The sequence below is a fragment of the Strongylocentrotus purpuratus genome, unplaced genomic scaffold (genome assembly GCF_000002235.5).
Source record: "Strongylocentrotus purpuratus isolate Spur 01 unplaced genomic scaffold, Spur_5.0 spur5_scaffold_21, whole genome shotgun sequence".
Taxonomy (NCBI): domain Eukaryota; kingdom Metazoa; phylum Echinodermata; class Echinoidea; order Camarodonta; family Strongylocentrotidae; genus Strongylocentrotus; species Strongylocentrotus purpuratus.
The window spans coordinates 44,742,103-44,814,191 of record NW_022145607.1 but is presented as its reverse complement, the minus strand read 5'-3'; the positions used below and the strand labels follow the sequence as shown (position 1 = coordinate 44,814,191).

Here is a 72,089-nt window from a genome sequence, read left to right as displayed (position 1 = left end):
CAATGTCCAGCACAAACCTTAACATTTGGCGCATATAACGTCTAGAGTATAGAGAAGGGGGTGGGGTTAATACATTCGTTGCTAATTCCCATTTGCTTTAAAAGTGCTGAAACTCATGTGAAATGTAGATTATTATATACCTCATCGAAAACGGGGTGCACAAATTCTAGCAGCGGACATTAAAAAGGCTTATTTGAGCGCATATCAACCAATGTCCAGCACAAACCTTAACATTTGGCGCATATAACGTCTAGAGTATATAGAAGGGGGTAGGGTTAATACATTCGTTGCTAATTCCCATTTGCTTTAAAAGTGCTGAAACTCATGTGAAATGTAGATTATTATATACCTCATCGAAAACGGGGTGCAGAAAGTCTAGCAGCCGACATTAAAAAGGTTTTATTTGAGCGCATATCAACCAAGGTCCAGAACAAATATTTTTGTTAGTAGCGATTAACGTGGAGAGTATATCGGTGAATGGGCTTTAGGGCTTTAATACATTCGCCGCTAGTTCCCACTAGCTTTAAATGTGCTTAAACTTACATGAAATGTAGATTATTATATACTTCATCGAATACGGGGTGCAAAAATTCTAGCAGCGGACATTAAAAAGGTCTTATTTGAGCGCATATCAACCAATGTCCAGCACAAACCTTAACATTTGGCGCATATAACGTCTAGAGTATATAGAAGGGGGTGGGGTTAATACATTCGTTGCTAATTCCCATTTGCTTTAAAAGTGCTGAAACTCATGTGAAATGTAGATTATTATATACCTCATCGAAAACGGGGTGCAGAAAGTCTAGCAGCCGACATTAAAAAGGTTTTATTTGAGCGCATATCAACCAAGGTCCAGAACAAATATTTTCGTTAATAGCGAATAACGTAGAGAGTATATCGGTGAACGGGGTTTTGGCCTTTAATACATTCGCCGCTAGTTCCCACTAGCTTTTAGTGTGCTTAAACTCACATGAAATGTAGATTATTATATACCTCATCGAATACGGGGTGCAAAAATTTAGCAGCCGACATTAAAAGGTCTTATTTGAGCGCATATCAACCAATGTCCAGAACAAACCTAAACGTTTGGCGCATATAACGTCTAGAGTGTATAGAAGGGGGTGGGGTTAATACATTCGTTGCTAATTCCCATTTGCTTTAAAAGTGCTGGAACTCCTATGAAATGTAGATTATTATATACCTCATCGAATACGGGGTGCAGAAAATCTAGCAGCCGACATTAAAAAGGTTTTATTTGAGCGCATATCAACCAATGTCCAGCACAAACCTTAACATTTGGCGCATATTATAACGTCTAGAGTATATAGAAGGGGGTGGGGTTAATACATTCGTTGCTAATTCCCATTTGCTTTAAAAGTGCTGAAACTCATGTGAAATGTAGATTATTATATACCTCATCGAAAACGGGGTGCAAAAAGTCTAGCAGCCGACATTAAAAAGGTTTTATTTGAGCGCATATCAACCAAGGTCCAGAACAAATATTTTTGTTAGTAGCGAATAACGTGGAGAGTATATCGGTGAATGGGCTTTAGGGCTTTAATACATTCGCCGCTAGTTCCCACTAGCTTTAAATGTGCTTAAACTTACATGAAATGTAGATTATTATATACTTCATCGAATACGGGGTGCAAAAATTCTAGCAGCGGACATTAAAAAGGTCTTATTTGAGCGCATATCAACCAATGTCCAGCACAAACCTTAACATTTGGCGCATATAACGTCTAGAGTATAGAGAAGGGGGTGGGGTTAATACATTCGTTGCTAATTCCCATTTGCTTTAAAAGTGCTGAAACTCATGTGAAATGTAGATTATTATATACCTCATCGAAAACGGGGTGCAGAAAGTCTAGCAGCCGACATTAAAAAGGTCTTATTTGAGCGCATATCAACCAATGTCCAGCACAAACCTTAACATTTGGCGCATATAACGTCTAGAGTATATAGAAGGGGGTGGGGTTAATACATTCGTTGCTAATTCCCATTTGCTTTAAAAGTGCTGAAACTCATGTGAAATGTAGATTATTATATACCTCATCGAAAACGGGGTGCAGAAAGTCTAGCAGCCGACATTAAAAAGGTTTTATTTGAGCGCATATCAACCAATGTCCAGAACAAACCTAAACGTTTGGCGCATATAACGTCTAGAGTATATAGAAGGGGGTGGGGTTAATACATTCGTTGCTAATTCCCATTTGCTTTAAAAGTGCTGAAACTCATGTGAAATGTAGATTATTATATACCTCATCGAAAACGGGGTGCAGAAAGTCTAGCAGCCGACATTAAAAAGGTTTTATTTGAGCGCATATCAACCAATGTCCAGCACAAACCTTAACATTTGGCGCATATATAACGTCTAGAGTATATAGAAGGGGGTGGGGTTAATACATTCGTTGCTAATTCCCATTTGCTTTAAAAGTGCTGAAACTCATGTGAAATGTAGATTATTATATACCTCATCGAAAACGGGGTGCAGAAAGTCTAGCAGCCGACATTAAAAAGGTTTTATTTGAGCGCATATCAACCAAGGTCCAGAACAAATATTTTTGTTAGTAGCGAATAACGTGGAGAGTATATAGGTGAATGGGCTTTAGGGTTTAATACATTCGCCGCTAATTCCCACTAGCTTTAAATGTGCTTAAACTCACATGAAATGTAGATTATTATATACTTCATCGAATACGGGGTGCAAAAATTCTAGCAGCCGACATTAAAAAGGTTTTATTTGAGCGCATATCAACCAAGGTCCAGAACAAATATTTTTGTTAGTAGCGAATAACGTGGAGAGTATATCGGTGAATGGGCTTTAGGGCTTTATACATTCGCCGCTAGTTCCCACTAGCTTTAAATGTGCTTAAACTCACATGAAATGTAGATTATTATATACCTCATCGAATACGGGGTGCAAAAAATCTAGCAGCCGACATTAAAAGGTCTTATTTGAGCGCATATCAACCAATGTCCAGAACAAACCTAAACGTTTGGCGCATATAACGTCTAGAGTATATAGAAGGGGTGGGGTTAATACATTCGTTGCTAATTCCCATTTGCTTTAAAAGTGCTGAAACTCCTATGAAATGTAGATTATTATATACCTCATCGAATACGGGGTGCAGAAAATCTAGCAGCCGACATTAAAAAGGTTTTATTTGAGCGCATATCAACCAATGTCCAGCACAAACCTTAACATTTGGCGCATATTATAACGTCTAGAGTATATAGAAGGGGGTGGGGTTAATACATTCGTTGCTAATTCCCATTTGCTTTAAAAGTGCTGAAACTCATGTGAAATGTAGATTATTATATACCTCATCGAAAACGGGGTGCAAAAAGTCTAGCAGCCGACATTAAAAAGGTTTTATTTGAGCGCATATCAACCAAGGTCCAGAACAAATATTTTTGTTAGTAGCGAATAACGTGGAGAGTATATCGGTGAATGGGCTTTAGGGCTTTAATACATTCGCCGCTAGTTCCCACTAGCTTTAAATGTGCTTAAACTTACATGAAATGTAGATTATTATATACTTCATCGAATACGGGGTGCAAAAATTCTAGCAGCGGACATTAAAAAGGTCTTATTTGAGCGCATATCAACCAATGTCCAGCACAAACCTTAACATTTGGCGCATATAACGTCTAGAGTATATAGAAGGGGGTGGGGTTAATACATTCGTTGCTAATTCCCATTTGCTTTAAAAGTGCTGAAACTCATGTGAAATGTAGATTATTATATACCTCATCGAAAACGGGGTGCAGAAAGTCTAGCAGCCGACATTAAAAAGGTTTTATTTGAGCGCATATCAACCAATGTCCAGAACAAACCTAAACGTTTGGCGCATATAACGTCTAGAGTATATAGAAGGGGGTGGGGTTAATACATTCGTTGCTAATTCCCATTTGCTTTAAAAGTGCTGAAACTCATGTGAAATGTAGATTATTATATACCTCATCGAAAACGGGGTGCAGAAAGTCTAGCAGCCGACATTAAAAAGGTTTTATTTGAGCGCATATCAACCAATGTCCAGCACAAACCTTAACATTTGGCGCATATATAACGTCTAGAGTAATAGAAGGGGGTGGGGTTAATACATTCGTTGCTAATTCCCATTTGCTTTAAAAGTGCTGAAACTCATGTGAAATGTAGATTATTATATACCTCATCGAAAACGGGGTGCAGAAAGTCTAGCAGCCGACATTAAAAAGGTTTTATTTGAGCGCATATCAACCAAGGTCCAGAACAAATATTTTTGTTAGTAGCGAATAACGTGGAGAGTATATCGGTGAATGGGCTTTAGGGCTTTAATACATTCGCCGCTAGTTCCCACTAGCTTTAAATGTGCTTAAACTTACATGAAATGTAGATTATTATATACTTCATCGAATACGGGGTGCAAAAATTCTAGCAGCGGACATTAAAAAGGTCTTATTTGAGCGCATATCAACCAATGTCCAGCACAAACCTTAACATTTGGCGCATATAACGTCTAGAGTATAGAGAAGGGGGTGGGGTTAATACATTCGTTGCTAATTCCCATTTGCTTTAAAAGTGCTGAAACTCATGTGAAATGTAGATTATTATATACCTCATCGAAAACGGGGTGCAAAATTCTAGCAGCGGACATTAAAAAGGGCTTATTTGAGCGCATATCAACCAATGTCCAGCACAAACCTTAACATTTGGCGCATATAACGTCTAGAGTATATAGAAGGGGGTAGGGTTAATACATTCGTTGCTAATTCCCATTTGCTTTAAAAGTGCTGAAACTCATGTGAAATGTAGATTATTATATACCTCATCGAAAACGGGGTGCAGAAAGTCTAGCAGCCGACATTAAAAAGGTTTTATTTGAGCGCATATCAACCAAGGTCCAGAACAAATATTTTCGTTAATAGCGAATAACGTAGAGAGTATATCGGTGAACGGGGTTTTGGCTTTAATACATTCGCCGCTAGTTCCCACTAGCTTTAAATGTGCTTAAACTCACATGAAATGTAGATTATTATATACCTCATCGAATACGGGGTGCAAAAATTCTAGCAGCCGACATTAAAAAGGTCTTATTTGAGCGCATATCAACCAATGTCCAGAACAAACCTAAACGTTTGGCGCATATAACGTCTAGAGTATATAGAAGGGGGTGGGGTTAATACATTCGTTGCTAATTCCCATTTGCTTTAAAAGTGCTGGAACTCCTATGAAATGTAGATTATTATATACCTCATCGAATACGGGGTGCAGAAAATCTAGCAGCCGACATTAAAAAGGTTTTATTTGAGCGCATATCAACCAATGTCCAGCACAAACCTTAACATTTGGCGCATATTATAACGTCTAGAGTATATAGAAGGGGGTGGGGTTAATACATTCGTTGCTAATTCCCATTTGCTTTAAAAGTGCTGAAACTCATGTGAAATGTAGATTATTATATACCTCATCGAAAACGGGGTGCAAAAAGTCTAGCAGCCGACATTAAAAAGGTTTTATTTGAGCGCATATCAACCAAGGTCCAGAACAAATATTTTTGTTAGTAGCGAATAACGTGGAGAGTATATCGGTGAATGGGCTTTAGGGCTTTAATACATTCGCCGCTAGTTCCCACTAGCTTTAAATGTGCTTAAACTTACATGAAATGTAGATTATTATATACTTCATCGAATACGGGGTGCAAAAATTCTAGCAGCGGACATTAAAAAGGTCTTATTTGAGCGCATATCAACCAATGTCCAGCACAAACCTTAACATTTGGCGCATATAACGTCTAGAGTATATAGAAGGGGGTGGGGTTAATACATTCGTTGCTAATTCCCATTTGCTTTAAAAGTGCTGAGACTCATGTGAAATGTAGATTATTATATACCTCATCGAAAACGGGGTGCACAAATTCTAGCAGTGGACATTAAAAAGGGTTATTTGAGCGCATATCAACCAATGTCCAGCACAAACCTTAACATTTGGCGCATATAACGTCTAGAGTATATAGAAGGGGGTAGGGTTAATACATTCGTTGCTAATTCCCATTTGCTTTAAAAGTGCTGAAACTCATGTGAAATGTAGATTATTATATACCTCATCGAAAACGGGGTGCAGAAAGTCTAGCAGCCGACATTAAAAAGGTTTTATTTGAGCGCATATCAACCAAGGTCCAGAACAAATATTTTTGTTAGTAGCGATTAACGTGGAGAGTATATCGGTGAATGGGCTTTAGGGCTTTAATACATTCGCCGCTAGTTCCCACTAGCTTTAAATGTGCTTAAACTTACATGAAATGTAGATTATTATATACTTCATCGAATACGGGGTGCAAAAATTCTAGCAGCGGACATTAAAAAGGTCTTATTTGAGCGCATATCAACCAATGTCCAGCACAAACCTTAACATTTGGCGCATATAACGTCTAGAGTATATAGAAGGGGGTGGGGTTAATACATTCGTTGCTAATTCCCATTTGCTTTAAAAGTGCTGAAACTCATGTGAAATGTAGATTATTATATACCTCATCGAAAACGGGGTGCAGAAAGTCTAGCAGCCGACATTAAAAAGGTTTTATTTGAGCGCATATCAACCAATGTCCAGCACAAACCTTAACATTTGGCGCATATTATAACGTCTAGAGTAAATAGAAGGGGGTGGGGTTAATACATTCGTTGCTAATTCCCATTTGCTTTAAAAGTGCTGAAACTCATGTGAAATGTAGATTATTATATACCTCATCGAAAACGGGGTGCAGAAAGTCTAGCAGCCGACATTAAAAAGGTTTTATTTGAGCGCATATCAACCAAGGTCCAGAACAAATATTTTTGTTAGTAGCGAATAACGTGGAGAGTATATCGGTGAATGGGCTTTAGGGCTTTATACATTCGCCGCTAGTTCCCACTAGCTTTAAATGTGCTTAAACTTACATGAAATGTAGATTATTATATACTTCATCGAATACGGGGTGCAAAAATTCTAGCAGTGGACATTAAAAAGGTCTTATTTGAGCGCATATCAACCAATGTCCAGCACAAACCTTAACATTTGGCGCATATAACGTCTAGAGTATAGAGAAGGGGGTGGGGTTAATACATTCGTTGCTAATTCCCATTTGCTTTAAAAGTGCTGAGACTCATGTGAAATGTAGATTATTATATACCTCATCGAAACGGGGTGCACAAATTCTAGCAGTGGACATTAAAAAGGCTTATTTGAGCGCATATCAACCAATGTCCAGCACAAACCTTAACATTTGGCGCATATAACGTCTAGAGTATATAGAAGGGGGTAGGGTTAATACATTCGTTGCTAATTCCCATTTGCTTTAAAAGTGCTGAAACTCATGTGAAATGTAGATTATTATATACCTCATCGAAAACGGGGTGCAGAAAGTCTAGCAGCCGACATTAAAAAGGTTTTATTTGAGCGCATATCAACCAAGGTCCAGAACAAATATTTTTGTTAGTAGCGATTAACGTGGAGAGTATATCGGTGAATGGGCTTTAGGGCTTTAATACATTCGCCGCTAGTTCCCACTAGCTTTAAATGTGCTTAAACTTACATGAAATGTAGATTATTATATACTTCATCGAATACGGGGTGCAAAAATTCTAGCAGCGGACATTAAAAAGGTCTTATTTGAGCGCATATCAACCAATGTCCAGCACAAACCTTAACATTTGGCGCATATAACGTCTAGAGTATATAGAAGGGGGTGGGGTTAATACATTCGTTGCTAATTCCCATTTGCTTTAAAAGTGCTGAAACTCATGTGAAATGTAGATTATTATATACCTCATCGAAAACGGGGTGCAGAAAGTCTAGCAGCCGACATTAAAAAGGTTTTATTTGAGCGCATATCAACCAAGGTCCAGAACAAATATTTTCGTTAATAGCGAATAACGTAGAGAGTATATCGGTGAACGGGGTTTTGGCCTTTAATACATTCGCCGCTAGTTCCCACTAGCTTTTAGTGTGCTTAAACTCACATGAAATGTAGATTATTATATACCTCATCGAATACGGGGTGCAAAAAATTTAGCAGCCGACATTAAAGAGGTCTTATTTGAGCGCATATCAACCAATGTCCAGAACAAACCTAAACGTTTCGCGCATATAACGTCTAGAGTGTATAGAAGGGGATGGGGTTAATACATTCGTTGCTAATTCCCATTTGCTTTAAAAGTGCTGGAACTCCTATGAAATGTAGAATATTATATACCTCATCGAATACGGGGTGCAGAAAATCTAGCAGCCGACATTAAAAAGGTTTTATTTGAGCAGATATCAACCAATGTCCAGCACAAACCTTAACATTTGGCGCATATTATAACGTCTAGAGTATATAGAAGGGGGTGGGGTTAATACATTCGTTGCTAATTCCCATTTGCTTTAAAAGTGCTGAAACTCATGTGAAATGTAGATTATTATATACCTCATCGAAAACGGGGTGCAAAAAGTCTAGCAGCCGACATTAAAAAGGTTTTATTTGAGCGCATATCAACCAAGGTCCAGAACAAATATTTTTGTTAGTAGCGAATAACGTGGAGAGTATATCGGTGAATGGGCTTTAGGGCTTTAATACATTCGCCGCTAGTTCCCACTAGCTTTAAATGTGCTTAAACTTACATGAAATGTAGATTATTATATACTTCATCGAATACGGGGTGCAAAAATTCTAGCAGCGGACATTTTAAAGGTCTTATTTGAGCGCATATCAACCAATGTCCAGCACAAACCTTAACATTTGGCGCATATAACGTCTAGAGTATAGAGAAGGGGGTGGGGTTAATACATTCGTTGCTAATTCCCATTTGCTTTAAAAGTGCTGAAACTCATGTGAAATGTAGATTATTATATACCTCATCGAAAACGGGGTGCAGAAAGTCTAGCAGCCGACATTAAAAAGGTCTTATTTGAGCGCATATCAACCAATGTCCAGCACAAACCTTAACATTTGGCGCATATAACGTCTAGAGTATAGAGAAGGGGGTGGGGTTAATACATTCGTTGCTAATTCCCATTTGCTTTAAAAGTGCTGAAACTCATGTGAAATGTAGATTATTATATACCTCATCGAAAACGGGGTGCAGAAAGTCTAGCAGCCGACATTAAAAAGGTTTTATTTGAGCGCATATCAACCAATGTCCAGAACAAACCTAAACGTTTGGCGCATATAACGTCTAGAGTATATAGAAGGGGTGGGGTTAATACATTCGTTGCTAATTCCCATTTGCTTTAAAAGTGCTGAAACTCATGTGAAATGTAGATTATTATATACCTCATCGAAAACGGGGTGCAGAAAGTCTAGCAGCCGACAGTAAAAAGGTTTTATTTGAGCGCATATCAACCAATGTCCAGCACAAACCTTAACATTTGGCGCATATTATAACGTCTAGAGTAAATAGAAAGGGGTGGGGTTAATACATTCGTTGCTAATTCCCATTTGCTTTAAAAGTGCTGAAACTCATGTGAAATGTAGATTATTATATACCTCATCGAAAACGGGATGCAGAAAGTCTAGCAGCCGACATTAAAAAGGTTTTATTTGAGCGCATATCAACCAAGGTCCAGAACAAATATTTTTGTTAGTAGCGAATAACGTGGAGAATATATAGGTGAATGGGCTTTAGGGCTTTAGTACATTCGCCGCTAGCTCCCACTAGCTTTAAATGTGCTTAAACTTACATGAAATGTAGATTATTACATACTTCATCGAATACGGGGTGCAAAAATTCTAGCAGTGGACATTAAAAAGGTTTTATTTGAGCGCATATCAACCAAGGTCCAGAACAAATATTTTTGTTAGTAGCGAATAACGTGGAGAGTATATCGGTGAATGGGCTTTAGGGCTTTAGTACATTCGCCGCTAGTTCCCACTAGCTTTAAATGTGCTTAAACTCACATGAAATGTAGATTATTATATACCTCATCGAATACAGGGTGCAAAAAATCTAGCAGCCGACATTAAAGAGGTCTTATTTGAGCGCATATCAACCAATGTCCAGAACAAACCTAAACGTTTCGCGCATATAACGTCTAGAGTGTATAGAAGGGGATGGGGTTAATACATTCGTTGCTAATTCCCATTTGCTTTAAAAGTGCTGGAACTCCTATGAAATGTAGAATATTATATACCTCATCGAATCCGGGTTGCAGAAAATCTAGCAGCCGACATTAAAAAGGTTTTATTTGAGCACATATCAACCAATGTCCAGCACAAACCTTAACATTTGGCGCATATTATAACGTCTAGAGTATATAGAAGGGGGTGGGGTTAATACATTCGTTGCTAATTCCCATTTGCTTTAAAAGTGCTGAAACTCATGTGAAATGTAGATTATTATATACCTCATCGAAAACTGGGTGCAAAAAGTCTAGCAGCCGACATTAAAAAGGTTTTATTTGAGCGCATATCAACCAAGGTCCAGAACAAATATTTTTGTTAGTAGCGAATAACGTGGAGAGTATATCGGTGAATGGGCTTTAGGGCTTTAATACATTCGCCGCTAGTTCCCACTAGCTTTAAATGTGCTTAAACTTACATGAAATTTAGATTATTATATACTTCATCGAATACGGGGTGCAAAAATTCTAGCAGCGGACATTTAAAAGGTCTTATTTGAGCGCATATCAACCAATGTCCAGCACAAACCTTAACATTTGGCGCATATAACGTCTAGAGTATAGAGAAGGGGGTGGGGTTAATACATTCGTTGCTAATTCCCATTTGCTTTAAAAGTGCTGAAACTCATGTGAAATGTAGATTATTATATACCTCATCGAAAACGGGGTGCAGAAAGTCTAGCAGCCGACATTAAAAAGGTTTTATTTGAGCGCATATCAACCAATGTCCAGAACAAACCTAAACGTTTGGCGCATATAACGTCTAGAGTATATAGAAGGGGGTGGGGTTAATACATTCGTTGCTAATTCCCATTTGCTTTAAAAGTGCTGAAACTCATGTGAAATGTAGATTATTATATACCTCATCAAAAACGGGGTGCAGAAAGTCTAGCAGCCGACATTAAAAAGGTTTTATTTGAGCGCATATCAACCAATGTCCAGCACAAACCTTAACATTTGGCGCATATTATAACATCTAGAGTAAATAGAAGGGGGTGGGGTTAATACATTCGTTGCTAATTCCCATTTGCTTTAAAAGTGCTGAAACTCATGTGAAATGTAGATTATTATATACCTCATCGAAAACGGGGTGCAGAAAGTCTAGCAGCCGACATTAAAAAGGTTTTATTTGAGCGCATATCAACCAAGGTCCAGAACAAATATTTTTGTTAGTAGCGAATAACGTGGAGAGTATATCGGTGAATGGGCTTTAGGGCTTTAGTACATTCGCCGCTAGTTCCCACTAGCTTTAAATGTGCTTAAACTTACATGAAATGTAGATTATTATATACTTCATCGAATACGGGGTGCAAAAATTCTAGCAGTGGACATTAAAAAGGTCTTATTTGAGCGCATATCAACCAATGTCCAGCACAAACCTTAACATTTGGCGCATATAACGTCTATAGTATAGAGAAGGGGGTGGGGTTAATACATTCGTTGCTAATTCCCATTTGCTTTAAAAGTGCTGAGACTCATGTGAAATGTAGATTATTACATGCCTCATCGAAAACGGGGTGCACAAATTCTAGCAGTGGACATTAAAAAGGGCTTATTTGAGCGCATATCAACCAATGTCCAGCACAATCCTTAACATTTGGCGCATATAACGTCTAGAGTATATAGAAGGGGGTAGGGTTAATCCATTCGTGGCTAATTCCCATTTGCTTTAAAAGTGCTGAAACTCATGTGAAATGTAGATTATTATATACCTCATCGAAAACGGGGTGCAGAAAGTCTAGCAGCCGACATTAAAAAGGTTTTATTTGAGCGCATATCAACCAAGGTCCAGAACAAATATTTTTGTTAGTAGCGAATAACGTGGAGAGTATATCGGTGAATGGGCTTTAGGGCTTTAATACATTCGCCGCTAGTTCCCACTAGCTTTAAATGTGCTTAAACTTACATGAAATGTAGATTATTATATACTTCATCGAATACGGGGTGCAAAAATTCTAGCAGCGGACATTAAAAAGGTCTTATTTGAGCGCATATCAACCAATGTCCAGCACAAACCTTAACATTTGGCGCATATAACGTCTAGAGTATATAGAAGGGGGTGGGGTTAATACATTCGTTGCTAATTCCCATTTGCTTTAAAAGTGCTGAAACTCATGTGAAATGTAGATTATTATATACCTCATCGAAAACGGGGTGCAGAAAGTCTAGCAGCCGACATTAAAAAGGTTTTATTTGAGCGCATATCAACCAATGTCCAGCACAAACCTTAACATTTGGCGCATATTATAACGTCTAGAGTAAATAGAAGGGGGTGGGGTTAATACATTCGTTGCTAATTCCCATTTGCTTTAAAAGTGCTGAAACTCATGTGAAATGTAGATTATTATATACCTCATCGAAAACGGGGTGCAGAAAGTCTAGCAGCCGACATTAAAAAGGTTTTATTTGAGCGCATATCAACCAAGGTCCAGAACAAATATTTTTGTTAGTAGCGAATAACGTGGAGAGTATATCGGTGAATGGGCTTTAGGGCTTTAGTACATTCGCCGCTAGTTCCCACTAGCTTTAAATGTGCTTAAACTTACATGAAATGTAGATTATTATATACTTCATCGAATACGGGGTGCAAAAATTCTAGCAGTGGACATTAAAAAGGTCTTATTTGAGCGCATATCAACCAATGTCCAGCACAAACCTTAACATTTGGCGCATATAACGTCTATAGTATAGAGAAGGGGGTGGGGTTAATACATTCGTTGCTAATTCCCATTTGCTTTAAAAGTGCTGAGACTCATGTGAAATGTAGATTATTACATGCCTCATCGAAAACGGGGTGCACAAATTCTAGCAGTGGACATTAAAAAGGGCTTATTTGAGCGCATATCAACCAATGTCCAGCACAATCCTTAACATTTGGCGCATATAACGTCTAGAGTATATAGAAGGGGGTAGGGTTAATCCATTCGTGGCTAATTCCCATTTGCTTTAAAAGTGCTGAAACTCATGTGAAATGTAGATTATTATATACCTCATCGAAAACGGGGTGCAGAAAGTCTAGCAGCCGACATTAAAAAGGTTTTATTTGAGCGCATATCAACCAAGGTCCAGAACAAATATTTTTGTTAGTAGCGAATAACGTGGAGAGTATATCGGTGAATGGGCTTTAGGGCTTTAATACATTCGCCGCTAGTTCCCACTAGCTTTAAATGTGCTTAAACTTACATGAAATGTAGATTATTATATACTTCATCGAATACGGGGTGCAAAAATTCTAGCAGCGGACATTAAAAAGGTCTTATTTGAGCGCATATCAACCAATGTCCAGCACAAACCTTAACATTTGGCGCATATAACGTCTAGAGTATATAGAAGGGGGTGGGGTTAATACATTCGTTGCTAATTCCCATTTGCTTTAAAAGTGCTGAAACTCATGTGAAATGTAGATTATTATATACCTCATCGAAAACGGGGTGCAGAAAGTCTAGCAGCCGACATTAAAAAGGTTTTATTTGAGCGCATATCAACCAATGTCCAGCACAAACCTTAACATTTGGCGCATATTATAACGTCTAGAGTAAATAGAAGGGGGTGGGGTTAATACATTCGTTGCTAATTCCCATTTGCTTTAAAAGTGCTGAAACTCATGTGAAATGTAGATTATTATATACCTCATCGAAAACGGGGTGCAGAAAGTCTAGCAGCCGACATTAAAAAGGTTTTATTTGAGCGCATATCAACCAAGGTCCAGAACAAATATTTTTGTTAGTAGCGAATAACGTGGAGAGTATATCGGTGAATGGGCTTTAGGGCTTTAGTACATTCGCCGCTAGTTCCCACTAGCTTTAAATGTGCTTAAACTTACATGAAATGTAGATTATTATATACTTCATCGAATACGGGGTGCAAAAATTCTAGCAGTGGACATTAAAAAGGTCTTATTTGAGCGCATATCAACCAATGTCCAGCACAAACCTTAACATTTGGCGCATATAACGTCTATAGTATAGAGAAGGGGGTGGGGTTAATACATTCGTTGCTAATTCCCATTTGCTTTAAAAGTGCTGAGACTCATGTGAAATGTAGATTATTACATGCCTCATCGAAAACGGGGTGCACAAATTCTAGCAGTGGACATTAAAAAGGGCTGATTTGAGCGCATATCAACCAATGTCCAGCACAATCCTTAACATTTGGCGCATATAACGTCTAGAGTATATAGAAGGGGGTAGGGTTAATCCATTCGTGGCTAATTCCCATTTGCTTTAAAAGTGCTGAAACTCATGTGAAATGTAGATTATTATATACCTCATCGAAAACGGGGTGCAGAAAGTCTAGCAGCCGACATTAAAAAGGTTTTATTTGAGCGCATATCAACCAAGGTCCAGAACAAATATTTTTGTTAGTAGCGATTAACGTGGAGAGTATATCGGTGAATGGGCTTTAGGGCTTTAATACATTCGCCGCTAGTTCCCACTAGCTTTAAATGTGCTTAAACTTACATGAAATGTAGATTATTATATACTTCATCGAATACGGGGTGCAAAAATTCTAGCAGCGGACATTAAAAAGGTCTTATTTGAGCGCATATCAACCAATGTCCAGCACAAACCTTAACATTTGGCGCATATAACGTCTAGAGTATATAGAAGGGGGTGGGGTTAATACATTCGTTGCTAATTCCCATTTGCTTTAAAAGTGCTGAAACTCATGTGAAATGTAGATTATTATATACCTCATCGAAAACGGGGTGCAGAAAGTCTAGCAGCCGACATTAAAAAGGTTTTATTTGAGCGCATATCAATCAAGGTCCAGAACAAATATTTTCGTTAATAGCGAATAACGTAGAGAGTATATCGGTGAACGGGGTTTGGCCTTTAATACATTCGCCGCTAGTTCCCACTAGCTTTTAGTGTGCTTAAACTCACATGAAATGTAGATTATTATATACCTCATCGAATACAGGGTGCAAAAAATTTAGCAGCCGACATTAAAGAGGTCTTATTTGAGCGCATATCAACCAATGTCCAGAACAAACCTAAACGTTTCGCGCATATAACGTCTAGAGTGTATAGAAGGGGATGGGGTTAATACATTCGTTGCTAATTCCCATTTGCTTTAAAAGTGCTGGAACTCCTATGAAATGTAGAATATTATATACCTCATCGAATCCGGGTTGCAGAAAATCTAGCAGCCGACATTAAAAAGGTTTTATTTGAGCAGATATCAACCAATGTCCAGCACAAACCTTAACATTTGGCGCATATTATAACGTCTAGAGTATATAGAAGGGGGTGGGGTTAATACATTCGTTGCTAATTCCCATTTGCTTTAAAAGTGCTGAAACTCATGTGAAATGTAGATTATTATATACCTCATCGAAAACTGGGTGCAAAAAGTCTAGCAGCCGACATTAAAAAGGTTTTATTTGAGCGCATATCAACCTAGGTCCAGAACAAATATTTTTGTTAGTAGCGAATAACGTGGAGAGTATATCGGTGAATGGGCTTTAGGGCTTTAATACATTCGCCGCTAGTTCCCACTAGCTTTAAATGTGCTTAAACTTACATGAAATGTAGATTATTATATACTTCATCGAATACGGGGTGCAAAAATTCTAGCAGCGGACATTTTAAAGGTCTTATTTGAGCGCATATCAACCAATGTCCAGCACAAACCTTAACATTTGGCGCATATAACGTCTAGAGTATAGAGAAGGGGGTGGGGTTAATACATTCGTTGCTAATTCCCATTTGCTTTAAAAGTGCTGAAACTCATGTGAAATGTAGATTATTATATACCTCATCGAAAACGGGGTGCAGAAAGTCTAGCAGCCGACATTAAAAAGGTTTTATTTGAGCGCATATCAACCAATGTCCAGAACAAACCTAAACGTTTGGCGCATATAACGTCTAGAGTATATAGAAGGGGGTGGGGTTAATACATTCGTTGCTAATTCCCATTTGCTTTAAAAGTGCTGAAACTCATGTGAAATGTAGATTATTATATACCTCATCGAAAACGGGGTGCAGAAAGTCTAGCAGCCGACATTAAAAAGGTTTTATTTGAGCGCATATCAACCAATGTCCAGCACAAACCTTAACATTTGGCGCATATTATAACGTCTAGAGTAAATAGAAGGGGGTGGGGTTAATACATTCGTTGCTAATTCCCATTTGCTTTAAAAGTGCTGAAACTCATGTGAAATGTAGATTATTATATACCTCATCGAAAACGGGGTGCAGAAAGTCTAGCAGCCGACATTAAAAAGGTTTTATTTGAGCGCATATCAACCAAGGTCCAGAACAAATATTTTTGTTAGTAGCGAATAACGTGGAGAGTATATCGGTGAATGGGCTTTAGGGCTTTAGTACATTCGCCGCTAGTTCCCACTAGCTTTAAATGTGCTTAAACTTACATGAAATGTAGATTATTATATACTTCATCGAATACGGGGTGCAAAAATTCTAGCAGCGGACATTAAAAAGGTCTTATTTGAGCGCATATCAACCAATGTCCAGCACAAACCTTAACATTTGGCGCATATAACGTCTATAGTATAGAGAAGGGGGTGGGGTTAATACATTCGTTGCTAATTCCCATTTGCTTTAAAGGTGCTGAGACTCATGTGAAATGTAGATTATTACATGCCTCATCGAAAACGGGTTGCACAAATTCTAGCAGTGGACATTAAAAAGGGCTTATTTGAGCGCATATCAACCAATGTCCAGCACAATCCTTAACATTTGGCGCATATAACGTCTAGAGTATATAGAAGGGGGTAGGGTTAATCCATTCGTGGCTAATTCCCATTTGCTTTAAATGTGCTTAAACTTACATGAAATGTAGATAATTATATACTTCATCGAATACGGGGTGCAAAAATTCTAGCAGTGGACATTAAAAAGGTCTTATTTGAGCGCATATCAACCAATGTCCAGCACAAACCTTAACATTTGGCGCATATAACGTCTAGAGTATATAGAAGGGGGTAGGGTTAATCCATTCGTTGCTAATTCCCATTTGCTTTAAAAGTGCTGGAACTCCTATGAAATGTAGATTATTATATACTTCATCAAATACGGGGTGCAAAAATTCTAGCAGCGGACATTAAAAAGGTTTTATTTGAACGCATATCAACCAATGTCCAGCACAAACCTTAACATTTGGCGCATATTATAACGTCTAGAGTAAATAGAAGGGGTGGGGTTAATACATTCGTTGCTAATTCCCATTTGCTTTAAAAGTGCTGGAACTCCTATGAAATGTAGAATATTATATACCTCATCGAATACGGGGTGCAGAAAGTCTAGCAGCCGACATTAAAAAGGTTTTATTTGAGCGCATATCAACCAAGGTCCAGAACAAATATTTTTGTTAGTAGCGAATAACGTGGAGAGTATATCGGTGAATGGGCTTTAGGGCTTTAATACATTCGCCGCTAGTTCCCACTAGCTTTAAATGTGCTTAAACTTACATGAAATGTAGATTATTATATACTTCATCGAATACGGGGTGCAAAAATTCTAGCAGCGGACATTAAAAAGGTCTTATTTGAGCGCATATCAACCAATGTCCAGCACAAACCTTAACATTTCGCGCATATAACGTCTAGAGTATAGAGAAGGGGGTGGGGTTAATACATTCGTTGCTAATTCCCATTTGCTTTAAAAGTGCTGAAACTCATGTGAAATGTAGATTATTATATACCTCATCGAAAACGGGGTGCAGAAAGTCTAGCAGCCGACATTAAAAAGGTTTTATTTGAGCGCATATCAACCAAGGTCCAGAACAAATATTTTTGTTAGTAGCGATTAACGTGGAGAGTATATCGGTGAATGGGCTTTAGGGCTTTAGTACATTCGCCGCTAGTTCCCACTAGCTTTAAATGTGCTTAAACTTACATGAAATGTAGATTATTATATACTTCATCGAATACGGGGTGCAAAAATTCTAGCAGCGGACATTAAAAAGGTCTTATTTGAGCGCATATCAACCAATGTCCAGCACAAACCTTAACATTTGGCGCATATAACGTCTATAGTATAGAGAAGGGGGTGGGGTTAATACATTCGTTGCTAATTCCCATTTGCTTTAAAGGTGCTGAGACTCATGTGAAATGTAGATTATTACATGCCTCATCGAAAACGGGTTGCACAAATTCTAGCAGTGGACATTAAAAAGGGCTTATTTGAGCGCATATCAACCAATGTCCAGCACAATCCTTAACATTTGGCGCATATAACGTCTAGAGTATATAGAAGGGGGTAGGGTTAATCCATTCGTGGCTAATTCCCATTTGCTTTAAATGTGCTTAAACTTACATGAAATGTAGATAATTATATACTTCATCGAATACGGGGTGCAAAAATTCTAGCAGTGGACATTAAAAAGGTCTTATTTGAGCGCATATCAACCAATGTCCAGCACAAACCTTAACATTTGGCGCATATAACGTCTAGAGTATATAGAAGGGGGTAGGGTTAATCCATTCGTTGCTAATTCCCATTTGCTTTAAAAGTGCTGGAACTCCTATGAAATGTAGATTATTATATACTTCATCAAATACGGGGTGCAAAAATTCTAGCAGCGGACATTAAAAAGGTTTTATTTGAACGCATATCAACCAATGTCCAGCACAAACCTTAACATTTGGCGCATATTATAACGTCTAGAGTAAATAGAAGGGGTGGGGTTAATACATTCGTTGCTAATTCCCATTTGCTTTAAAAGTGCTGGAACTCCTATGAAATGTAGAATATTATATACCTCATCGAATACGGGGTGCAGAAAGTCTAGCAGCCGACATTAAAAAGGTTTTATTTGAGCGCATATCAACCAAGGTCCAGAACAAATATTTTTGTTAGTAGCGAATAACGTGGAGAGTATATCGGTGAATGGGCTTTAGGGCTTTAATACATTCGCCGCTAGTTCCCACTAGCTTTAAATGTGCTTAAACTTACATGAAATGTAGATTATTATATACTTCATCGAATACGGGGTGCAAAAATTCTAGCAGCGGACATTAAAAAGGTCTTATTTGAGCGCATATCAACCAATGTCCAGCACAAACCTTAACATTTGGCGCATATAACGTCTAGAGTATAGAGAAGGGGGTGGGGTTAATACATTCGTTGCTAATTCCCATTTGCTTTAAAAGTGCTGAAACTCATGTGAAATGTAGATTATTATATACCTCATCGAAAACGGGGTGCAGAAAGTCTAGCAGCCGACATTAAAAAGGTTTTATTTGAGCGCATATCAACCAAGGTCCAGAACAAATATTTTTGTTAGTAGCGATTAACGTGGAGAGTATATCGGTGAATGGGCTTTAGGGCTTTAATACATTCGCCGCTAGTTCCCACTAGCTTTAAATGTGCTTAAACTTACATGAAATGTAGATTATTATATACTTCATCGAATACGGGGTGCAAAAATTCTAGCAGCGGACATTAAAAAGGTCTTATTTGAGCGCATATCAACCAATGTCCAGCACAAACCTTAACATTTGGCGCATATAACGTCTAGAGTATATAGAAGGGGGTGGGGTTAATACATTCGTTGCTAATTCCCATTTGCTTTAAAAGTGCTGAAACTCATGTGAAATGTAGATTATTATATACCTCATCGAAAACGGGGTGCAGAAAGTCTAGCAGCCGACATTAAAAAGGTTTTATTTGAGCGCATATCAACCAAGGTCCAGAACAAATATTTTCGTTAATAGCGAATAACGTAGAGAGTATATCGGTGAACGGGGTTTTGGCCTTTAATACATTCGCCGCTAGTTCCCACTAGCTTTTAGTGTGCTTAAACTCACATGAAATGTAGATTATTATATACCTCATCGAATACAGGGTGCAAAAAATCTAGCAGCCGACATTAAAGAGGTCTTATTTGAGCGCATATCAACAAATGTCCAGAACAAACCTAAACGTTTCGCGCATATAACGTCTAGAGTGTATAGAAGGGGATGGGGTTAATACATTCGTTGCTAATTCCCATTTGCTTTAAAAGTGCTGGAACTCCTATGAAATGTAGAATATTATATACTTCATCGAATCCGGGGTGCAGAAAATCTAGCAGCCGACATTAAAAGGGTTTTATTTGAGCACATATCAACCAATGTCCAGCACAAACCTTAACATTTGGCGCATATTATAACGTCTAGAGTATATAGAAGGGGGTAGGGTTAATACATTCGTTGCTAATTCCTATTTGCATTTAAAAGAGCTGGAACTCCTATGAAATGTAGATTATTATATACTTCATCGAATACGGGGTGCAAAAATTCTAGCAGCGGACATTAAAAAGGTCTTATTTGAGCGCATATCAACCAATGTCCAGCACAAACCTTAACATTTGGCGCATATAACGTCTAGAGTATAGAGAAGGGGGTGGGGTTAATACATTCGTTGCTAATTCCCATTTGCTTTAAAAGTGCTGAAACTCATGTGAAATGTAGATTATTATATACCTCATCGAAAACGGGGTGCAGAAAGTCTAGCAGCCGACATTAAAAAGGTTTTATTTGAGCGCATATCAACCAAGGTCCAGAACAAATATTTTTGTTAGTAGCGATTAACGTGGAGAGTATATCGGTGAATGGGCTTTAGGGCTTTAATACATTCGCCGCTAGTTCCCACTAGCTTTAAATGTGCTTAAACTTACATGAAATGTAGATTATTATATACTTCATCGAATACGGGGTGCAAAAATTCTAGCAGCGGACATTAAAAAGGTCTTATTTGAGCGCATATCAACCAATGTCCAGCACAAACCTTAACATTTGGCGCATATAACGTCTAGAGTATATAGAAGGGGGTGGGGTTAATACATTCGTTGCTAATTCCCATTTGCTTTAAAAGTGCTGAAACTCATGTGAAATGTAGATTATTATATACCTCATCGAAAACGGGGTGCAGAAAGTCTAGCAGCCGACATTAAAAAGGTTTTATTTGAGCGCATATCAATCAAGGTCCAGAACAAATATTTTCGTTAATAGCGAATAACGTAGAGAGTATATCGGTGAACGGGGTTTTGGCCTTTAATACATTCGCCGCTAGTTCCCACTAGCTTTTAGTGTGCTTAAACTCACATGAAATGTAGATTATTATATACCTCATCGAATACAGGGTGCAAAAAATCTAGCAGCCGACATTAAAGAGGTCTTATTTGAGCGCATATCAACCAATGTCCAGCACAAACCTTAACATTTGGCGCATACACACTTAAAATAGTTGGGCAAAAAAATGCCCAACTTTTAACCAACACTGAGCAACATACGGTCCACACAACTATTGGTTAAAATCTGCCCAACTGATGTTGGGTAATCAGTTTGCTATGTGGTTGGGCAAATTAAATTGCCCATCAGTTGGTGACCCATCATATTTTACCCAACTCTACAATTGCCTAACAGTTGGTTATATTTTCAGTTGGGTAATTTCTTGCCCAACCAATTTTACCCAGTTAGATATTGCCCAACCTTCTATTTGCCCAACTTTTGAGTAAGTTTAATGTTGGTTAATTAAATGCCCAACCAGTTTTTACCCAACTCCCAGTTTGCCCAACTATCAAAACACCCATCTATTGGGTAATAATTGCTCAACAATTTCTCTGCAACATCCATTTGCCCAACTCTCAAAACACCCATCTATTGAGTAATAATTGCTCAACAATTTCTCCACAATATCCATTTGCCCAACTATCAAAACACCCATCTATTGGGTAATAATTGCTCAACTATTTCTCCACAATATCCATTTGCCCAACTATCAAAACACCCATCTATTGGGTAATAATTGCTCAACTATTTCTCCACAATATCCATTTGCCCAACTCTCAAAACACCCATCTATTGGGTAATAATTGCTCAACAATTTCTTCGCAATATCCAGTTGCCCAACTCTCAAAACACCCATCTATTGGGTAATAATTGCTCAACAATTTCTCCGCAATATCCATTTGCCCAACTCTCAAAACAACCATCTATTGGATAATAATTGCTCAACAATTTCTCCGCAATATCCATTTGCCCAACTCTCAAAACACCCATCTATTGGGTAATAATTGCTCAACTATTTCTCCACAATATCCATTTGCCCAACTATCAAAACACCCATCTATTGGGTAATAATTGCTCAACTATTTCTCCACAATATCCATTTGCCCAACTATCAAAACAACCATCTATTGGGTAATAATTGCTCAACTATTTCTCCACAATATCCATTTGCCCAACTCTTTAATTCGTCTGTTGGATAATCATTGCTCAACATTTTTTCCATAACATCTATTTGCTCAACTCTTTTTCTCATCTAAAGGGTAATAATTGCTTAACTGAAACACAAATAACATACACAGTAAACACATGTTGTTGTTTTCATCAGAAACGTAAAAACAAAACTTGTTAACATCAACTACAACATTACAATTTTTGGTGAAAAAAATACAATCTTTTAAAAAAAGTAAATGCAAATATAGCCCCTTTTGGTGCAGCATGACAACTTTGATGTACACTGTATGTATCCCATGTACTCTGATTTCATACATGAATATGTGCATCATATATATTTTGTGGGTGTGGCATAGTGTTCATTTATCCTGACACACCAATACTCTGCCTTAGAGTGTTACACATGCACACATTTTTTTGAAGTGAAAACAAAAGAGGAAATAAATTCAAATCCCTCTAGATTATTTGACATGTGCAGAAGTACCACATGAAAGTTTGGCTATCTGTGATGGTGAACAGGTACTGATCAAATAACAAGGATACACACTGCCTACTATAACTTTTTGATTAGATTAAAGACAACAAAAATCAATTGACCCTACCTGCTATACTCAGTTTGATTGATTTTATTGATATTATCAATAATATCAATACAATTTTGCAAAATGTAGATGAAAATGTTGACTTCTCTACTTCTGCTTTGCGCGATGTAAATTAATGCATGCAGTCCATTCAGCAGAGAGTTCAGCGTAGGGTCAATGGACGATACACATTACATGAAAATTAATGGTATATGTAATTTACAATCATATACCCCACTTGCTGTTTTAAACGCAGAAAATATCATAGCTCATGTTTTATGAAGAAATATATCATTTTGATGTACGAGTTATGAAACAGTACTCTTGGGATTAAAACCAAACACGATAAGCATTTGTATACGCCAGTGCAAAAGATTTATAGCCAATAATATGTTTTGTATTTATACTTGGCATATATTCATTTTTTTTCTTAAACTTTCAAGGTGGGGATGTTAAGCAATGATTGGGATAAAACAATTAGGCCTTTATCATTTTTAAAATGTACACAAAGACTTCTGCTGTGTATAAATTCACTCTTTTTTTTATATTATTCAGCGATCCTCACCCCACCCTCAAATCTTCAGTCTTACACAAACATGTATAAATTATGTAAAATAATGTGCTGAATCCAACTCATAACAGTTTGTCTTTAAGGTTATTTTGTCCAAAATAATACTTTTTTCCAGTTTTTTTTCTCCCAAAATAAACTGGTTCAAGTAGCCAAAATGTGCTAAACGATGATGTGTCAGTTTCATCTGTAGGAAATATATCACCAGTAATCATCCTTGGCGTGAACACATCATGATGGCTTATGGCATGTTCATGAAGGCTCGGACCTCCCGCAGCTTTGGTGTAAGATGCTCCCCATCGGTAAACTGGAACACCACAATCTGGAGAAATTTCCAAACAGAACAGCTTTGCGGCTGATATTCGATATCCATCACATAAAGTGCCTTAAAGCACAAGTCGACTGCTTTAAGCAGTGTTGCGGCAGGAAGTATCCTCCTCTCTACTACGACGTACGTCTGTATTGGTGTGAGAATGTTCCCACGCACAACAACAAATGGCTGTGACCTGACTGCTTCATCAATGTTATCAACATAAGTCTGGATGTCGAGAACCTCCTGTAGTCCAAAGAGAAATCAAGAAGAAATCATTTGTAATTATATGGATTGATATATATATATTTGATGCTTGTCGAATGCTTCTGCTTATGAATCCACAATCACCTACAGGACACCCAAATTTGTTTATGCATGTTCATCCCTGTCCCATCAAAACATTACTGGGTATTCTTAAATATCCCTGCGGCAAAGGTCAACTGTACCCAAACTGGTCACGTTCAGAGCATTACATCAACTAAGCTGGAAGGCATATACAGCCTGTTAATATAAGCATGCATTTTTCACATGTCATTTGCAAGTTAAAGGACTTGCTTGCATTCATGAGTGAAATGCGATGTGATGACAAATCTGAGGCCATTTGTAGTTGTACCACAGATAATGACGAACTGACTTATTAAGATTAAAGCGCCTAGTGTTGCCCCTGCAGGGCCTCCTTGGGGACCAGCGTGCCCATTACTAGGAACTTGAAAATGGTTGCTTTTCAAGTTTTACACAAATAAAATGTTATGGCAATGCCTTATCTGGTAAGAACATAGGTATTGCATTTCAACCTCAATTTCATCAGTTGTCCTAGGTTTGAAACTCTTAACAAATTAACTATTGAATTTGTTTGTAATGAAATATGATTACTATGGCAAGATTTTAAACACAAACCAAAATATATGCCTTACATGTCATTACTTTACCACCTCCCCAGCACATATACTTACTGGTTGAACGTCAATGAAGGACGACAATGTTTCTGCAGTGGTGTACGTTCCTCTCTTGGAATCTTTCCTTCCTCGGAACAAGACTGGGAGCATGTAGAATCCAAGATTGCTCTTTTCCTCTAAAAAGAGGGAAACAATGAAAGAGTTAAGTAATTAAGTCCCAATTACATATGAAGAAAAGGTGCAACAGCAAACAGGTCAATTATGGAACATCTTACAAAATGTACAGTTATATACAGCAAATTAAAAAAAAACGGTCGAATACAACAATTATTTTCTACAAATATGGGTAAAATCACTCAACGTAAATGTCAGTCAGTAATTTGGAGCTCAGCTTTCTTAGTAAAGAAATCAAAATTGCACAAACTTCAGCATAGCCTTCCCAATGAGCTTTAAACCACCATCCCCACCCCAAAAAGCAAACAAACAAAACAAGCAAGTAAAAGTATGCTAAACCTTTGTCATGGAATCATGTTTTTATCATATGTTGTACATGTATTATATGTTTCAGAGCACTTTTATTTATTTCAGTTCAATTCCTTACATGGGGGATATTAGACTCAATGTTTGGTCCTGGCCACAAAAATAAACATCATATAGTGTAATTGAAATAAATTCTTTTGACTTTCTCTCAAGTCATTTTCACTAATACTGTCAAATGTGTATTCTGACACCACATACCAAGACTGAGTTTCCCAGGGTCATGAATGTTTTCGAATTCGGCTCTTGCACTTCTCCAGTTGCCAGTTTTCTCGGTGAAGTCCACTACTTTGTTACAGAATGTGGGCCACTTCTGGTACAGTGCGTTTGCTTTCTCTGGGAACAATTCTGCAAAATCTCCTTCAATCTGTAATTGTTAGGATAGTTATAGAAGCCAGATGAAAGGTAGGATATCTTTCATTTGCATCTTCTCTTTACCATTTTGCAAGGATTTGAATGGTACACACTAACAATTATCGGTTCAATAGGGATGCACGATTTCTGTAGGACCGTGTATCTCAGATTGTTAAACGATCCCTTTAAGGAGACTGCTAAAGTAAACCTGCCCATGCAACCAAAAAACAAAAAAGTTACTTCTCAAAACATGCGACTCTAGTTTAATTTAATGTCCTTTCTTGTCACATGCAGAAGAAAAATCAAGGTCCACATACCATTCCAGCATCGAGAAGTCTGGGATATGTGGTAAGAATGTTCTTCACACAACAGTCACTTCTCTTGATCCAGTCATGTCTTTTTGTTGCTGTTTGTTTCATGTAGTCCTTCACCATGTCCTCTGGCTCCTTGTTGTTACGCAGCCATTCTTCCATTGTCGTGATGTTATCATCGTTCACAGACTCAAGATCAGTATCTCCTGGATATAATGCAACAGAACAATCAACAATTAGCATGTATCAACAAGTTTTTGATGATTGTATTGGAAGGGGGGTTTTAGTTGGCATTGCTCATGCCCCACCAGTTTGTTATGGCACAGCATGACTTCATCAGACGGATCTGAATAACTCATAACTTTAACTATATGAAAAAGTAGCCAGAATACCTTGCTTTTGAGACTCTGCCTCGTCTTCAGCTACTGGTACCCTCAGGGACTTCTCCTTTTTTCTGACATACCTCAGATGCTCCTCCAGGTAGCCTGTTGCTGGCCGTCCCTTGGCCCCCACGCAGTACCAGGCCTCCTGCTCAAATAAATTAAAATTCCTTCATAATTCAACTTCAAAAACAGTAATGCTCAACAACATTTGTTAAACATTAATAATAATCAAATAAAAGCACAATAAAATTCCAGTGTAAACTGTACATTTACATATTTTGTTACATATGTCAGTGTTTGCAATAACAAGGTTTGTCCTCTTAAGTACCTATTTCTAACTGCACACTGTTATATTCCAGCAATGTCATCAAGTCATTGCAAAAACAAAGTGAATGATGGATAATTCTGTGAATATCCATTACTCAATGGCATGCAGACAAAAGTCTAAATATTAAGAGATGTGTCATTACTGGATAATATAACTTATAAACAAGTGGTAAAAATAAACAAAAATATTGCACGATTTAGTGATTGATGCCATATTAGCTTTTCATTATTTGTAAGCTTTTCAGGCCTGTCTACTGTCAAATTTACTATTGCCAAAGATGCTCTTATAATGCTTGTGATAATGTGATACAACATGCAATTGATTGAGCATCTCCAATATAATAAATACAAGAATAACAAAATTGAGGAAGCTTCATAGCAAGTTACACAAAATAATATGATCCAGTATTCCAAAAGTTATTGCATAAACACATAATTTATTTGATTTAGACCTTAAAGTAGCTTATTGCTTCTGGCTCAAACAGAAACTTCTCATAAAATTTCACTTTCTTGTAAATGGGGTCTATGGGGTAGGGACAGATGGAGGTATGGATGGACAACCTAAGAATTAAGGCACCTCCAAGTAATAAATGCCCGCTGTGGTAAGAATCAATCCATAAATCAGTCCAGAAAAAAGTGGTGATCTGAGCCATACCTGAGGTCACATATATTAAGGAAAGCAATTCATGGACAGGACTTACATAGCCAAGTGGAGATTCTGGATCTTTTAAGAAAGGAAAGCTTGTCACAATGGCATGGGCCATTGATGCCTTCACAAATGAGCTTGGCTTGGTACCATACTCCCGTATCAGGTACTGAGTCAACATATCCACAACAGTATGCCGGTCCCTTTTGCTGCAGAGATTTGTAGCATTGATGTTCCTTAATGCTGCTCTTCCCATGGTGGTCTCTCTCAATATACAAGCAATGTTCTGCAACAGATAAAGGATTTTTTTTTTAAAGATCAGTAAATTCAGAATAAACAAGTGAAATGTGACAGCATGCAGTCGGTGGGTATATCTCTGGCTGTCCGACCTCCTACAATAAGCCCATCATAAATCACTCACTGGGCATTCCTTGCAAACTTTGTTCTGATAAAAAATTTCAATGAAACCTTGAAACTGACCTTAGACTAGCTTAAAACCCATAACCCCAACCAAACATTTTCCATAACATTCCTTTATTCATTCATACCAAAATGTACCTACCAAATCATATCACTAGCCATTCTGCAGATGTAGAAATAAAATGGTATTTTTAGTAAAAACTTGAATAACCTTTGAACTGACCTTTCACCTTTGAGCCCTGCTGCTTGTCAGAAATACTGACAGACAGATAACTCCAAGACATAATGCCTCCGGCACCCTTATGTGTTGGAGGCATAAAAACTGATGAATGATGGTGACTCGACATGCCCACTCTTCAATTGTATCAGCCCACTATATACATAAACTTACGAAATGCACTTTCTTGACCCGTTTCAGGGGAGGATGTTGATCAGGACTCTTGGATTCTGGGGAGTCGTAAAGTGGCGTATCCAAACTGGGCTGGGAAGGGCTTTGTCTGGGACTCCACTCACTTCCTGTTACACAAGAGAGATCTGAGCAGTCATCTAAGGAGAACACTGATGGGCTTCTTGTCGACGTTGATGCTTGTTCCATGCTTTGTTGATTTGCAGCATGATACTACAATAAATAAATGAAAAATAATTGAACTTTCAATGTACATGTAAATGACTGATTATTTTTTACATTATTAATGACACAAACAGCCCCAGGTTAGACTTTAGTATCAAGTTTATTCCTTGAAGGGGAAAATCATTCTCACTGTTTCTGTACCCTTGTCCTATTTAAAGCAAACCCATAATTGAAAAGTGGTCACTCATGAGCCGAAGCTTCTTCAGTACATCTATAATATAATAATATCCAGTTAGGAACTTTCACTTTAGGCAGGAACATGCATTGGTAAAAAATAGCACATTTCCGGGGCCTCAATGAAGTACATATGCTAGAAAAACTTGGCATGAGTCATGGTACATTTAAGAAATTACAACATAATATGAATGAATGCAAATATAACAGACACATTTTCAGATACAGAAACAATGAAGTTAATAACGAGTTAAAAAATTCAAACCAGATATTTACTGTAAAATTTTCATTGGAATAATCAAAATTTGTTAGCAAGTCAGTACAGATCGATCAAGGTTAGCTTCTTAGCTATTTTTTCAATCAAAATGTGTAGAATGATACACTAAGAACTGATTCATAGATATAATTGTAATTGGAATAACAGTTTCTTTCTTTTGCTTTGTTTTGGTTCTGTTCTCTAAGACAAAATTTGCAAGTGCACCTGTAATGTCTAGTTGTAAAAATATATCACTTGCTTGCAACGGGTTGCCTACACGTACCTTCTTGTTCCTAGATGAATGAATGGTGCACCACAATATACAAGCAGCGCCCTCTTCCACTATAGGACTGGACAGCATTGACTGGCCTGTGATCAAACAGGTCACACCATTCAACAGCAGCTTGTGCTTCCTCTCTGCCCACCTGTACTGCAAATGCTTCAACATGTCTGTTGAAGTACAAGGTCTGATACAGCCGAAGGAGCAGATACAACTTTTCTTGCACCACTACAATATGCTGAACACGTCCAAACGTGGGTCCATCATCATCAGTCCAATATAGAAGTACATCAACACCTGCCCGGAACTCATATCCATGAATGTCCACTTTCCCAGCAACTGTAACTTCGGTTCCCCTTCCACAGTTAATTTTTTTGCAAAGTGCCTCATCATCAAGTAGATCACCAAGCATTGCTGCAGCTTGCTGTGACACATTGATATCTTGGCTATCCAGTGACTGATTTGATACTGACCTGTAGCACCGTGCCATTTGGTATCTGTTAGCCAATGTTTTGACAATGTTTTGGTAGTTGCAAGATACACTGGCAATCTGCTTGAAAGGTCTGTGCATTGCTTCAAAACGCAATGCTGAATACTGGGTCAGTGGCCCAAGGTGTTTCAGTGCACGTGGGTAATGCACAAGAAAGTGCTGCTTCGGAGTTAGACTAGCTTCAGGGAAGAGCTGCATGAAGAGCCTGTGGTGATCATCAATCATTGCCTTCAGGACATAGATGGCAGACTTACTGATACTGGGACTCATAACGATTTTGAAGATGTCAATGATTGACAGTAAGAGTTCCCACTCATCACACATCTCATCAATCTTGTCTCCTAACATGAGAGGGATGTTGTATGCAAGGCACGTCATCTGTGCTGATGTCTGTCCACTGGCAGAATATGGATTCTTCAGTGATGCCTGCCTGATTGGGCTTGGTCTGTTTTTGCGGTCCACAAAGCCAAAATTGAATGAGGATATTCTACTGTTCACCTCATCCAGTGTTATGAAACCCTTCTGAACAAGTTTACTCAAAACAAGGTGCATTTCCAGGGGCAAGACTCCCTCTGTAAAATCATGCATTACATCTGGACATAAGTTTTGGGTGGAATGGTAGTAAGGCAATTCATTCAAAACTGTTGCATACTTCAAGCCAGATTCTGACAAGGGCTTTTGAAGATCTGTATCATAGTTTATTTCATCACGGAGATATTGGGCATCCTCTTTTGGCTGTTTCTGAAGCAACGAGCGATGGCCTCTACAGAATCTACAGTAATAGTTGGCACGGAAACAGGTTGTACATCCCAGCATGGCATGAATGCCAAGATTGTCCCCTACAACTTGGAATAAGTAGGGTTTGACCCTACCCTCAAACTCTTTGCACTTGATAGTGAGTCCATCAGTCCACATCTGCTGCAGATCATCCTTGATTACCTTCAAAACTTCTGAGATGCCATATTTACTCAAAAGCGGAGATGTGATCATAGCTGTGAGCATGATATTTTCCAGCCTAGCCTGGTATTTCCTGGGAAGGGATAACGCACTTGTATAAAAGGCACTTACCTTGTGTTTGCCGCGTTTTGACCCAAGCGGATTGGCTGTCTCAAACTCATCATTGTACAACAACAGAGGCACTAAGAATTCACAGTCTTGTCTAGCAGTAGCTTCCTGCCTTTTATAATAGTGACCATCTTTGAATGAATACAAAACATCATTATCTTTTGATCCTTTTTGAGACAGTATGGCGTTCATTACTCCTGGTCGCTCTAAGTATTGTTTAATAGTGTCAGCTAGTGGTATATATTGAAAGGTTTCTTTTTGTGTGCTTTGCAGTGGATCACCTGTCTTTTGATCAATTTTTGGTTTTAAGCAAGTTCCCAACAACACCTCACAAGGCTGAATGAAATCACCTTTCTCAGAGAAATATTTTTTCTGTTGAGTATCTGACATGAGCTCTGAAAATGGATTCTTTGAATTCTCGAATACATCTTGTATATCAGATCTCAGCTCACTGTTAGCTGCATATTGTGGCTCACTTAAGATATCCATCACATCCTGTTGCACAGTTTGTAACACAGAAATAACCAAATCTTGTGCGGTTTGAATGACCTTGTTGGTGTGTGAAGCAGGCACATTAGTCCTTGCCCTGAGTTCTGCTACAAACTTTGCTGCAATATCAGGTAGTCTCTCTGTTTGCGTTTCAAAAGAGACATCTTCCTGCTCACTGCTTTCTCCAACAAACAATGCCTTTTCCTGGTGCAGTTGTTCCAAATTCCCTTCAGTGTTGTTATTCTTTCCTAGAACAGATCCTTCATAACAGGTTTCACTTTGGTGATCTGGAACTGCTTTTGTAGTTGTGCTTGACGTCTTTATCCGTGCAGCGTGCTTTGAAATGAGATGTTTTCTATATCCCGATAATGTACGAAATGTTAGTCTACATGCCCCTTGCATGCATGTTATACTTACATTTTTCCCCCTGGTTGTTGTATGTGTGTATTTTAAATGATGGAATAGGCAAGAAATATCCCCCCTAATTAAATCAAGACACTGAAAGCATCTGTAACTATCCATAGTGAGATATTGTGCCACATCTAGGGCCTACCTCTGCACGCCACCCAGCGAGAAACTTCAATCGAGGTCCAATCTTGGGTATGAAGGATGTGATTATACTTTCACTTAGAAGGGGAAGGGTTTCCACATCAACTTCATTTTCTGGAGAAGAAGAGGGAGAGATTGATAAATAAGGCTTAGTGCAGCATAAACTGATTGTTTTCATATAATACCACAAACACACGTATGGTTGCGCAAATTAAACAAAAGTATATGTTTTAGATAATGATAAGCTGTAAACATTTGCTCATGTTCCAGCTAAAATATCTTCCATTTTGAATAAATCGCATAATCAATGTTTTCTTATTCCACAAGGGTCTATGAAAATCTGAATTTTCAAATGCGATTTTCTCGAAAATTTGGTCTTCGTATAGAAAACTTACTTTTAGATCATACTAGCGAATTGTATCAACTAATTGCTATTTATTTTCAGGTGATGTTATTAACATCCACACAATCAAATTAAGAATGGAAACCTTTTCTAAAGTCATACTAGTAATCACCTTAGTTTAGTCAAATTGTGCCTAATTTTTAACAATGTAGGGGCCTATTTAAAGTATAAAGATTAGTTGCATCAGCAATGAATTTGATTTCAAAGAAAGTCATTCAACTTACCAAATGAATCAGAATGATTTGAGAGTTAGCATAGAGGTCAATGTATGCTGATTGGTTAATTAACATTACTAATTCATTGATAATCATATGTGTCTTCTCCATGTGCACTGTCATGCCTATTACTTCAACTTTAAACTGCCATACCGGTAATTGTTTTTTTCAACCTTTTGCGGCTGCCATGATATTGTCTGCATTAGTAGCCATGTTTCTCAGCTTTAGTATGACAAATAACCTAGCTATATCTGACCAGGGTTTCTCAAAAAGTCTAGCACTCAAGCCTTTCACAGGCCACTTACAGTACCATACAACCATATATAAATTATAGTGTGTTACCTTGAATAGAGGCAACTGACAATTGTTTATCCTAGAAAAGATAATTTGTGGTGTTTAATAATTCTTTTGTACAGCTTATTGTTCAGTGGTGTGAAACATTAAAAAAAATGCATGTGCTGGAACATTTCACTGATATGAAGCAAAATAGGACAGTTAATCCTGTACTAACGAATGTCCTTCCTCCATGTGCACCTCCATCCCAAAATCGAATCGGTTCGTTGGCTTTGCAACTTGCAAGATACATGTACATGTCCCAAGTTTGGATGGTAATCCGTCCATCGGTTCTAATGATTTCATTGAAATCTGGACATGTAGTAAAATAGTGTACAATTTTGTGGGCATAATTTGGTGGCTTAAGCATCTGTAATTTTTCCATATTTAAAAATTATTTTCAGAAAAAGATTTGTTTAAATGAGAAAAAATGTACCCATGTTAAAAATTGTGCCCATTCGTGTACTACAGCGAGGTCACTGCAATTTCGAAAACCACCACAGCCTCTTGGTTTTGAATTAGGCTATTAATATGGGCTAAAATGTGGGTCAACTGCCTTTTAGTTGTGACAAGGAATATCGCAATAGCACATAATTAATAGCCCCATTTAAAACCAAGAGGATGTAGAGTCTATGCTCTGTAAAACAAAGTTAGGCAGATGTTACTGGGCAAATCAAAGTTTGGCGCGTTTTTGTCAAATAATTTCTCCCAACCATTTACTGTATGAAGTTACCTAATAAAAGGTCAGAAATAAGTTGGGTAGGTGTTACTTGGTAAAACTGATGTTGGGCAAATTTTGTCCAACAATTGGGTTATTTTCTACCAACCATGTAGTTACCGATGAAATAATTGGGTAATATTTTTGGGCAAATTAAAGTTGGTCATTTTTGTCCAATAATTGGGTTATTTTCTACCAACCATGTAGTTACTGATGAAATAATTTGCCCAACTAGTGTCGAATATACTACACATTATGGTGAGAATTGGGTGAATTTCCTATTGGGGTAAATTTTGTTGGTTAAAAGTTGGGTATTTTCTTTTCATCCAACACTGGGTAAATCATGCAAAATCTTTAATTTACCCAATAGTTAGTCGGACACATAAGTGCCCTCATGTTGGGTAAAAATTGGGCACTTGCCCAACATTTTTTTAGAGTGTTTGGATTTCAAAGTCCTGTAGAAAATGAAAGGGCAAAATCCTTAACATGGCAATGGGCAAGAAAAATTGTCTCACTTTTTGAAATCTAGACTTCTAGATCTACAGGAAAATGAAAGATGATCTTCCACAAAATAATGTTCATAAAATTGTACATTATTTGACAACTTCAATTTTCTGATGAATCATTCAGTTCAGTGTTGATTATTAAATATAAGTAGGCCTAGATCTAGATCTAGACCTAGACTAGATCTAGTAATAGTAATACCAATTTCAGATAACAGAGATAATTGTTCAAAATTACACCAGTCCCACGTACTGTAATACTATCTGGGTACACACCTACAAGTATGTGGTCCAATGTATTGGACCCACAGAACTCTTAAATACGTATTTAAGAGTTCTGTGATTGGACCCCATACAGCCCATGATCCATAGAAAATGGAGGGTATTGTGTTATGTATGTATTGTAGCAGGAAACAGCACAGAAATCCGGGTTTTGGCCTTTGGGTTTTGTAAAATCTTGAACAAAATATTTTTAAATATTCATTTGTGATCTAAAATTCATGGAAACAGTACAATTTGAATTTGATATCTATATCAATCAAATATTAGTTTGGATTAGTAACACATGCATTAAAAGAGCAAATTTGAGGCAAAGTTTAATAGACCAATTGAATTGAAGCGTATTCATTAACCATTGCTGAGGCATATAGAACTAGTCTACATGTTGCCCATGTGTTATGGATATGGGAACAAGTCTACAGCAAGTACCTGTTGATCATGTTCTAAACTTCTAATCTCAATAAGATGTGAACGTACCTTCTAGTATCTTTAACACTGACGGACATCCCCACCTTTGAACGATTTTGGTGAGAGGGTCTATGAACCCATCTTCACTTGAACTATCTCCGCAGCAGTTGTCGAGCTCCATTTTTAGACCCTCAGGCTCTAGCATGCAAGACTCCGATATGATGCGTATACGTACGTACGTACAGGCTGCTAGTTACGTTGGTGTATCATATAGCTCGAGCTCCCGGGCCGGGACGGCCGCGCCGGCTATACCGAGTAAATAGAAATAGTACTGCGCATGGCATGCTGATCGCGAGCGACCAGGCCATGTGCGCGCTACCCCAAGACCAATACCAGGCAAACTTTACCCAAGTCTGGTTAAACGTAAGTCTAGTCCCCATCGAAGGTTTCCACTGCCATTTACGCATGCGCATAATTGACGATGATAGCGTGTACGTTCCATTAATATTATTAACGTAGATTATGTAACTCTATAGGCCTACATGGTTAAGATGGCTCAGTTTTCACAAAAGATAAATCTTGGACTCTTTCAGCATCAAACTCGCACAAATTCATCGTCGCTTCAACACTCTGTTATTATAATTTTAAAATAGAAGTAAATGGTTACAATTACAGGAGAGATAATTTCAATTTTTCATAGCAATATTTACACAGCATATTGTGAGCTAAAGAAAATTGAGCTAAATATATTTGGTAAAAGGCGGTGGTCAATTACTACCCTATATAAGCAAACAAAAAAAGGCGCAAAGTGAAATTGGGTAACAGGCGTTGGTCAAATAGTACCCAATGTATGAGCAAACAAAAATTGAGCAAAGTAAAATTCGGTAAGTGGTGATGGGTAATTATTACTCAGCATATGAGCAAACACAAATATGGGCAAAATAAATTGGGTAAGGGGCGGTGGTCAATTATTACCCAATTATGAGCAAACAAAAATTTGAGCAAAGTAAAATCGGGTAAGTGGTGATGGGTAATTATTACTCAGCATATGAGCAAACAAAAATTTGGGCAAAGTAAAATTGGGTAAGAGGCGGTGGTCATTTATTACCCAATATATGAGCAAACAAAAATTTGAGCAAAGTAAAATCTATGGAGCGCCAAAGGGGCCAATATCAACAGTCACAAAAACAAACAAAGATGCATACAAACAAACAAAGAAGCATACAAACAAACAAAGGACAGAGCAAAATAGACAAAGTACCCAGAAGAAAGGACCAATTAACAAAGAATAAATCAAAGGTCAGAGCAAAATAGACAAAGTACAGGTCAGAAGAAACAGAGGGCGTTTTGGTTTACGGTAAGCAAATAGACATCAAGCACGAAAACGAGAAAGGACAAACTCAAAAGGACATCAGCTCAGCTACGAAGTGACCCTCAAAGGACAACAGAGGGCGTTTTGGTTTACGGTAAGCAAATAGACATCAAGCACGAAAACGAGAAAGGACAAACTCAAAAGGACATCAGCTCAGCTACGAAGTGACCCTCAAAGGACAACAGAGGGCGTTTTGGTTTACGGTAAGCAAATAGACATCAAGCACGAAAACGAGAAAGGACAAACTCAAAAGGACATCAGCTCAGCTACGAAGTGACCCTCAAAGGACAACAGAGGGCGTTTTGGTTTACGGTAAGCAAATAGACATCAAGCACGAAAACGAGAAAGGACAAACTCAAAAGGACATCAGCTCAGCTACGAAGTGACCCTCAAAGGACAACAGAGGGCGTCCTCGAGGTTTTTTTCTTTTTAATCTAGGGCCTACTCCAATATAATACGCTGTAGGTCAATACAACAAATATGGGCTTTCATCGAAAGGGTGCGGTGCGGTGCGGTGTGGTGTGCTCAACGCACCCATTCGATAAAAGAGGGGGGCCTTTTCTCGAAAGGGTGCGTTGAGAGCGGAGTACCATTTTAACACACCCTTTCGATGAAAGCGGGGGGGGGGGCTTTTCTCGAAAGGGTGCGTCGACTAGTCTTTCGCATCAGTCGTTTAAAATGAGGATCTCGGACAGAAGGTAATAGTTGCCAATTTAAGTATATCGAAAATGTATTAAATGAAATGGAATGGTCTTGATTACAGAGTGGTCTCTTTGATGGGGGAGACAGAGAGAAGGAAAAAAGGGAAAGGGAAGATAAAAGGAAAGAAAGAAGAATAAGAAGAGAAGAGGGAATAAGGTGGGGGGCGAAGGACTCTTGCCCCCCCCCCCCCGCCAAAAAATAAATCAGAGAGAGAGAGAGAAAGAGAAGGGAAAGGGAAAGAAGATAAAAGGAAAGAAAGAAGAAGAAGAAGAAGAAAAGAGGTAAACGGGGGCAAAGGGCTTTTGCCTCTCCCCCCCCCCCCCCGCCAACAAATAAATAGGAGAGAGAGAGAAGGGAAAGGGAAAGGGAAAGAGAAGATAAAAGGAAAGAAAGAAGAGGAAGAGGAAGAAGAATTTGTGTTCTGCCAGTGTCACAAATAGATATAAAAATATGCTCATCTGACCGTTATTTATTGCCCAAAACCCCTGAGCTTCTGGGTGCTCCACCCCCTGGACCCCACGCCAATTCGTGACCCCTGTGTCACAAATAAGGTATAAAATAATATTATTTAATGGACAAAACTCCTGAGCTTCTGGGGGCTCCGCCCCCTGGACCCAACACCAAATTGTGTCCTGCCACTGTCACAAATAAGGTATAAAATTATGCTCATCCGACGTTAATTTTGATGTTTAATACCCCTGAGCTTCTGAGGGCTCCGCCCTGTGAAAAAAACGTGTAAAAAAAACACGTTAATTTTTACCGTTTTTGGGAGATACCCCCCCCCCCCTGGCGTTCAAGGGGGGGGGGGGGGGGGGGTACGATTTTTCAAATTTTTGAGGGCCCCAAAAAAGATTAGTGCTCTCTAGTAATTTCGCGACTACTCCGGAACCGCGGCAGTTTTTCTTTCATGACTTTTTTCTTTCGAGTCTTACGCATCTTTTGAAACATATTTTTGTTGAAAATCGGACGTATAATTGCGGAGTCACGTGACCTTTTGCTTTTGCATGTCAAAAAAATCTAAAATCGCTCATTTTTGTGATTTAAGTACCAAACATATGGAAATACCATTTATTCTTTTAAAAAAAGAGAAAACATTGGTTATTTGGTCTTGTTTCAAGTAAATTTGTTTGATTTGGGGTAAAAATAGTTGAATTGTGGTTAGAAATGAAATGAAATAACAAAATAATATAATACATAAATACAAATAATCAAAACAAGAGATAACATAGGGATAAACTGGCTCTTCCAACTTTGTTGTCGTATTATTATTCTAACGAATATATGAAGTGAAAAAGAACGCTCGAATATGAATTATATATGATTTATGGGTAAAAATGTGAATTCTCTGACCTTGTTTGCATAAATTACCATAAATATGCATTTTCGCGGCGATCGGCTGTGAAACGGCCGAGATCTTAGGAGGTCCCCCCCCCCCCACCCTCAAGTCCACTCCAATCACATTGAAAAAAAGTATGACTTAAATCATCTCTCTCATCATTATACCGCTATAGTATTCATGTTTTTAATATTATTTATTTTCCATTAAACAAGTTCATAGAGAAAATACTTATCTCTCTGCAACATTAAAAAAGAATCTTCATTAATATGTCTTAATTTGTATTGATAGCCTTGTGGTCGCCAACAGTGGCGAAGGCAGGGGCGTCTCCAAAGGGGGTGTGGGGGTGCGACACCCCCCCCCCCCCACCTGTCAGGATATTGTCGGTAAAATTGCGCTGCCGTCGGGAAAAAGAGAAAAGGGGGAGGGGAAAAAGAGAGTAAAAGGGAAAGAAAAGAAAAAAAGAAAAAGAAAAGAAAAAAAGAAAAGAAAGGAAAGAAAAGAGAAGAAAGAAAAGAAAGAAAGAGAAAAACGAAAAAGCGGGAGAATAGGAAAGAAAGGAGGCAAGAGCCCTTTGCCCCCGTTACCCTCTTTTCTTCTTCTTCCTCTTCTTTCTTTCCTTTTATCTTCTCTTTCCCTTTCCCTTCTCTCTCTCTCTTATTTATTTTTTTGGCGGGGGGGGGGGGAGGAGGGGAAGAAGGGCTAGGAGGCAAGAGCCCTTCGCCTCCGTTTCCTTCTTTTTCCTCTTCTTTCTTTCCTTTTATCTTCTCTTTCCCTTTCCCTTTCCCTTCTCTCTCTTACTTATCTTTTGGCGGGGGGAGGAGGAGGAGGCAAGAGCCCCTCTTTTCTTCATATTCTTCTTCCTTTCCTTTTTTATTCTCTTTCCCTTTCCCTTTCCCTTCTCTCTTTCTCTCTTATTTATTTTTTGGCGGGGGGGGAGGCAAGAGCCTTTCGCCCCCGTTTCCCTCTTTTCTTCTTCTTCTTCCTCTTCTTTCTTTCCTTTTATCTTCCCTTTCCCTTTTTTCCTTCTCTCTGTCTCCCCCATCAAAGAGACCACTCTGTAATCAAGACCATTCCATTTCATTTAATACATTTTCGATATACTTAAATTGGCAACTATTACCTTCTGTCCGAGATCCTCATTTTAAACGACTGATGCGAAAGACTAGTCGACGCACCCTTTCGAGAAAAGCCCCCCCCCCCCGGCCCCCAACCCCCCCCCCCCCGCTTTCATCGAAAGGGTGTGTTAAAATGGTACTCCGCTCTCAACGCACCCTTTCGAGAAAAGGCCCCCCTCTTTTATCGAATGGGTGCGTTGAGCACACCACACCGCACCGCACCGCACCCTTTCGATGAAAGCCCATATTTGTTGTATTGACCTACAGCGTATTATATTGGAGTAGGCCCTAGATTAAAAAGAAAAAAACCTCGAGGACGCCCTCTGTTGTCCTTTGAGGGTCACTTCGTAGCTGAGCTGATGTCCTTTTGAGTTTGTCCTTTCTCGTTTTCGTGCTTGATGTCTATTTGCTTACCGTAAACCAAAACGCCCTCTGTTGTCCTTTGAGGGTCACTTCGTAGCTGAGCTGATGTCCTTTTGAGTTTGTCCTTTCTCGTTTTCGTGCTTGATGTCTATTTGCTTACCGTAAACCAAAACGCCCTTTGTTTCTTCTGACCTGTACTTTGTCTATTTTGCTCTGACCTTTGATTTATTCTTTGTTAATTGGTCCTTTCTTCTGGGTACTTTGTCTATTTTGCTCTGTCCTTTGTTTGTTTGTATGCTTCTTTGTTTGTTTGTATGCATCTTTGTTTGTTTTTGTGACTGTTGATATTGGCCCCTTTGGCGCTCCATAAAAATCGGGTAAGTGGTGATGGGTAATTATTACTCAGCATAAGAGCAAACAAAAATTTGGGCAAAGTAAAATTGGGTAAGAGGCGGTGGTCATTTATTACCCAATATATGAGCAAACAAAAATTTGAGCAAAGTAAAATTGGGTAAGTGGTGATGGGTAATTATTACTCAGCATAATTATGAGCAAACAAAAATTTGAGCAAAGAAAAATTGGGTAAGAGGCGGTGGTCAAATATTACCCAATATATGAGCAAACAAAAATTTGAGCAAAGTAAAATTGGGTAAGAGGCGGTGGTCATTTATTACCCAATATATGAGCAAACAAAAATTTGAGCAAAGTAAAATTGGGTAAGAGGCGGTGGTCAATTATTACCCAAATATGAGCAAACAAAATTTGAGCAAAGTCAAATTGGGTAAGTGGTGATGAGAAATATTCCTCAGCATCTAACAATTACCCAACTACTTGGTAAATTGCTCTCAACTCCTTGGAACGATGTTGTTGCTAAATGTATAATAATTGGGTAAATATAATGCCCTGAAATAGATTGGGATAAAAATTACCCAACTTTGGAAACGATTTCTCGACCAACCATCAGTTGCCCAACGAAATTTACCCAACTCGCAGTGGGAATGTGCCAAAATTACACAACTACAGGCAAAAATTACTCGATCCTAATTTGCAAAATAATGTTGGTAAATTTCTAGGCGAATTTCTACCCAACCATCAGTTGCCCAACAAAATTTACCCAACTCGCAAAGGAAATGTGGCAAAATTACACAACTACGGGGCAACTGGTTCCCAACCCTCATTTACCAATACTGTTGGTAAATATCCGCCCAATAATTAAGTAAAAATAATTGCCCAATATTGGTTAAAACACTTAAATGCTTAAATGGGTAATAATAGCCCAGAATAACGAATTTTTTTAACCAACCAACAATTACCCAACTAAATTTACCCAACATTTTAAGAGTGTAGAGTATATAGAAGGGGGTGGGGTTAATACATTCGTTGCTAATTTCCATTTGCTTTAAAAGTGCTGAGACTCATGTGAAATGTAGATTATTATATGCCTCATCGAAAACGGGGTGCAGAAAGTCTAGCAGCCGACATTAAAAAGGTTTTATTTGAGCGCATATCAACCAATGTCCAGAACAAACCTAAACGTTTGGTGCGTATAACGTCTAGAGTATATAGAAGGGGGTAGGGGTTAATACATTCGCCGCTAATTCCCACTTACTTTAAATGTGCTGAAACTCACATGAATTGTAGATTATTATGTACTTCATCGAATACGGGGTGCACAAATTCTAGCAGTGGACATTAAAAAGGTCTTATTTGAGCGCATATAAACCAATGTCCAGCACAATCCTTAACATTTGGCGCATATAACGTCTAGAGTATATAGAAGGGGGTAGGGTTAATCCATTCGTTGCTAATTCCCATTTGCTTTAAAAGTGCTGAAACTCCTATGAAATGTAGATCATTATATACTTCATCGAATACGGGGTGCAAAAATTCTAGGAGCGGACATTAAAAAGGTTTTATTTGAGCGCATATCAACCAATGTCCAGCACAAACCTTAACATTTGGCGCATATTATAACGTCTAGAGTAAATAGAAGGGGGTGGGGTTAATACATTCGTTGCTAATTCCCATTTGCTTTAAAAGTGCTGAAACTCATGTGAAATGTAGATTATTATATGCCTCATCGAAAACGGGGTGCAGAAAGTCTAGCAGCCGACATTAAAAAGGTTTTATTTGAGCGCATATCAACCAAGGTCCAGAACAAATATTTTTGTTAGTAGCGAATAACGTGGAAAGTATATCGGTGAATGGGCTTTAGGGCTTTAATACATTCGCCGCTAGTTCCCACTAGCTTTAAATGTGCTTAAACTTACATGAAATGTAGATTATTATATACTTCATCGAATACGGGGTGCACAAATTCTAGCAGCGGACATTAAAAAGGTCTTATTTGAGCGCATATCAACCAATGTCCAGCACAAACCTTAACATTTGGCGCATATAACGTCTAGAGTATATAGAAGGGGGTAGGGTTAATACATTCGTTGCTAATTCCCATTTGCTTTAAAAGTGCTGGAACTCCTATGAAATGTAGAATATTATATACCTCATCGAATACGGGGTGCAGAAAGTCTAGCAGCCGACATTAAAAAGGTTTTATTTGAGCGCATATCAACCAATGTCCAGAACAAACCTAAACGTTTGGTGCGTATAACGTCTAGAGTATATAGAAGGGGGTAGGGGTTAATACATTCGCCGCTAATTCCCACTTACTTTAAATGTGCTGAAACTCACATGAATTGTAGATTATTATGTACTTCATCGAATACGGGGTGCACAAATTCTAGCAGCCGACATTAAAGAGGTTTTATTTGAGCGCATATCAACCAATGTCCAGCACAAATCTTAACATTTGGCGCATATTATAACGTCTAGAGTATATAGAAGGGGGTGGGGTTAATACATTCGTTGCTAATTCCCATTTGCTTTAAAAGTGCTGAAACTCCTATGAAATGTAGATTATTATATACTTCATCGAATACGGGGTGCAAAAATTCTAGCAGCGGACATTAAAAAGGTTTTATTTGAGCGCATATCAACCAATGTCCAGCACAAACCTTAACATTTGGCGCATATTATAACGTCTAGAGTAAATAGAAGGGGGTGGGGTTAATACATTCGTTGCTAATTCCCATTTGCTTTAAAAGTGCTGAAACTCATGTGAAATGTAGATTATTATATGCCTCATCGAAAACGGGGTGCAGAAAGTCTAGCAGCCGACATTAAAAAGGTTTTATTTGAGCGCATATCAACCAAGGTCCAGAACAAATATTTTTGTTAGTAGCGAATAACGTGGAGAGTATATCGGTGAATGGGCTTTAGGGCTTTAATACATTCGCCGCTAGTTCCCACTAGCTTTAAATGTGCTTAAACTTACATGAAATGTAGATTATTATATACTTCATCGAATACTGGGTGCAAAAATTCTAGCAGCGGACATTAAAAAGGTCTTATTTGAGCGCATATCAACCAATGTCCAGCACAAACCTTAACATTTGGCGCATATAACGTCTAGAGTATATAGAAGGGGGTAGGGTTAATACATTCGTTGCTAATTCCCATTTGCTTTAAAAGTGCTGGAACTCCTATGAAATGTAGAATATTATATACCTCATCGAATACGGGGTGCAGAAAGTCTAGCAGCCGACATTAAAAAGGTTTTATTTGAGCGCATATCAACCAATGTCCAGAACAAACCTAAACGTTTGGTGCGTATAACGTCTAGAGTATATAGAAGGGGGTAGGGGTTAATACATTCGCCGCTAATTCCCACTTACTTTAAATGTGCTGAAACTCACATGAATTGTAGATTATTATGTACTTCATCGAATACGGGGTGCACAAATTCTAGCAGTGGACATTAAAAAGGTCTTATTTGAGCGCATATAAACCAATGTCCAGCACAATCCTTAACATTTGGCGCATATAACGTCTAGAGTATATAGAAGGGGGTAGGGTTAATCCATTCGTTGCTAATTCCCATTTGCTTTAAAAGTGCTGAAACTCCTATGAAATGTAGATTATTATATACTTCATCGAATACGGGGTGCAAAAATTCTAGCAGCGGACATTAAAAAGGTTTTATTTGAGCGCATATCAACCAATGTCCAGCACAAACCTTAACATTTGGCGCATATTATAACGTCTAGAGTAAATAGAAGGGGGTGGGGTTAATACATTCGTTGCTAATTCCCATTTGCTTTAAAAGTGCTGAAACTCATGTGAAATGTAGATTATTATATGCCTCATCGAAAACGGGGTGCAGAAAGTCTAGCAGCCGACATTAAAAAGGTTTTATTTGAGCGCATATCAACCAAGGTCCAGAACAAATATTTTTGTTAGTAGCGAATAACGTGGAGAGTATATCGGTGAATGGGCTTTAGGGCTTTAATACATTCGCCGCTAGTTCCCACTAGCTTTAAATGTGCTTAAACTTACATGAAATGTAGATTATTATATACTTCATCGAATACGGGGTGCAAAAATTCTAGCAGCGGACATTAAAAAGGTCTTATTTGAGCGCATATCAACCAATGTCCAGCACAAACCTTAACATTTGGCGCATATAACGTCTAGAGTATATAGAAGGGGGTAGGGTTAATACATTCGTTGCTAATTCCCATTTGCTTTAAAAGTGCTGGAACTCATGTGAAATGTAGATTATTATATACCTCATCGAAAACGGGGTGCAGAAAGTCTAGCAGCCGACATTAAAAAGGTTTTATTTGAGCGCATATCAACCAAGGTCCAGAACAAATATTTTTGTTAGTAGCGAATAACGTGGAGAGTATATCGGTGAATGGGCTTTAGGGCTTTAATACATTCGCCGCTAGTTCCCACTAGCTTTAAATGTGCTTAAACTTACATGAAATGTAGATTATTATATACTTCATCGAATACGGGGTGCACAAATTCTAGCAGCGGACAATAAAAAGGTCTTATTTGAGCGCATATCAACCAATGTCAAGCACAAACCTATACATTTGGCGCATATAACGTCTAGAGTATATAGAAGAGGGTGGGGTTAATACATTCGTTGCTAATTTCCATTTGCTTTAAAAGTGCTGAGACTCATGTGAAATGTAGATTATTATATACCTCATCGAAAACGGGGTGCAGAAAGTCTAGCAGCCGACATTAAAAAGGTTTTATTTGAGCGCATATCAACCAATGTCCAGAACAAACCTAAACGTTTGGTGCGTATAACGTCTAGAGTATATAGAAGGGGGTAGTGGTTAATACATTCGCTGCTAATTCCCACTTACTTTAAATGTGCTGAAACTCACATGAATTGTAGATTATTATGTACTTCATCGAATACGGGGTGCACAAATTCTAGCAGTGGACATTAAAAAGGTCTTATTTGAGCGCATATAAACCAATGTCCAGCACAATCCTTAACATTTGGCGCATATAACGTCTAGAGTATATAGAAGGGGGTAGGGTTAATCCATTCGTTGCTAATTCCCATTTGCTTTAAAAGTGCTGAAACTCCTATGAAATGTAGATTATTATATACTTCATCGAATACGGGGTGCACAAATTCTAGCAGCGGACATTAAAAAGGTCTTATTTGAGCGCATATCAACCAATGTCCAGCACAAACCTTAACATTTGGCGCATATTATAACGTCTAGAGTAAATAGAAGGGGGTGGGGTTAATACATTCGTTGCTAATTCCCATTTGCTTTAAAAGTGCTGAAACTCATGTGAAATGTAGATTATTATATGCCTCATCGAAAACGGGGTGCAGAAAGTCTAGCAGCCGACATTAAAAAGGTTTTATTTGAGCGCATATCAACCAAGGTCCAGAACAAATATTTTTGTTAGTAGCGAATAACGTGGAGAGTATATCGGTGAATGGGCTTTAGGGCTTTAATACATTCGCCGCTAGTTCCCACTAGCTTTAAATGTGCTTAAACTTACATGAAATGTAGATTATTATATACTTCATCGAATACGGGGTGCAAAAATTCTAGCAGCGGACATTAAAAAGGTCTTATTTGAGCGCATATCAACCAATGTCCAGCACAAACCTTAACATTTGGCGCATATAACGTCTAGAGTATATAGAAGGGGGTAGGGTTAATACATTCGTTGCTAATTCCCATTTGCTTTAAAAGTGCTGGAACTCCTATGAAATGTAGAATATTATATACCTCATCGAATACGGGGTGCAGAAAGTCTAGCAGCCGACATTAAAAAGGTTTTATTTGAGCGCATATCAACCAATGTCCAGAACAAACCTAAACGTTTGGTGCGTATAACGTCTAGAGTATATAGAAGGGGGTAGGGGTTAATACATTCGCCGCTAATTCCCACTTACTTTAAATGTGCTGAAACTCACATGAATTGTAGATTATTATGTACTTCATCGAATACGGGGTGCACAAATTCTAGCAGCCGACATTAAAAAGGTTTTATTTGAGCGCATATCAACCAATGTCCAGCACAAACCTTAACATTTGGCGCATATTATAACGTCTAGAGTATATAGAAGGGGGTGGGGTTAATACATTCGTTGCTAATTCCCATTTGCTTTAAAAGTGCTGAAACTCTTGTGAAATGTAGATTATTATATACCTCATCTAAAACGGGGTGCAGAAAGTCTAGCAGCCGACATTAAAAAGGTTTTATTTGAGCGCATATCAACCAATGTCCAGCACAAACCTTAACATTTGGCGCATATTATAACGTCTAGAGTATATAGAAGGGGGTGGGGTTAATACATTCGTTGCTAATTCCCATTTGCTTTAAAAGTGCTGAAACTCTTGTGAAATGTAGATTATTATATACCTCATCGAAAACGGGGTGCAGAAAGTCTAGCAGCCGACATTAAAAAGGTTTTATTTGAGCGCATATCAACCAAGGTCCAGAACAAATATTTTTGTTAGTAGCGAATAACGTGGAGAGTATATCGGTGAATGGGCTTTAGGGCTTTAATACATTCGCCGCTAGTTCCCACTAGCTTTAAATGTGCTTAAACTTACATGAAATGTAGATTATTATATACTTCATCGAATACGGGGTGCAAAAATTCTAGCAGCGGACATTAAAAAGGTTTTATTTGAGCGCATATCAACCAATGTCCAGCACAAACCTTAACATTTGGCGCATATTATAACGTCTAGAGTATATAGAAGGGGGTGGGGTTAATACATTCGTTGCTAATTCCCATTTGCTTTAAAAGTGCTGAAACTCTTGTGAAATGTAGATTATTATATACCTCATCGAAAACGGGGTGCAGAAAGTCTAGCAGCCGACATTAAAAAGGTTTTATTTGAGCGCATATCAACCAAGGTCCAGAACAAATATTTTTGTTAGTAGCGAATAACGTGGAGAGTATATCGGTGAATGGGCTTTAGGGCTTTAATACATTCGCCGCTAGTTCCCACTAGCTTTAAATGTGCTTAAACTTACATGAAATGTAGATTATTATATACTTCATCGAATACGGGGTGCAAAAATTCTAGCAGCGGACATTAAAAAGGTTTTATTTGAGCGCATATCAACCAATGTCCAGCACAAACCTTAACATTTGGCGCATATTATAACGTCTAGAGTAAATAGAAGGGGGTGGGGTTAATACATTCGTTGCTAATTCCCATTTGCTTTAAAAGTGCTGGAACTCCTATGAAATGTAGAATATTATATACCTCATCGAATACGGGGTGCAGAAAGTCTAGCAGCCGACATTAAAAAGGTTTTATTTGAGCGCATATCAACCAATGTCCAGCACAAACCTTAACATTTGGCGCATATTATAACGTCTAGAGTAAATAGAAGGGGGTGGGGTTAATACATTCGTTGCTAATTCCCATTTGCTTTAAAAGTGCTGAAACTCATGTGAAATGTAGATTATTATATACCTCATCGAAAACGGGGTGCAGAAAGTCTAGCAGCCGACATTAAAAAGGTTTTATTTGAGCGCATATCAACCAAGGTCCAGAACAAATATTTTTGTTAGCAGCGAATAACGTGGAGAGTATATCGGTGAATGGGCTTTAGGGCTTTAATACATTCGCCGCTAATTCCAACTAGCTTTAAATGTGCTTAAACTTACATGAAATGTAGATTATTATATACTTCATCGAATACGGGGTGCAAAAATTCTAGCAGCGGACATTAAAAAGGTCTTATTTGAGCGCATATCAACCAATGTCCAGCACAAACCTTAACATTTGGCGCATATTATAACGTCTAGAGTAAATAGAAGGGGGTGGGGTTAATACATTCGTTGCTAATTCCCATTTGCTTTAAAAGTGCTGAAACTCATGTGAAATGTAGATTATTATATACCTCATCGAAAACGGGGTGCAGAAAGTCTAGCAGCCGACATTAAAAAGGTTTTATTTGAGCGCATATCAACCAAGGTCCAGAACAAATATTTTTGTTAGCAGCGAATAACGTGGAGAGTATATCGGTGAATGGGCTTTAGGGCTTTAATACATTCGCCGCTAGTTCCCACTAGCTTTAAATGTGCTTAAACTTACATGAAATGTAGATTATTATATACTTCATCGAATACGGGGTGCAAAAATTCTAGCAGCGGACATTAAAAAGGTCTTATTTGAGCGCATATCAACCAATGTCCAGCACAAACCTTAACATTTGGCGCATATAACGTCTAGAGTATATAGAAGGGGGTGGGGTTAATACATTCGTTGCTAATTCCCATTTGCTTTAAAAGTGCTGGAACTCATGTGAAATGTAGATTATTATATACCTCATCGAAAACGGGGTGCAGAAAGTCTAGCAGCCGACATTAAAAAGGTTTTATTTGAGCGCATATCAACCAAGGTCCAGAACAAATATTTTTGTTAGTAGCGAATAACGTGGAGAGTATATCGGTGAATGGGCTTTAGGGCTTTAATACATTCGCCGCTAGTTCCCACTAGCTTTAAATGTGCTTAAACTTACATGAAATGTAGATTATTATATACTTCATCGAATACGGGGTGCACAAATTCTAGCAGCGGACATTAAAAAGGTCTTATTTGAGCGCATATCAACCAATGTCCAGCACAAACCTATACATTTGGCGCATATAACGTCTAGAGTATATAGAAGGGGGTGGGGTTAATACATTCGTTGCTAATTTCCATTTGCTTTAAAAGTGCTGAACTCATGTGAAATGTAGATTATTATATACCTCATCGAAAACGGGGTGCAGAAAGTCTAGCAGCCGACATTAAAAAGGTTTTATTTGAGCGCATATCAACCAATGTCCAGAACAAACCTAAACGTTTGGTGCGTATAACGTCTAGAGTATATAGAAGGGGGTAGGGGTTAATACATTCGCCGCTAATTCCCACTTACTTTAAATGTGCTGAAACTCACATGAAATGTAGATTATTATGTACTTCATCGAATACGGGGTGCACAAATTCTAGCAGTGGACATTAAAAAGGTCTTATTTGAGCGCATATCAACCAATGTCCAGCACAATCCTTAACATTTGGCGCATATAACGTCTAGAGTATATAGAAGGGGGTAGGGTTAATCCATTCGTTGCTAATTCCCATTTGCTTTAAAAGTGCTGAAACTCCTATGAAATGTAGATTATTATATACTTCATCGAATACGGGGTGCAAAAATTCTAGCAGCGGACATTAAAAAGGTTTTATTTGAGCGCATATCAACCAATGTCCAGCACAAACCTTAACATTTGGCGCATATTATAACGTCTAGAGTAAATAGAAGGGGGTGGGGTTAATACATTCGTTGCTAATTCCCATTTGCTTTAAAAGTGCTGAAACTCATGTGAAATGTAGATTATTATATACCTCATCGAAAACGGGGTGCAGAAAGTCTAGCAGCCGACATTAAAAAGGTTTTATTTGAGCGCATATCAACCAAGGTCCAGAACAAATATTTTTGTTAGTAGCGAATAACGTGGAGAGTATATCGGTGAATGGGCTTTAGGGCTTTAATACATTCGCCGCTAGTTCCCACTAGCTTTAAATGTGCTTAAACTTACATGAAATGTAGATTATTATATACTTCATCGAATACGGGGTGCACAAATTCTAGCAGCGGACATTAAAAAGGTCTTATTTGAGCGCATATCAACCAATGTCCAGCACAAACCTTAACATTTGGCGCATATAACGTCTAGAGTATATAGAAGGGGGTAGGGTTAATACATTCGTTGCTAATTCCCATTTGCTTTAAAAGTGCTGGAACTCCTATGAAATGTAGAATATTATATACCTCATCGAATACGGGGTGCAGAAAGTCTAGCAGCCGACATTAAAAAGGTTTTATTTGAGCGCATATCAACCAATGTCCAGAACAAACCTAAACGTTTGGTGCGTATAACGTCTAGAGTATATAGAAGGGGGTAGGGGTTAATACATTCGCCGCTAATTCCCACTTACTTTAAATGTGCTGAAACTCACATGAATTGTAGATTATTATGTACTTCATCGAATACGGGGTGCACAAATTCTAGCAGCCGACATTAAAAGGTTTTATTTGAGCGCATATCAACCAATGTCCAGCACAAATCTTAACATTTGGCGCATATATAACGTCTAGAGTATATAGAAGGGGGTGGGGTTAATACATTCGTTGCTAATTCCCATTTGCTTTAAAAGTGCTGAAACTCCTATGAAATGTAGATTATTATATACTTCATCGAATACGGGGTGCAAAAATTCTAGCAGCGGACATTAAAAAGGTTTTATTTGAGCGCATATCAACCAATGTCCAGCACAAACCTTAACATTTGGCGCATATTATAACGTCTAGAGTAAATAGAAGGGGGTGGGGTTAATACATTCGTTGCTAATTCCCATTTGCTTTAAAAGTGCTGAAACTCATGTGAAATGTAGATTATTATATACCTCATCGAAAACGGGGTGCAGAAAGTCTAGCAGCCGACATTAAAAAGGTTTTATTTGAGCGCATATCAACCAAGGTCCAGAACAAATATTTTGTTAGTAGCGAATAACGTGGAGAGTATATCGGTGAATGGGCTTTAGGGCTTTAATACATTCGCCGCTAGTTCCCACTAGCTTTAAATGTGCTTAAACTTACATGAAATGTAGATTATTATATACTTCATCGAATACGGGGTGCAAAAATTCTAGCAGCGGACATTAAAAAGGTCTTATTTGAGCGCATATCAACCAATGTCCAGCACAAACCTTAACATTTGGCGCATATAACGTCTAGAGTATATAGAAGGGGGTAGGGTTAATACATTCGTTGCTAATTCCCATTTGCTTTAAAAGTGCTGGAACTCCTATGAAATGTAGAATATTATATACCTCATCGAATACGGGGTGCAGAAAGTCTAGCAGCCGACATTAAAAAGGTTTTATTTGAGCGCATATCAACCAATGTCCAGAACAAACCTAAACGTTTGGTGCGTATAACGTCTAGAGTATATAGAAGGGGGTAGGGGTTAATACATTCGCCGCTAATTCCCACTTACTTTAAATGTGCTGAAACTCACATGAAATGTAGATTATTATATACTTCATCGAATACGGGGTGCACAAATTCTAGCAGCCGACATTAAAAAGGTCTTATTTGAGCGCATATCAACCAATGTCCAGCACAATCCTTAACATTTGGCGCATATAACGTCTAGAGTATATAGAAGGGGGTAGGGTTAATCCATTCGTTGCTAATTCCCATTTGCTTTAAAAGTGCTGAAACTCCTATGAAATGTAGATTATTATATACTTCATCGAATACGGGGTGCAAAAATTCTAGCAGCGGACATTAAAAAGGTTTTATTTGAGCGCATATCAACCAATGTCCAGCACAAACCTTAACATTTGGCGCATATTATAACGTCTAGAGTAAATAGAAGGGGGTGGGGTTAATACATTCGTTGCTAATTCCCATTTGCTTTAAAAGTGCTGAAACTCATGTGAAATGTAGATTATTATATACCTCATCGAAAACGGGGTGCAGAAAGTCTAGCAGCCGACATTAAAAAGGTTTTATTTGAGCGCATATCAACCAAGGTCCAGAACAAATATTTTTGTTAGTAGCGAATAACGTGGAGAGTATATCGGTGAATGGGCTTTAGGGTTTTAATACATTCGCCGCTAGTTCCCACTAGCTTTAAATGTGCTTAAACTTACATGAAATGTAGATTATTATATACTTCATCGAATACGGGGTGCAAAAATTCTAGCAGCGGACATTAAAAAGGTCTTATTTGAGCGCATATCAACCAATGTCCAGCACAAACCTTAACATTTGGCGCATATAACGTCTAGAGTATATAGAAGGGGGTAGGGTTAATACATTCGTTGCTAATTCCCATTTGCTTTAAAAGTGCTGGAACTCCTATGAAATGTAGAATATTATATACCTCATCGAATACGGGGTGCAGAAAGTCTAGCAGCCGACATTAAAAAGGTTTTATTTGAGCGCATATCAACCAATGTCCAGAACAAACCTAAACGTTTGGTGCGTATAACGTCTAGAGTATATAGAAGGGGGTAGGGGTTAATACATTCGCCGCTAATTCCCACTTACTTTAAATGTGCTGAAACTCACATGAATTGTAGATTATTATGTACTTCATCGAATACGGGGTGCACAAATTCTAGCAGCCGACATTAAAAGGTTTTATTTGAGCGCATATCAACCAATGTCCAGCACAAATCTTAACATTTGGCGCATATTATAACGTCTAGAGTATATAGAAGGGGGTGGGGTTAATACATTCGTTGCTAATTCCCATTTGCTTTAAAAGTGCTGAAACTCCTATGAAATGTAGATTATTATATACTTCATCGAATACGGGGTGCAAAAATTCTAGCAGCGGACATTAAAAAGGTTTTATTTGAGCGCATATCAACCAATGTCCAGCACAAACCTTAACATTTGGCGCATATTATAACGTCTAGAGTAAATAGAAGGGGGTGGGGTTAATACATTCGTTGCTAATTCCCATTTGCTTTAAAAGTGCTGAAACTCATGTGAAATGTAGATTATTATATACCTCATCGAAAACGGGGTGCAGAAAGTCTAGCAGCCGACATTAAAAAGGTTTTATTTGAGCGCATATCAACCAAGGTCCAGAACAAATATTTGTGTTAGTAGCGAATAACGTGGAGAGTATATCGGTGAATGGGCTTTAGGGCTTTAATACATTCGCCGCTAGTTCCCACTAGCTTTAAATGTGCTTAAACTTACATGAAATGTAGATTATTATATACTTCATCGAATACGGGGTGCAAAAAATCTAGCAGCGGACATTAAAAAGGTCTTATTTGAGCGCATATCAACCAATGTCCAGCACAAACCTTAACATTTGGCGCATATAACGTCTAGAGTATATAGAAGGGGGTAGGGTTAATACATTCGTTGCTAATTCCCATTTGCTTTAAAAGTGCTGGAACTCCTATGAAATGTAGAATATTATATACCTCATCGAATACGGGGTGCAGAAAGTCTAGCAGCCGACATTAAAAAGGTTTTATTTGAGCGCATATCAACCAATGTCCAGAACAAACCTAAACGTTTGGTGCGTATAACGTCTAGAGTATGTAGAAGGGGGTAGGGGTTAATACATTCGCCGCTAATTCCCACTTACTTTAAATGTGCTGAAACTCACATGAATTGTAGATTATTATGTACTTCATCGAATACGGGGTGCACAAATTCTAGCAGCCGACATTAAAAAGGTTTTATTTGAGCGCATATCAACCAATGTCCAGCACAAATCTTAATATTTGGCGCATATTATAACGTCTAGAGTATATAGAAGGGGGTGGGGTTAATACATTCGTTGCTAATTCCCATTTGCTTTAAAAGTGCTGAAACTCTTGTGAAATGTAGATTATTATATACCTCATCGAAAACGGGGTGCAGAAAGTCTAGCAGCCGACATTAAAAAGGTTTTATTTGAGCGCATATCAACCAAGGTCCAGAACAAATATTTTTGTTAGTAGCGAATAACGTGGAGAGTATATCGGTGAATGGGCTTTAGGGCTTTAATACATTCGCCGCTAGTTCCCACTAGCTTTAAATGTGCTTAAACTTACATGAAATGTAGATTATTATATACTTCATCGAATACGGGGTGCAAAAATTCTAGCAGCGGACATTAAAAAGGTTTTATTTGAGCGCATATCAACCAATGTCCAGCACAAACCTTAACATTTGGCGCATATATAACGTCTAGAGTAAATAGAAGGGGGTGGGGTTAATACATTCGTTGCTAATTCCCATTTGCTTTAAAAGTGCTGGAACTCCTATGAAATGTAGAATATTATATACCTCATCGAATACGGGGTGCAGAAAGTCTAGCAGCCGACATTAAAAAGGTTTTATTTGAGCGCATATCAACCAATGTCCAGCACAAACCTTAACATTTGGCGCATATTATAACGTCTAGAGTAAATAGAAGGGGGTGGGGTTAATACATTCGTTGCTAATTCCCATTTGCTTTAAAAGTGCTGAAACTCATGTGAAATGTAGATTATTATATACCTCATCGAAAACGGGGTGCAGAAAGTCTAGCAGCCGACATTAAAAAGGTTTTATTTGAGCGCATATCAACCAAGGTCCAGAACAAATATTTTTGTTAGCAGCGAATAACGTGGAGAGTATATCGGTGAATGGGCTTTAGGGCTTTAATACATTCGCCGCTAGTTCCCACTAGCTTTAAATGTGCTTAAACTTACATGAAATGTAGATTATTATATACTTCATCGAATACGGGGTGCACAAATTCTAGCAGCAGACATTAAAAAGGTCTTATTTGAGCGCATATCAACCAATGTCCAGCACAAACCTTAACATTTGGCGCATATATAACGTCTAGAGTATATAGAAGGGGGTGGGGTTAATACATTCGTTGCTAATTCCCATTTGCTTTAAAAGTGCTGGAACTCCTATGAAATGTAGAATATTATATACTTCATCGAATACGGGGTGCAAAAATTCTAGCAGCGGACATTAAAAAGGTCTTATTTGAGCGCATATCAACCAATGTCCAGCACAAACCTTAACATTTGGCGCATATAACGTCTAGAGTATATAGAAGGGGGTAGGGTTAATACATTCGTTGCTAATTCCCATTTGCTTTAAAAGTGCTGGAACTCCTATGAAATGTAGAATATTATATACCTCATCGAATACGGGGTGCAGAAAGTCTAGCAGCCGACATTAAAAAGGTTTTATTTGAGCGCATATCAACCAATGTCCAGCACAATCCTTAACATTTGGCGCATATAACGTCTAGAGTATATAGAAGGGGGTAGGGTTAATACATTCGTTGCTAATTCCCATTTGCTTTAAAAGTGCTGAAACTCCTATGAAATGTAGATTATTATATACTTCATCGAATACGGGGTGCAAAAATTCTAGCAGCGGACATTAAAAAGGTTTTATTTGAGCGCATATCAACCAATGTCCAGCACAAACCTTAACATTTGGCGCATATTATAACGTCTAGAGTAAATAGAAGGGGGTGGGGTTAATACATTCGTTGCTAATTCCCATTTGCTTTAAAAGTGCTGAAACTCATGTGAAATGTAGATTATTATATACCTCATCGAAAACGGGGTGCAGAAAGTCTAGCAGCCGACATTAAAAAGGTTTTATTTGAGCGCATATCAACCAAGGTCCAGAACAAATATTTTTGTTAGTAGCGAATAACGTGGAGAGTATATCGGTGAATGGGCTTTAGGGCTTTAATACATTCGCCGCTAGTTCCCACTAGCTTTAAATGTGCTTAAACTTACATGAAATGTAGATTATTATATACTTCATCGAATACGGGGTGCAAAAATTCTAGCAGCGGACATTAAAAAGGTCTTATTTGAGCGCATATCAACCAATGTCCAGCACAAACCTTAACATTTGGCGCATATAACGTCTAGAGTATATAGAAGGGGGTAGGGTTAATACATTCGTTGCTAATTCCCATTTGCTTTAAAAGTGCTGGAACTCCTATGAAATGTAGAATATTATATACCTCATCGAATACGGGGTGCAGAAAGTCTAGCAGCCGACATTAAAAAGGTTTTATTTGAGCGCATATCAACCAATGTCCAGAACAAACCTAAACGTTTGGTGCGTATAACGTCTAGAGTATATAGAAGGGGGTAGGGGTTAATACATTCGCCGCTAATTCCCACTTACTTTAAATGTGCTGAAACTCACATGAATTGTAGATTATTATGTACTTCATCGAATACGGGGTGCACAAATTCTAGCAGCCGACATTAAAAAGGTTTTATTTGAGCGCATATCAACCAATGTCCAGCACAAATCTTAACATTTGGCGCATATATAACGTCTAGAGTATATAGAAGGGGGTGGGGTTAATACATTCGTTGCTAATTCCCATTTGCTTTAAAAGTGCTGAAACTCCTATGAAATGTAGATTATTATATACTTCATCGAATACGGGGTGCAAAAATTCTAGCAGCGGACATTAAAAAGGTTTTATTTGAGCGCATATCAACCAATGTCCAGCACAAACCTTAACATTTGGCGCATATTATAACGTCTAGAGTAAATAGAAGGGGGTGGGGTTAATACATTCGTTGCTAATTCCCATTTGCTTTAAAAGTGCTGAAACTCATGTGAAATGTAGATTATTATATACCTCATCGAAAACGGGGTGCAGAAAGTCTAGCAGCCGACATTAAAAAGGTTTTATTTGAGCGCATATCAACCAAGGTCCAGAACAAATATTTGTGTTAGTAGCGAATAACGTGGAGAGTATATCGGTGAATGGGCTTTAGGGCTTTAATACATTCGCCGCTAGTTCCCACTAGCTTTAAATGTGCTTAAACTTACATGAAATGTAGATTATTATATACTTCATCGAATACGGGGTGCAAAAATTCTAGCAGCGGACATTAAAAAGGTCTTATTTGAGCGCATATCAACCAATGTCCAGCACAAACCTTAACATTTGGCGCATATAACGTCTAGAGTATATAGAAGGGGGTAGGGTTAATACATTCGTTGCTAATTCCCATTTGCTTTAAAAGTGCTGGAACTCCTATGAAATGTAGAATATTATATACCTCATCGAATACGGGGTGCAGAAAGTCTAGCAGCCGACATTAAAAAGGTTTTATTTGAGCGCATATCAACCAATGTCCAGAACAAACCTAAACGTTTGGTGCGTATAACGTCTAGAGTATATAGAAGGGGGTAGGGGTTAATACATTCGCCGCTAATTCCCACTTACTTTAAATGTGCTGAAACTCACATGAATTGTAGATTATTATGTACTTCATCGAATACGGGGTGCACAAATTCTAGCAGCCGACATTAAAAAGGTTTTATTTGAGCGCATATCAACCAATGTCCAGCACAAATCTTAACATTTGGCGCATATTATAACGTCTAGAGTATATAGAAGGGGGTGGGGTTAATACATTCGTTGCTAATTCCCATTTGCTTTAAAAGTGCTGAAACTCTTGTGAAATGTAGATTATTATATACCTCATCGAAAACGGGGTGCAGAAAGTCTAGCAGCCGACATTAAAAAGGTTTTATTTGAGCGCATATCAACCAAGGTCCAGAACAAATATTTTTGTTAGTAGCGAATAACGTGGAGAGTATATCGGTGAATGGGCTTTAGGGCTTTAATACATTCGCCGCTAGTTCCCACTAGCTTTAAATGTGCTTAAACTTACATGAAATGTAGATTATTATATACTTCATCGAATACGGGGTGCAAAAATTCTAGCAGCGGACATTAAAAAGGTTTTATTTGAGCGCATATCAACCAATGTCCAGCACAAACCTTAACATTTGGCGCATATAACGTCTAGAGTATATAGAAGGGGGTGGGGTTAATACATTCGTTGCTAATTCCCATTTGCTTTAAAAGTGCTGGAACTCCTATGAAATGTAGAATATTATATACCTCATCGAATACGGGGTGCAGAAAGTCTAGCAGCCGACATTAAAAAGGTTTTATTTGAGCGCATATCAACCAATGTCCAGCACAAACCTTAACATTTGGCGCATATTATAACGTCTAGAGTAAATAGAAGGGGGTGGGGTTAATACATTCGTTGCTAATTCCCATTTGCTTTAAAAGTGCTGAAACTCATGTGAAATGTAGATTATTATATACCTCATCGAAAACGGGGTGCAGAAAGTCTAGCAGCCGACATTAAAAAGGTTTTATTTGAGCGCATATCAACCAAGGTCCAGAACAAATATTTTTGTTAGCAGCGAATAACGTGGAGAGTATATCGGTGAATGGGCTTTAGGGCTTTAATACATTCGCCGCTAGTTCCCACTAGCTTTAAATGTGCTTAAACTTACATGAAATGTAGATTATTATATACTTCATCGAATACGGGGTGCACAAATTCTAGCAGCGGACATTAAAAAGGTCTTATTTGAGCGCATATCAACCAATGTCCAGCACAAACCTTAACATTTGGCGCATATATAACGTCTAGAGTATATAGAAGGGGGTGGGGTTAATACATTCGTTGCTAATTCCCATTTGCTTTAAAAGTGCTGGAACTCCTATGAAATGTAGAATATTATATACTTCATCGAATACGGGGTGCAAAAATTCTAGCAGCGGACATTAAAAAGGTTTTATTTGAGCGCATATCAACCAATGTCCAGCACAAACCTTAACATTTGGCGCATATAACGTCTAGAGTATATAGAAGGGGGTAGGGTTAATACATTCGTTGCTAATTCCCATTTGCTTTAAAAGTGCTGAAACTCCTATGAAATGTAGAATATTATATACCTCATCGAATACGGGGTGCAGAAAGTCTAGCAGCCGACATTAAAAAGGTTTTATTTGAGCGCATATCAACCAATGTCCAGCACAAACCTTAACATTTGGCGCATATAACGTCTAGAGTATATAGAAGGGGGTAGGGTTAATACATTCGTTGCTAATTCCCATTTGCTTTAAAAGTGCTGAAACTCCTATGAAATGTAGATTATTATATACTTCATCGAATACGGGGTGCAAAAATTCTAGCAGCGGACATTAAAAAGGTTTTATTTGAGCGCATATCAACCAATGTCCAGCACAAACCTTAACATTTGGCGCATATTATAACGTCTAGAGTAAATAGAAGGGGGTGGGGTTAATACATTCGTTGCTAATTCCCATTTGCTTTAAAAGTGCTGAAACTCATGTGAAATGTAGATTATTATATACCTCATCGAAAACGGGGTGCAGAAAGTCTAGCAGCCGACATTAAAAAGGTTTTATTTGAGCGCATATCAACCAAGGTCCAGAACAAATATTTTTGTTAGTAGCGAATAACGTGGAGAGTATATCGGTGAATGGGCTTTAGGGCTTTAATACATTCGCCGCTAGTTCCCACTAGCTTTAAATGTGCTTAAACTTACATGAAATGTAGATTATTATATACTTCATCGAATACGGGGTGCAAAAATTCTAGCAGCGGACATTAAAAAGGTCTTATTTGAGCGCATATCAACCAATGTCCAGCACAAACCTTAACATTTGGCGCATATAACGTCTAGAGTATATAGAAGGGGGTAGGGTTAATACATTCGTTGCTAATTCCCATTTGCTTTAAAAGTGCTGGAACTCCTATGAAATGTAGAATATTATATACCTCATCGAATACGGGGTGCAGAAAGTCTAGCAGCCGACATTAAAAAGGTTTTATTTGAGCGCATATCAACCAATGTCCAGAACAAACCTAAACGTTTGGTGCGTATAACGTCTAGAGTATATAGAAGGGGGTAGGGGTTAATACATTCGCCGCTAATTCCCACTTACTTTAAATGTGCTGAAACTCACATGAAATGTAGATTATTATATACTTCATCGAATACGGGGTGCACAAATTCTAGCAGCCGACATTAAAAAGGTTTTATTTGAGCGCATATCAACCAATGTCCAGCACAAATCTTAACATTTGGCGCATATATAACGTCTAGAGTATATAGAAGGGGGTGGGGTTAATACATTCGTTGCTAATTCCCATTTGCTTTAAAAGTGCTGAAACTCCTATGAAATGTAGATTATTATATACTTCATCGAATACGGGGTGCAAAAATTCTAGCAGCGGACATTAAAAAGGTTTTATTTGAGCGCATATCAACCAATGTCCAGCACAAACCTTAACATTTGGCGCATATTATAACGTCTAGAGTATATAGAAGGGGGTGGGGTTAATACATTCGTTGCTAATTCCCATTTGCTTTAAAAGTGCTGAAACTCATGTGAAATGTAGATTATTATATACCTCATCGAAAACGGGGTGCAGAAAGTCTAGCAGCCGACATTAAAAAGGTTTTATTTGAGCGCATATCAACCAAGGTCCAGAACAAATATTTTGTTAGTAGCGAATAACGTGGAGAGTATATCGGTGAATGGGCTTTAGGGCTTTAATACATTCGCCGCTAGTTCCCACTAGCTTTAAATGTGCTTAAACTTACATGAAATGTAGATTATTATATACTTCATCGAATACGGGGTGCAAAAATTCTAGCAGCGGACATTAAAAAGGTCTTATTTGAGCGCATATCAACCAATGTCCAGCACAAACCTTAACATTTGGCGCATATAACGTCTAGAGTATATAGAAGGGGGTAGGGTTAATACATTCGTTGCTAATTCCCATTTGCTTTAAAAGTGCTGGAACTCCTATGAAATGTAGATTATTATATACCTCATCGAATACGGGGTGCAGAAAGTCTAGCAGCCGACATTAAAAAGGTTTTATTTGAGCGCATATCAACCAATGTCCAGAACAAACCTAAACGTTTGGTGCGTATAACGTCTAGAGTATATAGAAGGGGGTAGGGGTTAATACATTCGCCGCTAATTCCCACTTACTTTAAATGTGCTGAAACTCACATGAAATGTAGATTATTATATACTTCATCGAATACGGGGTGCACAAATTCTAGCAGCCGACATTAAAAAGGTTTTATTTGAGCGCATATCAACCAATGTCCAGCACAAATCTTAACATTTGGCGCATATATAACGTCTAGAGTATATAGAAGGGGGTGGGGTTAATACATTCGTTGCTAATTCCCATTTGCTTTAAAAGTGCTGAAACTCTTGTGAAATGTAGATTATTATATACCTCATCGAAAACGGGGTGCAGAAAGTCTAGCAGCCGACATTAAAAAGGTTTTATTTGAGCGCATATCAACCAAGGTCCAGAACAAATATTTTTGTTAGTAGCGAATAACGTGGAGAGTATATCGGTGAATGGGCTTTAGGGCTTTAATACATTCGCCGCTAGTTCCCACTAGCTTTAAATGTGCTTAAACTTACATGAAATGTAGATTATTATATACTTCATCGAATACGGGGTGCAAAAATTCTAGCAGCGGACATTAAAAAGGTTTTATTTGAGCGCATATCAACCAATGTCCAGCACAAACCTTAACATTTGGCGCATATATAACGTCTAGAGTATATAGAAGGGGGTGGGGTTAATACATTCGTTGCTAATTCCCATTTGCTTTAAAAGTGCTGGAACTCCTATGAAATGTAGAATATTATATACCTCATCGAATACGGGGTGCAGAAAGTCTAGCAGCCGACATTAAAAAGGTTTTATTTGAGCGCATATCAACCAATGTCCAGCACAAACCTTAACATTTGGCGCATATTATAACGTCTAGAGTAAATAGAAGGGGGTGGGGTTAATACATTCGTTGCTAATTCCCATTTGCTTTAAAAGTGCTGAAACTCATGTGAAATGTAGATTATTATATACCTCATCGAAAACGGGGTGCAGAAAGTCTAGCAGCCGACATTAAAAAGGTTTTATTTGAGCGCATATCAACCAAGGTCCAGAACAAATATTTTTGTTAGCAGCGAATAACGTGGAGAGTATATCGGTGAATGGGCTTTAGGGCTTTAATACATTCGCCGCTAGTTCCCACTAGCTTTAAATGTGCTTAAACTTACATGAAATGTAGATTATTATATACTTCATCGAATACGGGGTGCAAAAATTCTAGCAGCGGACATTAAAAAGGTCTTATTTGAGCGCATATCAACCAATGTCCAGCACAAACCTTAACATTTGGCGCATATATAACGTCTAGAGTATATAGAAGGGGGTGGGGTTAATACATTCGTTGCTAATTCCCATTTGCTTTAAAAGTGCTGAAACTCATGTGAAATGTAGATTATTATATACCTCATCGAAAACGGGGTGCAGAAAGTCTAGCAGCCGACATTAAAAAGGTTTTATTTGAGCGCATATCAACCAAGGTCCAGAACAAATATTTTTGTTAGTAGCGAATAACGTGGAGAGTATATCGGTGAATGGGCTTTAGGGCTTTAATACATTCGCCGCTAGTTCCCACTAGCTTTAAATGTGCTTAAACTTACATGAAATGTAGATTATTATATACTTCATCGAATACGGGGTGCAAAAATTCTAGCAGCGGACATTAAAAAGGTTTTATTTGAGCGCATATCAACCAATGTCCAGCACAAACCTTAACATTTGGCGCATATATAACGTCTAGAGTATATAGAAGGGGGTGGGGTTAATACATTCGTTGCTAATTCCCATTTGCTTTAAAAGTGCTGGAACTCCTATGAAATGTAGAATATTATATACCTCATCGAATACGGGGTGCAGAAAGTCTAGCAGCCGACATTAAAAAGGTTTTATTTGAGCGCATATCAACCAATGTCCAGCACAAACCTTAACATTTGGCGCATATTATAACGTCTAGAGTAAATAGAAGGGGGTGGGGTTAATACATTCGTTGCTAATTCCCATTTGCTTTAAAAGTGCTGAAACTCATGTGAAATGTAGATTATTATATACCTCATCGAAAACGGGGTGCAGAAAGTCTAGCAGCCGACATTAAAAAGGTTTTATTTGAGCGCATATCAACCAAGGTCCAGAACAAATATTTTTGTTAGCAGCGAATAACGTGGAGAGTATATCGGTGAATGGGCTTTAGGGCTTTAATACATTCGCCGCTAGTTCCCACTAGCTTTAAATGTGCTTAAACTTACATGAAATGTAGATTATTATATACTTCATCGAATACGGGGTGCAAAAATTCTAGCAGCGGACATTAAAAAGGTCTTATTTGAGCGCATATCAACCAATGTCCAGCACAAACCTTAACATTTGGCGCATATAACGTCTAGAGTATATAGAAGGGGGTAGGGTTAATACATTCGTTGCTAATTCCCATTTGCTTTAAAAGTGCTGGAACTCCTATGAAATGTAGAATATTATATACCTCATCGAAAACGGGGTGCAGAAAGTCTAGCAGCCGACATTAAAAAGGTTTTATTTGAGCGCATATCAACCAAGGTCCAGAACAAATATTTTTGTTAGTAGCGAATAACGTGGAGAGTATATCGGTGAATGGGCTTTAGGGCTTTAATACATTCGCCGCTAGTTCCCACTAGCTTTAAATGTGCTTAAACTTACATGAAATGTAGATTATTATATACTTCATCGAATACGGGGTGCACAAATTCTAGCAGCGGACATTAAAAAGGTTTTATTTGAGCGCATATCAACCAATGTCCAGCACAAACCTATACATTTGGCGCATATAACGTCTAGAGTATATAGAAGGGGGTGGGGTTAATACATTCGTTGCTAATTCCCATTTGCTTTAAAAGTGCTGGAACTCATGTGAAATGTAGATTATTATATACCTCATCGAAAACGGGGTGCAGAAAGTCTAGCAGCCGACATTAAAAAGGTTTTATTTGAGCGCATATCAACCAATGTCCAGAACAAACCTAAACGTTTGGTGCGTATAACGTCTAGAGTATATAGAAGGGGGTAGGGGTTAATACATTCGCCGCTAATTCCCACTTACTTTAAATGTGCTGAAACTCACATGAAATGTAGATTATTATATACTTCATCGAATACGGGGTGCAAAAATTCTAGCAGCGGACATTAAAAAGGTCTTATTTGAGCGCATATCAACCAATGTCCAGCACAAACCTTAACATTTGGCGCATATAACGTCTAGAGTATATAGAAGGGGGTAGGGTTAATACATTCGTTGCTAATTCCCATTTGCTTTAAAAGTGCTGAAACTCCTATGAAATGTAGATTATTATATACTTCATCGAATACGGGGTGCAAAAATTCTAGCAGCCGACATTAAAAAGGTTTTATTTGAGCGCATATCAACCAATGTCCAGAACAAACCTAAACGTTGGTGCGTATAACGTCTAGAGTATATAGAAGGGGGTAGGGGTTAATACATTCGCCGCTAATTCCCACTTACTTTAAATGTGCTGAAACTCACATGAAATGTAGATTATTATATACTTCATCGAATACGGGGTGCACAAATTCTAGCAGCCGACATTAAAAAGGTTTTATTTGAGCGCATATCAACCAATGTCCAGCACAAACCTTAACATTTGGCGCATATTATAACGTCTAGAGTATATAGAAGGGGGTGGGGTTAATACATTCGTTGCTAATTCCCATTTGCTTTAAAAGTGCTGAAACTCATGTGAAATGTAGATTATTATATACCTCATCGAAAACGGGGTGCAGAAAGTCTAGCAGCCGACATTAAAAAGGTTTTATTTGAGCGCATATCAACCAAGGTCCAGAACAAATATTTTTGTTAGTAGCGAATAACGTGGAGAGTATATCGGTGAATGGGCTTTAGGGCTTTAATACATTCGCCGCTAGTTCCCACTAGCTTTAAATGTGCTTAAACTTACATGAAATGTAGATTATTATATACTTCATCGAATACGGGGTGCAAAAATTCTAGCAGCGGACATTAAAAAGGTTTTATTTGAGCGCATATCAACCAATGTCCAGCACAAACCTTAACATTTGGCGCATATATAACGTCTAGAGTATATAGAAGGGGGTGGGGTTAATACATTCGTTGCTAATTCCCATTTGCTTTAAAAGTGCTGGAACTCCTATGAAATGTAGAATATTATATACCTCATCGAATACGGGGTGCAGAAAGTCTAGCAGCCGACATTAAAAAGGTTTTATTTGAGCGCATATCAACCAATGTCCAGCACAAACCTTAACATTTGGCGCATATATAACGTCTAGAGTAAATAGAAGGGGGTGGGTTAATACATTCGTTGCTAATTCCCATTTGCTTTAAAAGTGCTGAAACTCATGTGAAATGTAGATTATTATATACCTCATCGAAAACGGGGTGCAGAAAGTCTAGCAGCCGACATTAAAAAGGTTTTATTTGAGCGCATATCAACCAAGGTCCAGAACAAATATTTTTGTTAGTAGCGAATAACGTGGAGAGTATATCGGTGAATGGGCTTTAGGGCTTTAATACATTCGCCGCTAGTTCCCACTAGCTTTAAATGTGCTTAAACTTACATGAAATGTAGATTATTATATACTTCATCGAATACGGGGTGCAAAAATTCTAGCAGCGGACATTAAAAAGGTCTTATTTGAGCGCATATCAACCAATGTCCAGCACAAACCTACATTTGGCGCATATAACGTCTAGAGTATATAGAAGGGGGTGGGGTTAATACATTCGTTGCTAATTCCCATTTGCTTTAAAAGTGCTGAAACTCATGTGAAATGTAGATTATTATATACCTCATCGAATACGGGGTGCAGAAATTCTAGCAGCCGACATTAAAAAGGTTTTATTTGAGCGCATATCAACCAATGTCCAGCACAAACCTTAACATTTGGCGCATATATAACGTCTAGAGTATATAGAAGGGGGTGGGGTTAATACATTCGTTGCTAATTCCCATTTGCTTTAAAAGTGCTGAAACTCATGTGAAATGTAGATTATTATATACCTCATCGAAAACGGGGTGCAGAAAGTCTAGCAGCCGACATTAAAAAGGTTTTATTTGAGCGCATATCAACCAAGGTCCAGAACAAATATTTTTGTTAGTAGCGAATAACGTGGAGAGTATATCGGTGAATGGGCTTTAGGGCTTTAATACATTCGCCGCTAGTTCCCACTAGCTTTAAATGTGCTTAAACTTACATGAAATGTAGATTATTATATACTTCATCGAATACGGGGTGCAAAAATTCTAGCAGCGGACATTAAAAAGGTTTTATTTGAGCGCATATCAACCAATGTCCAGCACAAACCTTAACATTTGGCGCATATAACGTCTAGAGTATATAGAAGGGGGTGGGGTTAATACATTCGTTGCTAATTCCCATTTGCTTTAAAAGTGCTGGAACTCCTATGAAATGTAGATTATTATATACCTCATCGAATACGGGGTGCAGAAAGTCTAGCAGCCGACATTAAAAAGGTTTTATTTGAGCGCATATCAACCAATGTCCAGCACAAACCTTAACATTTGGCGCATATATAACGTCTAGAGTATATAGAAGGGGGTGGGGTTAATACATTCGTTGCTAATTCCCATTTGCTTTAAAAGTGCTGGAACTCATGTGAAATGTAGATTATTATATACCTCATCGAAAACGGGGTGCAGAAAGTCTAGCAGCCGACATTAAAAAGGTTTTATTTGAGCGCATATCAACCAAGGTCCAGAACAAATTTTTGTTAGTAGCGAATAACGTGGAGAGTATATCGGTGAATGGGCTTTAGGGCTTTAATACATTCGCCGCTAGTTCCCACTAGCTTTAAATGTGCTTAAACTTACATGAAATGTAGATTATTATATACTTCATCGAATACGGGGTGCAAAAATTCTAGCAGCGGACATTAAAAAGGTCTTATTTGAGCGCATATCAACCAATGTCCAGCACAAACCTTAACATTTGGCGCATATAACGTCTAGAGTATATAGAAGGGGGTAGGGTTAATACATTCGTTGCTAATTCCCATTTGCTTTAAAAGTGCTGGAACTCCTATGAAATGTAGATTATTATATACCTCATCGAAAACGGGGTGCAGAAAGTCTAGCAGCCGACATTAAAAAGGTTTTATTTGAGCGCATATCAACCAAGGTCCAGAACAAATATTTTTGTTAGTAGCGAATAACGTGGAGAGTATATCGGTGAATGGGCTTTAGGGCTTTAATACATTCGCCGCTAGTTCCCACTAGCTTTAAATGTGCTTAAACTTACATGAAATGTAGATTATTATATACTTCATCGAATACGGGGTGCAAAAATTCTAGCAGCGGACATTAAAAAGGTTTTATTTGAGCGCATATCAACCAATGTCCAGCACAAACCTAACATTTGGCGCATATAACGTCTAGAGTATATAGAAGGGGGTGGGGTTAATACATTCGTTGCTAATTCCCATTTGCTTTAAAAGTGCTGGAACTCATGTGAAATGTAGATTATTATATACCTCATCGAAAACGGGGTGCAGAAAGTCTAGCAGCCGACATTAAAAAGGTTTTATTTGAGCGCATATCAACCAATGTCCAGAACAAACCTAAACGTTTGGTGCGTATAACGTCTAGAGTATATAGTGAAGGGGGTAGGGGTTAATACATTCGCCGCTAATTCCCACTAGCTTTAAATGTGCTGAAACTCACATGAAATGTAGATTATTATATACTTCATCGAATACGGGGTGCAAAAATTCTAGCAGCGGACATTAAAAAGGTCTTATTTGAGCGCATATCAACCAATGTCCAGCACAAACCTTAACATTTGGCGCATATAACGTCTAGAGTATATAGAAGGGGGTAGGGTTAATACATTCGTTGCTAATTCCCATTTGCTTTAAAAGTGCTGAAACTCCTATGAAATGTAGATTATTATATACCTCATCGAATACGGGGTGCAAAAATTCTAGCAGCCGACATTAAAAAGGTTTTATTTGAGCGCATATCAACCAATGTCCAGAACAAACCTAAACGTTTGGTGCGTATAACGTCTAGAGTATATAGAAGGGGGTAGGGGTTAATACATTCGCCGCTAATTCCCACTTACTTTAAATGTGCTGAAACTCACATGAAATGTAGATTATTATATACTTCATCGAATACGGGGTGCAAAAATTCTAGCAGCCGACATTAAAAAGGTTTTATTTGAGCGCATATCAACCAATGTCCAGCACAAACCTTAACATTTGGCGCATATTATAACGTCTAGAGTATATAGAAGGGGGTGGGGTTAATACATTCGTTGCTAATTCCCATTTGCTTTAAAAGTGCTGAAACTCATGTGAAATGTAGATTATTATATACCTCATCGAAAACGGGGTGCAGAAAGTCTAGCAGCCGACATTAAAAAGGTTTTATTTGAGCGCATATCAACCAAGGTCCAGAACAAATATTTTTGTTAGTAGCGAATAACGTGGAGAGTATATCGGTGAATGGGCTTTAGGGCTTTAATACATTCGCCGCTAGTTCCCACTAGCTTTAAATGTGCTTAAACTTACATGAAATGTAGATTATTATATACTTCATCGAATACGGGGTGCAAAAATTCTAGCAGCGGACATTAAAAAGGTTTTATTTGAGCGCATATCAACCAATGTCCAGCACAAACCTTAACATTTGGCGCATATAACGTCTAGAGTATATAGAAGGGGGTGGGGTTAATACATTCGTTGCTAATTCCCATTTGCTTTAAAAGTGCTGGAACTCCTATGAAATGTAGATTATTATATACCTCATCGAATACGGGGTGCAGAAATTCTAGCAGCCGACATTAAAAAGGTTTTATTTGAGCGCATATCAACCAATGTCCAGCACAAACCTTAACATTTGGCGCATATTATAACGTCTAGAGTAAATAGAAGGGGGTGGGGTTAATACATTCGTTGCTAATTCCCATTTGCTTTAAAAGTGCTGAAACTCATGTGAAATGTAGATTATTATATACCTCATCGAAAACGGGGTGCAGAAAGTCTAGCAGCCGACATTAAAAAGGTTTTATTTGAGCGCATATCAACCAAGGTCCAGAACAAATATTTTTGTTAGTAGCGAATAACGTGGAGAGTATATCGGTGAATGGGCTTTAGGGCTTTAATACATTCGCCGCTAGTTCCCACTAGCTTTAAATGTGCTTAAACTTACATGAAATGTAGATTATTATATACTTCATCGAATACGGGGTGCAAAAATTCTAGCAGCGGACATTAAAAAGGTCTTATTTGAGCGCATATCAACCAATGTCCAGCACAAACCTAACATTTGGCGCATATAACGTCTAGAGTATATAGAAGGGGGTGGGGTTAATACATTCGTTGCTAATTCCCATTTGCTTTAAAAGTGCTGAAACTCATGTGAAATGTAGATTATTATATACCTCATCGAAAACGGGGTGCAGAAAGTCTAGCAGCCGACATTAAAAAGGTTTTATTTGAGCGCATATCAACCAATGTCCAGAACAAACCTAAACGTTTGGTGCGTATAACGTCTAGAGTATATAGAAGGGGGTAGGGGTTAATACATTCGCCGCTAATTCCCACTTACTTTAAATGTGCTGAAACTCACATGAAATGTAGATTATTATATACTTCATCGAATACGGGGTGCACAAATTCTAGCAGCGGACATTAAAAAGGTCTTATTTGAGCGCATATCAACCAATGTCCAGCACAAACCTTAACATTTGGCGCATATAACGTCTAGAGTATATAGAAGGGGGTAGGGTTAATACATTCGTTGCTAATTCCCATTTGCTTTAAAAGTGCTGAAACTCCTATGAAATGTAGATTATTATATACTTCATCGAATACGGGGTGCAAAAATTCTAGCAGCGGACATTAAAAAGGTTTTATTTGAGCGCATATCAACCAATGTCCAGCACAAACCTTAACATTTGGCGCATATTATAACGTCTAGAGTAAATAGAAGGGGGTGGGGTTAATACATTCGTTGCTAATTCCCATTTGCTTTAAAAGTGCTGAAACTCATGTGAAATGTAGATTATTATATACCTCATCGAAAACGGGGTGCAGAAAGTCTAGCAGCCGACATTAAAAAGGTTTTATTTGAGCGCATATCAACCAAGGTCCAGAACAAATATTTTGTTAGTAGCGAATAACGTGGAGAGTATATCGGTGAATGGGCTTTAGGGCTTTAATACATTCGCCGCTAGTTCCCACTAGCTTTAAATGTGCTTAAACTTACATGAAATGTAGATTATTATATACTTCATCGAATACGGGGTGCAAAAATTCTAGCAGCGGACATTAAAAAGGTCTTATTTGAGCGCATATCAACCAATGTCCAGCACAAACCTTAACATTTGGCGCATATAACGTCTAGAGTATATAGAAGGGGGTAGGGTTAATACATTCGTTGCTAATTCCCATTTGCTTTAAAAGTGCTGGAACTCCTATGAAATGTAGAATATTATATACCTCATCGAATACGGGGTGCAGAAAGTCTAGCAGCCGACATTAAAAAGGTTTTATTTGAGCGCATATCAACCAATGTCCAGAACAAACCTAAACGTTTGGTGCGTATAACGTCTAGAGTATATAGAAGGGGGTAGGGGTTAATACATTCGCCGCTAATTCCCACTTACTTTAAATGTGCTGAAACTCACATGAAATGTAGATTATTATATACTTCATCGAATACGGGGTGCACAAATTCTAGCAGCCGACATTAAAAAGGTTTTATTTGAGCGCATATCAACCAATGTCCAGCACAAACCTTAACATTTGGCGCATATTATAACGTCTAGAGTATATAGAAGGGGGTGGGGTTAATACATTCGTTGCTAATTCCCATTTGCTTTAAAAGTGCTGAAACTCATGTGAAATGTAGATTATTATATACCTCATCGAAAACGGGGTGCAGAAAGTCTAGCAGCCGACATTAAAAAGGTTTTATTTGAGCGCATATCAACCAAGGTCCAGAACAAATATTTTTGTTAGTAGCGAATAACGTGGAGAGTATATCGGTGAATGGGCTTTAGGGCTTTAATACATTCGCCGCTAGTTCCCACTAGCTTTAAATGTGCTTAAACTTACATGAAATGTAGATTATTATATACTTCATCGAATACGGGGTGCAAAAATTCTAGCAGCGGACATTAAAAAGGTCTTATTTGAGCGCATATCAACCAATGTCCAGCACAAACCTTAACATTTGGCGCATATAACGTCTAGAGTATATAGAAGGGGGTGGGGTTAATACATTCGTTGCTAATTCCCATTTGCTTTAAAAGTGCTGGAACTCCTATGAAATGTAGAATATTATATACCTCATCGAATACGGGGTGCAGAAAGTCTAGCAGCCGACATTAAAAAGGTTTTATTTGAGCGCATATCAACCAATGTCCAGCACAAACCTTAACATTTGGCGCATATATAACGTCTAGAGTATATAGAAGGGGGTGGGGTTAATACATTCGTTGCTAATTCCCATTTGCTTTAAAAGTGCTGAAACTCATGTGAAATGTAGATTATTATATACCTCATCGAAAACGGGGTGCAGAAAGTCTAGCAGCCGACATTAAAAAGGTTTTATTTGAGCGCATATCAACCAAGGTCCAGAACAAATATTTTTGTTAGCAGCGAATAACGTGGAGAGTATATCGGTGAATGGGCTTTAGGGCTTTAATACATTCGCCGCTAATTCCCACTAGCTTTAAATGTGCTTAAACTTACATGAAATGTAGATTATTATATACTTCATCGAATACGGGGTGCAAAAATTCTAGCAGCGGACATTAAAAAGGTCTTATTTGAGCGCATATCAACCAATGTCCAGCACAAACCTTAACATTTGGCGCATATAACGTCTAGAGTATATAGAAGGGGGTAGGGTTAATACATTCGTTGCTAATTCCCATTTGCTTTAAAAGTGCTGGAACTCCTATGAAATGTAGATTATTATATACCTCATCGAAAACGGGGTGCAGAAAGTCTAGCAGCCGACATTAAAAAGGTTTTATTTGAGCGCATATCAACCAAGGTCCAGAACAAATATTTTTGTTAGTAGCGAATAACGTGGAGAGTATATCGGTGAATGGGCTTTAGGGCTTTAATACATTCGCCGCTAGTTCCCACTAGCTTTAAATGTGCTTAAACTTACATGAAATGTAGATTATTATATACTTCATCGAATACGGGGTGCACAAATTCTAGCAGCGGACATTAAAAAGGTTTTATTTGAGCGCATATCAACCAATGTCCAGCACAAACCTTACATTTGGCGCATATAACGTCTAGAGTATATAGAAGGGGGTGGGGTTAATACATTCGTTGCTAATTCCCATTTGCTTTAAAAGTGCTGAAACTCATGTGAAATGTAGATTATTATATACCTCATCGAAAACGGGGTGCAGAAAGTCTAGCAGCCGACATTAAAAAGGTTTTATTTGAGCGCATATCAACCAATGTCCAGAACAAACCTAAACGTTTGGTGCGTATAACGTCTAGAGTATATATAGAAGGGGGTAGGGTTAATACATTCGCCGCTAATTCCCACTTACTTTAAATGTGCTGAAACTCACATGAAATGTAGATTATTATATACTTCATCGAATACGGGGTGCAAAAATTCTAGCAGCGGACATTAAAAAGGTCTTATTTGAGCGCATATCAACCAATGTCCAGCACAAACCTTAACATTTGGCGCATATAACGTCTAGAGTATATAGAAGGGGGTGGGGTTAATACATTCGTTGCTAATTCCCATTTGCTTTAAAAGTGCTGAAACTCATGTGAAATGTAGATTATTATATACCTCATCGAAAACGGGGTGCAGAAAGTCTAGCAGCCGACATTAAAAAGGTTTTATTTGAGCGCATATCAACCAAGGTCCAGAACAAATATTTTTGTTAGTAGCGAATAACGTGGAGAGTATATCGGTGAATGGGCTTTAGGGCTTTAATACATTCGCCGCTAGTTCCCACTAGCTTTAAATGTGCTTAAACTTACATGAAATGTAGATTATTATATACTTCATCGAATACGGGGTGCAAAATTCTAGCAGCGGACATTAAAAA

The 72,089-nt window shown here is 38.1% G+C and overlaps 1 protein-coding gene across 2 annotated transcripts; it reads right to left on the bottom strand.

Annotated features, from left to right (window-relative positions):
- Positions 1–22,445: 22,445 nt before the first annotated feature.
- On the bottom strand, positions 22,446–35,321 carry LOC115928119. 2 transcript variants are annotated; one of them, XM_030994880.1, is made up of 9 exons: positions 34,506–35,321; positions 31,582–31,691; positions 28,035–28,262; positions 27,279–27,509; positions 26,260–26,395; positions 25,874–26,073; positions 25,404–25,569; positions 24,723–24,841; positions 22,446–24,012 (listed from the first exon to the last, which is right to left on the bottom strand). In XM_030994880.1, exons 1-9 carry the CDS (start codon positions 34,639–34,641, stop codon positions 23,698–23,700), a joined length of 1,641 nt encoding a protein of 546 aa, XP_030850740.1. In that variant the 5' UTR covers positions 34,642–35,321; the 3' UTR covers positions 22,446–23,697. The 2 variants fall into 2 exon arrangements, with proteins under 2 accessions (XP_030850740.1, XP_030850741.1); XM_030994881.1 differs by lacking the exon at positions 34,506–35,321 and having other exon boundaries at positions 28,988–33,936.
- Positions 35,322–72,089: the final 36,768 nt, after the last annotated feature.

Excerpts from the sequence above, each read along its gene's own strand:
- LOC115928119 (XM_030994880.1), bottom strand. The coding sequence starts at position 34,641 with ATGCTAGAGCCTGAGGGTCTAAAAATGGAGCTCGACAACTGCTGCGGA. Across the intron at positions 27,510-28,034 it reads GGGTCAAGAAAGTGCATTTC|AACATTGCTTGTATATTGAG; the intron begins GTAAGTTTATGT and ends TATCTGTTGCAG. Across the intron at positions 25,570-25,873 it reads GACTTCTCGATGCTGGAATG|ATTGAAGGAGATTTTGCAGA; the intron begins GTATGTGGACCT and ends TAACAATTACAG.